Source organism: Alosa sapidissima, chromosome 2 (assembly GCF_018492685.1).
Source record: "Alosa sapidissima isolate fAloSap1 chromosome 2, fAloSap1.pri, whole genome shotgun sequence".
Taxonomy (NCBI): domain Eukaryota; kingdom Metazoa; phylum Chordata; class Actinopteri; order Clupeiformes; family Clupeidae; genus Alosa; species Alosa sapidissima.
Genome location: NC_055958.1, coordinates 32,249,686 through 32,321,774, shown reverse-complemented (window position 1 = coordinate 32,321,774; position 72,089 = coordinate 32,249,686). Strand labels below are relative to the sequence as shown.

The following is a 72,089-nucleotide window of genomic DNA, read 5'->3' as shown; positions in this document are numbered from 1 at the left end:
CTTCATGGGATTACCAAACTGCTCCTGTAGCAGTGACTTGGCCTTAGCGTATCCCCTCATGCATATGCTCACAGCCTCGCACCAGCTCTCGAGGCTGTCCTCTAGTGTATTGCTCGAGGAAGTACAGGCGATCTCTGGCACTGAGGGTCTTTTGCTCAATGTTGTGTTCGAATGACCTCATAAATGTTGCAATGGGTCTCCATCAAATGTTTGCATATCCCTCTTTGGGAGTAAAGAATGGTACTGCTGCTCCACTAGCATTGATGTGATTTGATTTTGTTTCTCTAGGACTGCTGCCAGATGTTTAGACTCAGAACCTTGCATTCCAGGTGTAGCTTGGTGTGATGCTCATACTGAGGCTTTGGATGGGCTGTCAGAGTTGGTGGTTGAGCAGATGGTATGGCCTGTGATTGTTTCACTTTGGGCCTTGCACCCTGTATGTGGTCTGCAGCTGAAGTATGACATGGTTGTTGCACTAATGCTTTTGGGAAAAATATCTCAGCTTCCACGTTTAATGGACAAAGATTAACTTTGTTCCTTTCTCTTTCCAGGTAAGAATTCATCCCGTTTGTTTTGGTCCTGCTAACATCAGATGGGGAAGAGTCAGACAATCCAAGGACTTTCAATTTGGCAGCAGATGCAGCAATATCCATTTCCAAAGCCAACTTTTCCTTCCTTTTCCTGAGTAGTTGTTCTTCCTCTTCCAATGCATGCTTATCTTGCAACAGTTTTTGAAGAGCCATGAGTGCAGCCATTTCTGCTTCAGCTTTAATGCGTGCTGAACGGGTGGATGAAGTGTTAGATAGTTTTGAAGTATTGGATCGTTTTGAAGTATTGGATCGGTTTGAGATATTTGAAACGCTGTCACTTGGTTTTACATCGTCCAGTTGTATGGCAGAAGTTTCCATTGAATCAGGATTTCCAGCATTCGTATTGCATTCAGGTACATGAACATCAGCTGTAGCATTTCCATTGGCAGGTGCATTCTCATGCTGTGCAATCCCAGTGAGTGAGCGCTCTGCATGATCTTGAGCTACATCGGCTTGTTCGGTCACAGAGAGCCATTTTGTTACCTTTTCAATAAAGGACGCATTGTGTGCTTGTACATTTGTGAACCAATTGTGTTGTTTTTCCCGCTCCTCCTGGGGAAGCGTTGGCATGACAGTGTTATGCAGCTGGGTTGCATCTTTAAAAAGTGCATGATTTTCAAGATGAGACTGTATGGCCTTTTTATATTTTGTTCATTTTTGTTTTCCATAAGGCTATTTATTGTGTTCATTAAACCTTTTAGTTTCTTGATTTTTGTTTGTCTTTCCTTTTGAATACCTTCAATTTTAAGTGCTAATGCTTTGGCAGTAGGTTTAACTTGTCTTTTTTCTGAACCTTCATTTTGAACCAGGCTGTCTTCAAGACAGTCATTTACCCCATCAGCACTCATTTTTCATTCAAGTAAATGACCATACATCGATTACCATAACACCATAAAATGAATTCAAACACTCATAAGCAACAGCAGCAAGTAACGTTAATCAGACTCTAAGCAAACCCATAAGCACACAGCAGTTCACCACGTTAATAATTCACAGCAGCAAGAAATTGAAATGTTCATAGGGAAACACCATTAGTAATATGCAACAATGTCCATCATTCGCAGCAGCGAGCAATTGAAAAGTTCATGACACCTTGCAACGTTCGCAGCAGCAATCAATTAGAATGTTCCATAGGACGACACTCGCAAGACGCAATGAGCAACATTGTCCATAATCCACAGTAGGCCTAACAGGCACTTGAAACGTTCATAAGCGACACCACGAAATTCAAAACAGTCTTATAATCCCATACGATTCAGTCAAAGAGTCTTTATACATCAATTCCAGCGACGAGGCTACGAAGACGCATTTAATCCAACAGGGAAAGCGTTAATGGTGAAGACGCCGAATGCAGTATTCACCACACTGATAGTCATTCAATTTTGCAATAGCCTACCTTTGATTGCAGCGATGGGGCTTTGAACACTGCAGTAGTTACCCAGGTTGTAATCCAGGAAGCGAATTTAATTCCAGTGATGAGGCTTTGATGAAGACGTCGTAGTAGGCCTAGTTACTCTCGGAAGTTTTCCAGGAATCAGCTTCTCCAATCGTCTCGTGGCTCAGTAGATGGAGCGATGACATCAGGAACTACGTGACCAGCTTAGTCCAATTGCAGTATAATACGATGATCAATTTTCGGAAATTTAGCAACAAAGTTCGAATGTTCACTTTATGAGCGATCTTTTGTGTACTACACTTCGCACTTCGCACATCGCATGGTATTGAAAAGCCTTATATCTCAACGTTTTGCTCTGCCTTGCATTCGAAAGACTATTGGAGTCTAAAAGGACTATTGGAGTCTTGATTGATATGGAGAGCAATAAACCAGAAGAAACGGGAGCAAGTGTGTGTGGACACTGGATTATTTAGTGCGTGTAAGACAATTTGATTTCCCCCTGCTTAGCCCACCGCGGCTTCTGAACAAGTTGGATCTAGTTGGATCTGGTAGCCGCAATATTAGTACACAAAAGAATAGCCTTCCCCCGTGCTCACCCCACGCCAAACTGAACTGAAGCGCAGGTGTCAGGTAGGACTAATTAAGACTTCCAATTGTGCACCACACACGCCCAGCGCCACACCCATGTCCCATAATAACCAATAAACAAAAAACACAAATCAAAGTAAACCAATACCCATAAAGTTTATCATAATGAAAAGCAAAATATAAAGAAAACATTTATGGCTCCTACAGTCGCTTATGAGATCCAACATGTTGCTGTTATTTTCTTCATCCTCTTTCACTCCATAGATAGCGTAGGTTGTTCCTTCTCGCTCTTGATTCGAGATCCTCACACTTGGCAGCCACACTAGCTTCTCGATGGAGCAGATAGCGGAGAGCTCTTTCATTTCGTTGAGTTTTTTCCTCTGCGTCAAGCACTCTCTCTTCATAGTCTGTCATTTGTTGTTCAAGTTGTGTTGTCCTGTCCGCCACCTCACTAAAAGCAGTTTCTGCCCTCGTTAAGGATTCTTTGGTATCTTTAGAAGCTTCAGCGTGCTCCTTCCTCAATGTGCGCAGCTCGGCTAGCACTGCCGCCATGCTTTCCTCGCTTAGCCCAGAATCAGTTTGTTGGTCTTTAAACGTTTTCGGTGGTTTGTTGGTCTTCTTTTCCGATTCTTTTCGAAGGTTCGCCATAATGATTACTTGGTATGATTGTTTTTAATTATAAAATAAAAATAAAATTACATTTTGGCTAGTTTTTTAAAGACTCTCCTCCGGAGCCTCAAGTCAGGCTGTTGGCTTGGTCATGACGTCACCGGAAGTCTCGATATTTCAGAACTATTCATGTGGACAGCTCCCCTTAAGGGCATCTTAAGAGCAGTGCACGTGCGTTCACGCTACGAGCATGTTCGGGAAACAGTCAGAAAAACCAAACGAACGATCGTAAGATGAATCATAGAAAACCCTCGTAAGAGCATGTCTCCGTCGTTATCGGGAAACTGGGCCCTGGGTGCTTGGCCAGAGTGTGTCAATTGCTTTGTCTGAATGAGAAGATAGTTCCAAGTATGTACTGTACGTCTCCTGAGTGTCTTGTTAACCAGCATTAAATCTCTCCACTGAAGAAAAGGAAGATGGCCAGTTCGGCAGTTTAACAGTTTAACAGAGTTTATTAAGTTACACACCCACTATAAATCATTATAATTTATGATTACTTGATGTTATTCTGAATAAATATGTCTAATGTCATTAGGAAAATATATTTAATTCTGAAAATAACAAAAGTTATTCTGACACCCAGACTACCCTTATCAATGACATCCCTTTAGCTCATGCTGAAATTTGGAATTTAAATGCATTGAGCCACGCCCAATCTGCAAGCTGCAGCCAGGGGTACTTGGAGCATGTTGTGCCTTTTTCCCGTTCTTTTTGTGGTGCGTTAATTAGCCATCGTAGGTGCGTTAATTAGCCATCGTGACGTCATGCTGGAGTTCCAATCCGAGCCGTCAATCAACACATAAAAGCGACCTGGACCTGTGCGTCGGAGGGGTGGTTGGGTGCGCTATGCCGAAGTGCTTGCCAGCATGAGAGGCTGCGCAGTAAATCAGACGTCATGTGACAGCAGCGCCAGATTCGATATTGGACTATGAACTATTTAGCCTCTTTCTTGTTTTCTCTTTTTGTATATAGTTAGTCATCAATAAATCTTTTTGAAGAGCCTTTTTGCCTTGTCCGCAAGTTAAATTCCACCACAGAGCAATGCATGGAGAGCGAGAGCCTAAACTTTGGGCAATTCTATGGGCAGTCAGGGGGATCTGAGTCACTGAAAACCTTACTCAGAAAGTCAGGCTCATCTGATCTCACAACTAAGGGACCTCCTGTGACCTCCAGACAGGGAATCAGGCCAAAGCTTATTAGAACACGTAGGGACGAGCAGACAGGGCTCGTCAATGTATGCTGTTGTGTAGTATTGAAAAAAGTGCACATGGCCCTCACCTTGTGTAGGCTACAATAATGTAACGCCCCCATCTGGAAAATTGGAATTATGGTTAATCAGATCCAATGTTTGCCAAACATCAAGTCCACCCTTTCAGCAGTTCTACAATAGATTATTTATGGGTCTGTTCAGTTTCCCCCCATTTGGAACAGAGCACATGAATATGCATTATCTAGACTATCATGTATAACCCTTACAAATAAACTCATTAGTCAAACATTAAATATTTGTGTAGGTTGATTTAGTATACTGATTAATAATCACAACTTTGTTTCCACAAAGACACAAATTAAGAATGGCTCCCTCCTTTATTTGTCATCCACATGGGTGGTTGTTATGTCCCTCCCAAAGCTGGGACCAAATGTGTGCCCTTGGTGTACAGTAATAGCTCCCCCTTGTGGAATAGACCAGAGTCACAGTTCACCAAACCCAAACATCAAGCATGCTCCAGCTGTGCTACAATAGAGTTATAGTTATTTGTCTGTATTTGGCACTACATGAGTATGTTCAGTGTACCCCCATTTGGAACAGAGCACATGGATATGTGTTCTTTAGACTATCATGTATATCCACGTGTAACAATGCTGATTTAATATGCTGATTAATAATCAGCTTTATTTTCACAAAGACAAAAATTAAGAACAGCTCCCTCCTTTATTTGTCTTCCACGTGTAAACGCACATGTAAACAACCCATAGGCGACCTTCCTCTAATACACTCCATGTTCGTTTGTGTCCAAATATGCACATTATGGTGTGAACATGAACAAAACACATAAGTGTAAACACAAATAAAACTGATGCTGAACTGATTCAGTGGGTTCATGCATTGCAGCTCATTTACAACAGTTCTAAAGCATAATACTGATAACTGTGACATTAAGTGGTGAAACACAGAAATGAAAATACTAATAGCAAGATAGGATGAACTCGTGAGCATTTTTGCTTCATTCATTTTCACAGTGAATCCATTCATTTAGTAATTGAAATTGACCATTATGGCTGAATGAAATCCAGGGAAATGCTTGTGCTGTTAGTGGTTGCTGTCTGATGTAAACAAGCAGACTTACAGGTGCAATAAGCAACATTGGCCAAACAAGAGGAAAAACTCTCACACACAACACACGCATACGCACACACACACACAAACCCATGTAGCCTGGGCAAACAGGCATGCTACTTTATCAACATTTAACAGCAACCATAACATTTGTATGAGGTGATTATTATGTGTGTCAAGGGGATACACTCGATTATATTAGCTATGTGTGGTTTGTCTGTTTATTGAAAGGTGATTAAGTATTGCTGTCCATGGTTTTAAAAAGTCTGTTACAATGTTGCCTATTACACCTTCAAAACTATGTGGCTAAGAGCAGGCATATAAACTGTGCATTGGAAAGATCCATTCATTATACAAACAGTTTGAAAAATACTGTTAACCTGAGACAACCCATGTGAAAGCAAAATTAGAAAAATAATCTGACCTGTTTCTACACTCTCCTTGGGAGAAATAAGAAGCAATAAGAGTAGCTTTTCAGTTTAACCTAAACTGGACTTGCTCTGAGACAATAACTCCAATGTAAGTTTAATTTAAGATATCAACATTCTGTGTTTTTTTTTCTCAATCTATTCTTATTGCTCTTAAGGAGGGGTTAGGAGATAATGTTCAGATCTCAGTGAGAGCTGAGATGCGTTCAAATGTGGCAAACAGTGGCGAACGTTTGTGGTGAACATGTTTTTTCTGAACAGTTCAATTTGAACTACTTGCTGTAAATATTCCATTGTCATGGTAACACTTTATCAAGCTCACGTTCAGCTCCACTGTATGTTTGCAGAGAACTACCTCCTCTCTAGTGTTCGCAAACTTTTGCCAAAAACTCAAGGCAAACAGAAACCTGTTTGCAATTGTTCGCCTATGTTTGCACATTTGAACATACCTCTGATTTATTTCTTGTGGGACACAATAAGACATTTTGCTGGGCCCCAAAATAAAAACATTTCTGAATGTAAAGTTAATTTTAAGAACTGTATGAATACATTATTTCAGTGCACCATAAACACCTTGTCTATCAGGCTCATTGTTTTTCAAATTTTCTCACAGAGAAAATAATAAAACTTTATTAAAAATATATATATATCTTAATCTTAATAAAATATAATATTGTGCTGTTGGAAAGAAGTCCTGTTGTCTCCTGTATCACAGGGTCATCTGCCAGACAGAGATGGTTGCCTGCCCCAATAGTGGTTTCCCCCCAATCACGAGTAGAGCCTCAGGCAAGTGATGCTCGATGCTCTCCTCCGAACAGTCCGACACCTCCTCCATGTCCCAGTCCTTCTGGAAGGCGTCCTGGTTCTCGAACATGAGACAGGGCCTCTTCAGCCTGTCCTCTCTTAGATCCTCCTCGGAGTCCCTCAGCCCCCTTTTGTCCAGCTGGAGCGTCTGCAGCTCAATGGCGCCCTCTAGCAGTGGCCTGGGCGCCGGCGACAGCTTGTTCTTGAAGGGCCGGAACTTGCTGGAGGTGGGGCTTCCCAAGGGGCTGTCTGCGAGCCCCGTAGTGCAGCCGGACGACTGGAAGCCAGGGCCCAGCCCCACCGCACAGTGGTGGATTCTGCCCGGTGGGTTGGAGGTCTTGATGGCGGCCACTTTCTCCCAGACGTGCGAGGGCAGGTTGAGCCTCCACAGGCTGTTCAGGGGGGAGTTCTGCGTCTCGCCTCCCCCGAACAGGAGCACGCTGTCTCGGTACAGCACCATGGAGTGGCCCACCAGTTTAGAGGGTCCGGAACTGGGAAGAGAAAACAACAAAAACAGGAAGTCACACAATGATGTTCTTTGGGTGAGGTGACCCTTTGCCTTACAAACTGTGAACACAAGGGAAAGGCGCGTTGACCTGAGACTATACTATTTTTCTGTCAAAGTACATGCAACCTTTCAAACAGTGAACATGGGCATCATGGCAGTTCTAGTGTTACAAACATCAGAGCCAGCTGCTGAATGAGATCATTTGATCATTTATTGACAAACAAAACTAGGGATGCACGATATATCGGCGGCCAATATATTATTGGCCGATAAGTGAAAAAATGAAAATATTATTATTGGTCTGAGAATTCTGGCCAATAATTTGTGCCGATATTTCTAAGTCCTAATTTAGGCCTACGTAAGGTCCGTCTGGCTACACTGAGCTACTTGAGCTTGGTTGGCTATACTTTTTCCTCAATATAATGTCATAGTATAGGGAATTGTGTTATTTTAGGAACGATTCATATAGATTTTTGCAACTTGCTAGGACCACATTGAATACAAAACAACCTGTTTCCAATTTTTTTCTTCATTTTCAGTGCCAAAATTCGGACAATATATGCGGAAAAATAATATAAAGGCTTAAAGGTTGGTCAACTTTTTGATAAATATACACCTAATAAGGTAGACAAGTGAGATACAGACTATGTTCAAAAGATGTATTGCATCATTTGCCAAAAAATTTGGAGAAAAAATGGAAAAAATGAAAAAAAGAGAAAAAACATCTGCGTCTTGTTTCATTATTGAAGAGTTCAACAAAACATTGTCATTGTCACTCAAGTATTTATCCTCACCACTGTCACTGTCTTTTTAATATTGGTGTACATCTCCTCAGAGCCTTCACACCTGCAAAGTTGCGTGAATGGTAAGTTGTTACTCTTGCAAGAACACCTTATACTGCATTGGCTGGCAAGATAACAACACTTCACAAGTTCCACAACAGCCTCTGGTGCTGGTGGAAGTTTTGATAGAACAATGTCTCCATCCCAGTGATAGTGAGTCAAGAATCTTTGGAGCAGGCACTGTATCTTGTGCCCAAACATTTGCTTGCCTGTGTGCTCTCAGAATTTCAATTTAATTTCAGTTATAGAGCGTCAAAACATTACACATGTCTCATGGCGCTTTACAGAGTGTTAAACATTCAGACAGAGCCCATGAGTAACAGGGGCGAGGAAAAACTCCCAAGAATGGGAGAAACATATAGGATGAAACCTCAAGCAGATCCACGACTCAAGGGCCTGACCCATCTGCCTGGGGTCAGTTACAGGACAGTAAGTCTATACAGAGAATAGAACATGGTATTTAGAGCCACCTGAGGTATATGTTACAAAGTGGTTGGATGGTTACATAACCAGTATGATAATGCATGAATCCTATTTAGTGTTAAGTTCAAATAGTCCAGTGTAGGGGATGAATTGTCCATAGGAATTAGGAGTTGTCATCGGGCAAATAGTGGGTCGCTAGGCTGCGCGGGCAGAAATCTGAGCATGGGGACAGCAATAGGCGATGGTAGGGCAATCATAGGGATGGGATTTCCCTAGTTCACAAGTTTTTCCACTCCCTGGTTGGGTTTTAGAGTTTTAAACATGTTCCACCAAAGGGCTTTAGCTGTTTGAAAACCATGTTTTGAGGAGCTGGCACAAATTTCTCACATCCAGCTAACACGTCTGGAGATGGATGAGGACCTACTACAAGCCTACAAAGTGTGTTAAAGACACCATCATGACTTGATTGACTTGAAACAGAAACCTTTCCTTTCCCACGGGATAAACGGTAAATGGCGGGACAAATGGTTGACTTTCAATTTCCTGATAGGATAGGATACAATAGGATACCCGATAGGTCCACCGACTCTATACAGGATGTGATTGCCCTGAGCGAAGTTTGGTTTTTCCACCTCACAAGCCAACAGAGAGTTGCTAGACTACCCTGACTGCAAATTACATTTGCTGCCGCTAGCGTGCGTCAAGATTTCTAGGCTGTATCTTTTGTCGACGTTCTCCAGTGCCCATGATAATGAGACTGTCTTTGTTGATGTCTGGTACCCTGCGAAGGGCAAGCACCAAGACATCTGTGTGACATGTAGATATATGGGGTTTTGCCAAAATGACTTACTGCTACTGCCACCTTTGTGTGTGTGAACTGTGACTGGCAGTTTACATAGTTCAACAGCTTTATGACCAAGGTAGAGGATGAGGTTGGCTTTGGTTTCCTTCGATCCCAGGAAAGCTTTAAAGTCTTTGATTGGTGTAGAGTCTTGTATTTTGTATCCCTTATCATGTGCTTTTCCCATTGTATGGACCTGTCTCGTCCTGTCTTTCATGGAGTTTGTGATGGTATAGTTGTTAAATAATAAGTATATGTCATTGTACTGAGTGCATAATGGTGGTTACACCCATCACTGGTTGATTTACGGGGCAGCCGTGGCCCACTGGTTAGCACTCTGGACTTGTAACCGGAGGGTTGCCGGTTCGAGCCCCGACCAGTGGGCCGTGGCTGAAGTGCCCTTGAGCAAGGCACCTAACCCCTCACTGCTCCCCGAGCGCCGCCGTTGAAGCAGCTCACTGCGCCGGGATTAGTGTGTGCTTCACCTCACTGTGTGTTCACTGTGTGCTGTTTGTGTTTCACTAATTCACCGATTGGGTTAAATGCAGAGACCAAATTTCCCTCATGGGATCAAAAAAAAAAGTATATATACTTATACTTAATGATGACATCTCATATACTTATACTTAATCATGACACTCGCAATTCACTGACGTCAGGTTCACTTAAAGGAGCCACACATACTGTAGGGCTAGGCTACTGTTATGTTGTTGACTGCCGCACTATTGAGGACTATTATGAGTTCTGTCCATTATTTGGTGGTAGGTAAAATTACTGCAATAAAATTATGCTCATTAAATGCTTTCCCCAAATCACTTTTCACAATTTTTTTCAAGAGTAATATTATCGGTTATCGTATCGGTATCGGCAACAACAAACCAATACATTTTGGTTATCGTTATCGGCCCTAAAATTCCATATCGGTGCATCTCTAAACAAAACATTTTTCTAGTTTCTAGTCATTTTAACCCAAACACGACATTTTCTCCTTCACACTGGAAGCTTATTCACACTCTTTCAGGAAACAGGAAAAACTAAACTTGACCTTGATCATCAAACCATGCATAAGAGACAGTTCACTTCTGCTACCACACACACACACACACACACACACAAACACACACACACACACAGACACATTGGAGCACTGTTGAACTGGAGCACACTGTGGTAGCCTACACATGGATAAAGCTCTATTTTTCCGATCACAGCTGCTTTGCATCAGTTCCAGTCATCTTGAAAGCACAAGGTCTGATGCACAGATTACGGCTCATTTACATTCTGACTACACTACACTGCCTGACAGGTTAGTTAGTAACCTCCGTAAAGTCCAGGCTAGATGGGGGCCCTATTAGGGTTTTATAACATACGGCACCCTCCACATTTGTTAGCACCCTTGGTAAAGATGAGTAAAAGTGGTATGAGTGGTATTAAAAAAAAAGAGTCATTCAGCATTTTACTATGTAAACAATGAGGAAAAATTCTACGTCTAAGGGAAACATTTTTTTCTGAGAGGAAAAAAAAAGCCTCATGAAGAAATAAATATTCTAACATATATAACAAAAACACGTGCCATATGTTGAAAACTTGAGGTTGAGATATTTTGAATCCCTTTTTATCAGCGCTGCCCATAGATGTAGAGGTTGCTGTGTAATTCTGCGTGATGGTCACAAGGGATACTAACACACAACAAGCTCACACACTGAGAACTGAGATAGGCTCACTACAGGGATTTGAAAATAACCATCCTCCAGAGGACTCTCTGTATAAATAACAGAGAGATAATAAATATACATGTATATTTATTTTATATCAAGTATACCCGGACCCTACAATCCAGTTTAATAAACTGAAACCAATGTCAGCACACATGTTGTATTGCCTGCATAGTAGTACACTCTATATGCATACAGAAGTTCACCACCAGCTTCAGTGGTTTCAACATTATCTTTAAAGAGGAAACACATTCTCTCTCTCTCTCTTTCTCTCTCTCTCTCTCTCTCTCTCTCTCTCTCTCACTCACACTCACTCACACACACTCACTCACTCACACACACACACTCACTCACTCACTCACTCACACACTCTCTCTCTCTCTCTCTCTCTTTCTCACACTCATTCACTCACTCACTCACTCACACACTCTCTCTCTCTCTCTCTCTCTCTCTCTCTCTGTCTCTCTCTCTCACACTCATTCACTCACTCACTCACTCACACACTCTCTCTCTCTCCCCACACACACTCACTGTGTTCTGATGTAGCTCCAGGTGTGGTTGGTCAGGCACCACCTCCACAGGTCCCTCTGCTCACGGAGGCCACTCAGGCCCCCGTACAGGTACATGCTGTGCTGATGAGCCACCACCGCGTGCCCGTGTCTGGGGCCTGGACCCTGCTCCGCCTGGACGCCGCTCAGGAGGGACCACACACCCGTGTCTGACATGACCACAACACACACACACACACACGAGTGAATCATCTCAACACAAGGCACTATAGGACTATAGCATGTTCAAACACAGATGCTATTGTTTATGTGCAAACAAAGTGTTTTAGAGTAAAACATAACGTAATTAAAATAAAAAGACAAATAAGTAATGTAATTATTGTGCGACTAAAGTTCAGAGTTCAATCTTAGGCACATGAAAAGTAATGTAATTACTCTGTAATATGGGACCCAGCAGGACTGTGAGAATGATCCCGTTTTACACAGCCAAAGTAATGTAATTACTCTGTAATATGGGACCCAGCAGGACTGTGAGAATGATCCCGTTTTACACAGCCAAAGTAACGTAATTACTCTGTAATATGGGACCCAGCAGGACTGTGAGAATGATCCCGTTTTACACAGCCAAAGTAACGTAATTACTCTGTAATATGGGACCCAGCAGGACTGTGAGAATGATCCCGTTTTATAAAGGAGGTGACTCTTACCAAACTCATATTTCCAGAACTCCTGCGAGGGCCCCCTGATGTCGATGTATCCCCCGTAGATGTACATGGCCGAGCCAAAGGCCACGGCGCTGTGCCCCTTCCTGTTAACTGGTGCTGGCTACAGGAAGACAACACAAAGCCACATATTATAACACGTTTACAGGCCCCCTGTATTTATGTTTCCAAAATCATTTTCATGGCACATAAACTTTTAATAAGGCAAACGGCACTTATGCCACACTCTGAATGGGTCGCATTGCACACTTTAATGCACAATTTCACATATTATAACATGCACAAGGTGTGTATGCATGTGTGTGTGTGTGTGAGAGTGTGAATAAGGTGTCTTTATTGGTCAGCTCCCCCCATTGTTGCTCAGGCATTTGAAGAATGTCCCACCTGAGACGGTTGAATCTGGCCCTCGGAATACCTCCACTCCTCTTTCTCTGGAAACACACACACACACACTCTTATCAGTTCACTTGTTTTGTCATATGGGCCTCATCGGCTACATACTTTTCAGTTCAACCATGCAAGAACTGACATTATGAACGCTGAAAGACATATGGATTCACAGATGTAGCAAGTTGTATATTTAAAGTTATTACAAGTATAATAACTTGTGATCAAACTAAACAGATAATCCTGATGGGTAAAAACAACACTTAAAGGTAGGATAAGCGATGCTAAGTGATTTCTTACACATAACAGTTTTTGTAAAATGTATAAAAGAATATCTCCTCACAATTTGCTAGCTCTCCATTCACTACACTATATATATTTATCACCCGGAGAGAAAAAATACTCTTTTCTGATTGGCTGGCGGGGTGGCTTTTAATTCTGAATAACGGGACACCTATGAAGTAGATCTGGTAAAAAAAAGTTTAATCGCCGTTCCATATCAATGCTTATGAATGGTAACTATAACAACAATAGTAGGACGACGATATACATATATACATATATATACATACTTCTTACAGAGCCCTGGCTCCATGAACTGTGTAAACAAACAAAGTGAGTGCAGCCTGTTCCCCAAACAATAATAGAACACTATATGGCTGATCTCGGAGAGCACTGAAGAGAGGGGTGTGTGAGAGAGGGGTGCTCTCTGGTGTGTTTGGTTCAGTATTTGGTTCAAATATAATCTAATATTATTATTATTATTATTATTATTATTATAAATATGATCTAAGTTCCTTTGGACTAAAGCGTCTGCTAAGAGACATAAACATAAACGCCATCAAACTCAACGTCCTCCTCCCTCATCGCTTACCCTACCTTTAACATCTGAACTGAACACTTTATTCCAGATGGTCTCTACACCTGACTAACCGGAATAGGCACGGAACTATGTACTTTTTACACATGGTCAAAGGTCCACATGGACAGGTTACGAGGTTGTCACAGTGCTTTAAAAGCATGTCTATAAACAGCCACGGCCAGGGTGAGTTTTGCCCCACTGTCGTGTGTAGAGTTACACTCTTGCATTTGCACTTACCTATGTCAAACAACCATAGTGGCATCTTCCAGTCTGTGTAGGCAGAGTCTATCAGTCCTCCAAATACATACAGAATCCCCTACAACCATCAGTCACCACACAAGAAGACCCATTACTGAGTGAAATTACAGTATCTTTATTAAATGTTCTGTTTACAGACAAATGTGACCTATGTATTAATAGCATGATCATCGTGATGACCGTGTTTACCTACGCTTATGCAAGTTTTAATGAAAATAATATAGATGTTATCTCTAATCTTATCGGTTAACCCATGGTCATGGTTGGAAGTGTGATGGTCGTTATGTGCATTAGCTGACCTGATGTGACACCATGGTGTGTCCCTCCAGTTCTTCAGGAGCCCACTCACTGCTGCAGTCCAGTTTGGTCCAGTCATTACGCACTACACACACACACACACACACACACACACACAAATACACAGGTATAAACACACATAGATATACAACCATGCGTACCCAAGACACACACAGGCATGTAAACACAGATATACAACCATGTGCACCCAACACACACACACACACACACACATCTTGACTCCTCACCCACGCTGTACTTCCAGAAGTCTCTGAGCACCATCCTCTCGCGGCCGCCCAGCAGGTAGACGTCCCCCTTGTGGGAGCTGCAGGCGTGCCTGTAGCGGGTGCAGGGAGCAGGGGGACCCTGGGGCAGCGGCGACCACAGGGACAGGCTGCTTCTCTGAGTCATACTAGGGCAACCTGCCAGAGAGGGTGATGAATGTTCAGCATCTCTCCCATGCATGGCAAAATTAATATAAATAAATATTATTAAACAGTAACAACAACGTCATAGCCTACAATAATCAGAGGTGGACATAAGCTGTTTCATTAACTTTGTTGTGTGAGTTTCGGTTCATTATTTGAATAAATTGTAAGCCTAGGCCTACTTCTAAAAGTAGCTTAAATGCAGAGTTAACCTAACTCTCATATTCCTACTACACTCCGTTGCATAAGATTTACCTACTGCTAGTTTTCTTTCATTATTTTGTTTTTCTTCATCACAGTCGTAGGCCAACTATTTCGATAGTGGACTCTGATTCATGGTAAGGACTCATGGTAGACTAACCACACCCCCTCACGGATCCCTTTCCATCCACAGTATGAAAGATGTCTGAGGAACCGGTGCACGACTCGGACGCAGCAGCGCATCATCGGATTTACATACATGAATACTATTTTCTTGTTTCTTCTAACTTCATGCGTTTTACAACACTGGACGTTACAAAGACTGGACGTTTCAGCGTCCAAGAACTCCACATTGATCCTGAACCACGTAGCGTTGTGTATCACACTGTGGCCGAATGCTAAAATATTTGAACGATAGCCTAAAAAATGACATCCAGATGCAGTAGCCTATTCATAGCCATCACATTGGCTGATTTCGCGTAATTCGAGGAAATTCGCGTTGGCTAACCTTTCTCTTTTAATTCGTAAAAAGCCGATATAGCCTAGGTTAGGCTACATTGTTATTTTAACAACAGAGATGAGATGGCTGACTGCTGTCAACTTAAAGAAGCCTACCCTTACCTGCCTCCTCCTGTCTCTTTCTCTTCTGACTCAGTAGACGCAAGATTCTCCGTATCATAATAACGCTTAAAACACTTGCTGGAGATGATGATGGTGCTTTATGCTACACTAATAGGGTACATGAACAACATCCAATTCGGAAATGTTCGAGAGCTCATTTGCACTACATATCACAGTCCAGTTCTTCTAGGAGGAAAAAATAAACTAGGATAGGAATGATATATTGCCAAGTGCAGCGGGTTGATCAGGACCGCCTCGCGCAACGAAAAGGGACTGCTGTCAGGTGACTAGCATCTTGCCAGCATACAACTTCATTGCCATTGCCAAGGCGTGTGAAAGCGACTGCTGATTCAAAGTTATGGACATTATTGAAGAAGAAAATCATTATCAAATGGGTGCAGTGCTAAAACAAAAGATTATCTTCCAAATGATTTTCAATAACGCACAGTGATAGCCTACATCAGTGGTTCTCAAACTGTTCACAATGAGTACCACCTCAGGAAACAATTGGCTCTCCAACTTAAAATACAATGGCCTAGGCTTGGGGTCCCCAAATAGTTTGGCCCAAGGGCCAAATTATGTCACGCATACACCTGCAAACATTATTTTAAAAAAAAATAATAATAATAATAATAATCATCCTAACACTCAGAGTCGGGCACATTTGTATATCTGACTCTAACCAAAAACATTTTCATTTACTGCTCCTCTGAAAGCAAATGAACAACATTGCAACAATATGATACCTGCCCAAATTATCTTGATACTGATACTAAATGGATTCTAGTATACTGTAGGGCAAAAACCAAAACATCAGCAGAATGACCAACATCGAACTTAACAAAAAAATCTGAAAATATTTTGCCAATGTCAATGTAAGATAGTGGATGTGAAAACAACCCACAAAAAGGACTGTGTCATAGTGTGTTCAGAGATAATGAGATAATTAAATACCAGTTATCATTTACCTTGTTAAAATCTGACAGTGATTTTTTTTTTTCATGGCTCTCACCAAGTCCTACATGCGATGTGAGCAAGCATTAGCGATCAAATCAGTTGAATAGGCTGGGCTACATTGTTTTCAATTGGAATATCCTGTCAGTAGGCCTAAGAGACGTCAAGTCAGCGGTGCACATTAAATCCTCCACAGCAGTCGGATGTAGTGAGGATTCTCTCTATTAATAAAATGTCATTCTTGTCCGCTCGTGCCAGACATGTCAGCGCGGGACACTCATTTGGCTCTTGCGGGCCGCCATTTGGGGAACGCTGGCCTAGGACAATTTCACATATCGTATACTGTTTTGTGTCGTTTGTTGCTGGCAGGTGGCATAGCCTCACAAGTCACTTGTGCTGGGCTCATTATACCACCAACTGCAGTTTCCGCTAGACATAGTCACCACACTTCTCTTCATAATACTTCCTGTTTGGAGCCATGATTGCATGAATGTTTTTGATCCATCATATTTCCTTCCTTTTCCTTTGCTTGCTATCACAGCTGAGCTTGTCCACCATTTAGTCTATTGGCTCCTATTGACTGATATAAAAACAAATAGGCCTATTTTTTTCATGAAGGAATAGTTTAAATTTAACTTCAGTTTGATCGTGTGGTTAAGGATTTTGAATTATATCTATTTTGATATAATTTGAAGTGATTATGTCATCATCTTTATAAAAAAAAAACTCTTGGAGTAGGCTACCACTAAGGAGTCCGCGTACCACCAGTTGTACCCGTACCAAAGTTTGAAAACTACTGGAATAGGCCTACATAATAACCATGCCTAACATTACAGGCAATAGGTAGGCCTGTACAGCACAATCCCCACATGAAACCACCACATGAAACAACCACATTCAAATAATTTGACCAGCTCACACAGCAGCATCCCCAAGCACTCTGGTTTGATTCTGACCAGCAATCATGTCCTCATCCCACACTTAGGAACACTTAGGAAGATAAGCAGTCAGCAATCATAGCATTTTACAGGCTTTGTCACTTTTCCATCTTAGGCAGTCTGTGTCTGTCACTGATTTACAGGTCTACATGTTATTGCCAATCTTTGGCCAAAACTAAAAAGTGCAAGCCTATTTCTAACTGGTAGGCTACATCACTGCTCTTCTTAGAAAATGAATTATTCTGAAGCAAGTGTTTGGAGTGGAATCCCACTATCATAGGCCTAGGTTAGGCCTACTTAACAAATTAGCCCACCTAAAGGGACAGAATGTTGCTGCTTCCCTAAAATAGCCGATCATAACACATAGCCTACAGTAGGCTAAACCTACCAACCTCACAGACAGCACTGGGTCTAAAATAATTATTCTGTATAAAAATTCTGTAATAAATCCACAACATCAGCATTCTAGTTTTGATAAGTTGTCAGATATTTCAAAATACATAGCCTACTTTACAAACTGTTAATCATAAAAACAACAACTAATATTAACTTACAGGGTATCTTAATCACTGGTGAAAAATTACAGTTGGTGATTTCTTTTGAACTTTGATGAAAAATTCTAAGCAGCAGAATAAAGGAAATCAAATCTCAACACTCTAGAACAAAACTTTACATTCCAAAGCAATTTCACAACCATGTGGCCAGTTCCTTACTTCACATATAACTATTCATACATCGTAACATTTCTTTCATTTCATGTTATGAGACACTGACCCTAGCAAGACTAATACAATTATCTTCACTTACAAAACAAGTGCTGAGGTTCTTGTTATTCTGGAGGGCCACTGGCGTTTGCTCTGGCGTGCTCTGGCACTACTTGCGTGCAGGGCGCAGCCATGTAAACTGAGACCCAGCATTGGCCGGGTTTCCAGGCGACAACAAACAACTGCCTTTGTGATGTCGCATCTCTGTGGGGATGGAAGGGATTCTTTGAAATTAACAGAACCTCTGTGGAGGGATGATGCCCTCATGGTACAGGAGGTGGGCTTCAATCATGGTTATAGACCCTTTCAACAATAAAAACAAAAACAATGCTTGAACATTCTATTTGGGCCCCAATCTACTTCCTCTGCATTAAGATAACATATGGAATGTTAACACGGAAGCCTTGTGGGGCCAACTATGATGCTGATAATGGAACTCTCTTGAAAGGGTCTATACACGGGAAGATGTGCATACCCCATGTTCAGTTATGTCAAACCAGTACTGTCTCATTTGCATGTGCAGTTGGGCTAAAAACCCAAGTGTTGACAGTCATACTAAACACCGACATGCCACATTACCGTGGCCTGTGCACTGACTCCTGTATGTGAGCATGCCGGATGGGCTCTACACTCCAGACTGGAGCTCTCAAGTGGTTGTCACAACAGTGTGTAGTGTTGCCACAGTTGACTCACCATGTCATAAGACCAGTGGGTCCCCAACCTGACACCCTCTTCAACTCCTCTGTGGGTATCTATTTAGCAGCCATGTTGCCATATGCATTCTCTCCTTACATTTCTAATCAACAAGAGAGCCATGGACAGCCAGTTATAAGACCCTGTTAACTGTTGTATGATGTGAAGTCCATAGGCCCACTGCATAGTTGACCCTGTTGATACTACTAAAAGGGCACTAGAAATAGGGCCCAGGTTGAACTTTGCCAGACATTTGCCTTGCCAGAGATTAGTTTCCCTTTAGTACAATGCAAAACAGCTCATACCATGACGGGCGCAGTGTGTGTAGACCAAGACTAGCCAGTAGCGAGTGTTCCTGTTCAGTTTTGTGTACATCTTTCATCTGCTGCATGAAGTTACAGAACCCCACAGAACATGATAAAGAGGCACATCTCATCCAGTTCTACCTAAGAACATCAAGTGCATGCAAGTTTTGCTGTAAAAGCAGATCTTTCATAAACTGCCTGCATTGTCAGGAGTACTGTACCATACAATCGCATCTACAATATACTTGAGATTTCAGCACTGTCAGGAAACGATTTTCAGTGAATGAAGAAGTTGATGAAGAAAGAAAGAAATAAACTTGACAATGAGCAAGTTCTTTATTTTCACGCTGAGGAAATTGTTGGTGATGTAAAATGAGATAAATAATCCATAAAAATCTTTACACAACCACAGCTACATCATTTTCTTGAAATGAAACGCAGTTTCATCGTCCAGCATCATATCATAAACAACTTTTAGAAACATAGAGGGGGTTACTCAGGGAAGGGCTGGCATGTTAAAACACATCACGAAAGCATGCTCTTGCTCAGTAAGATGTCCCTTTCACACGTTGCCCAAGGTTAAACATGGCTCTTGCCAAATCTGCATCTTTTCTCTCTATTGTTTATCAATATCACACATCACAGACATTAATATAAAATAGCCTAGATGAAACATATTTGTAATGTGAATGCAAATTGCAGAAAGACGTAGGCCTGCCGAGAAAGACTACACCAAACAGGACGCAGCGCCTACATCGGAAGCGTGTCTTTAGACGGTATTTTTTCAAGGCTATGATTAAAACAGTTCAACAGACAAGCCTATAACTGTATGTGGTTGCGCAATCGGAATTACACATGCTCACAGATTTAGGCTGTACGTACGTTGCTCACGTTAACAGACGAGTTTTAACAGTGTTTTAAAAAAGTTAATTTTGTGATAGGCCTATTGAATGGAATGTGCATACTGATGCATCAAAACATCATAGGCGAGTAAGTATAGGCTATATGCCTACTATAAAATGTATAAGTGAAGTAATTAGTTGCAGATGTCTTGTTTCCATCAGGCTAAAAAGAATCGCTCCCAAGATAGTCCAACATATCCTAACTTTGAATTTCCCTTGCTTTGTCTATAGACGTGGGCTTATAGGGCGTATGCATAAAGACAATAATCGAAGTCTTGGAAGACAGTTAACGGACTAGATTGAAACAAGTTTCCTCTTTCCTTTTTCACTTGTGGAATAATTTCCATGGTATGTTCTACTTTGTAACAACATGGTAATTGGTCGATTACTTTTACAATGTAACGGATTTACTTACTTTGTTGATCATCAGCTCTGATGTAGCCTACCCGCTCACTTCAGATAGCAACAGTGAGTGAGGGTGAAGGAGGGGCGTCTTGTCTCGGGATTTATAACCAGGAAGCGTATCCCCACTACACCACTAGCCTACTACTAGGCTACATGGGGTTCGGGGACGGTGCGCTAAATAGATAGATAGATAGATAGATAGATAGATACTTTATTGATCCCCAGGGGAAATTCAAGGTCTCAGCAGCATACAGACAACACAAACACATTCTTTAACAGCAGAAAGAGTAATTAAAGTATATAATATAAAAACACAACTAAGCAGTAAGGACAGTAGAAGATAAAGAATATGCTAAATATACTAAAATACAAATTATAACACTTAATACAATATATAAAAATATACTAAAATACAAATAACAAAATTACAAATTATACTAACACTTAATCTAAATCAATTCTAAAAACAGTATCCACATAGTGGTGATTAATAAATCAGAGGCGCTTGCAATGACTGAGGCAGGGACTGAGCCTGTGATTCTCTGTGCATAGTAAGGTATGGTAAGGTGCTCTAAGGTGCTCTGTGTGAATGAGTGTCATGGTGGTAGTGCAATGGTGATAGTGGTCATGGTGATGGTGCAAATGAGTAAGTCAACAGTGCAACAATGCAGAAATAAAGTAAAGTAAAGTCTATATATCTATATATTTAACTATTTAAGAAAATGTATAAGTGTGGCCACAGTTCGGCTGTGGCATGGAGGGGGGGGGGGGGGTTATGCATATGTGCTAATGTGCTAATATAGCACGCAAACAGTGAGGCATAAAGACAGTGGTACAAGTGGCTAGTGGACAGACAGTACCAAACATGGAGGGGATGAAGAGGCAGACAGACTATGCAGAGAAGTCTATCTCTCCTCTTTCCTTAAGTGAGGCATTGAACAGTTCAATGGCCCTGAGGACAAATTACTTTCTCAGTCTGTCAGTTGTGCAAGGCAGTGAGCGAAGTCTCCAGCTGATCAGGCTCTTCTGTTTAACAATAGTGCTGTGGAGTGGGTGACACTCATTGTCCAAGATGTTGATCAGTTTGTTCAGGGTCCTTTTGTCAGATAGTGAAGTGATACACTCCAGTTCAGCTCCCACTACAGAGCCAGCTTTCCTTACCAGCCTGTCAATTCATCCCACATCCTTCTTCCTTGTGCTTCCACCCCAGCATACTACTGCATAGAAGAGGACGCTGGCAACAACAGACTGGTAGAACATCCTGAGGAGCTTACCACACATTGAAGGACCGCAGCCTCCTCAGGAAGTACAGCCTGCTCTGCCCTTTCTTGTAGAGTGCATCAGTGTTGGCTGACCAGTCCAATTTATTGTCCAGGTGGAGACCCAGATGGGAATTCTTTCACGAATTTTCGCACACACACACACACACACAAACACACACACACACACACACACACACAAATACACACACACAAATACACACACACTAGCCAATATTGTTTGTGCTGAATAGGTTAAAAGCCCTGAAATCACAGCAGATTCACACAGCTTGAAAAAATACAGTGGACATAAGAGGTCATGGCCAGGGGCGCCGCTAGGGTTGTCAGTACGCACCAGGGCGCTAATCCCCCCCCCCAAAAAAAAAAAGCTTTTTAAAAGTTATGGGATGAGGGATATTTCACCCCCGGGATTTTTTTTAGATTCTGGCTGCTAAACACACCATTTTAACGCAATTTGGGTGGGACAGAAATACCTAATACCTTTACAGAGCAAGCAGCTCTGGCCATATCGGCTCTGGCTCACATGAGGTGAACATTGCTTTAAATGCATTATCGCTTCACTACCCACTATCGCTTCACTAACACGCGAACAAGGGAAAGAAAAGAAAAAAGAAACCAATGAGCTTATGTCGCAATTTGCGATAGGCCTAGAGAAAAGACAGCTATGGTAACCTAACAATAATGATTTGCTTACACTGCTGTTTGGTTGTCCCAAACTTTGAGATTATCAATACTCTGCATTAACTGAATCTTATCAATCTTGAAACCCGAACTGATGTTCCAAACAGCTTGACTGTAGGATGCAATGCCTAATCTCACTGCCTTCGGCATAACTGCTAAGAACAGTGCTCCTAACTGTTAAACACCTGAAAAATATTAAGCTGCTGTTTTCTTAGACGAGCACTAGGCCAACGCTTAAATGATTATTATGACTGAATGGAACGTTGCGTTTTTAAGCGCCAGAACTGCTTATCATGTCGTGACAAAGTTTACACCAATCATCTTCTAATGTATCCTTATGTTGAGATGTCCATTCTCTTTGCCCTAAACATCATTTGTGCCCGAAGCATGTTTCAATTAAGACAGTACACAAGCTATTTTTATTGTTGTAATATTTAATGATTTCATGAATAAAGCTGAACTTTGACCATGCATCATTAAGTATTCACCAGTTGGGGAAAATCCATCACCATCATGAACACTTCTTACCAATTAATTTGAGTAGATTGTGGTATTGGAACAGTATGGAGCCAACTAGTGCGATCAATTTTGTTCAGAGTAGCCTAAGCCAAAATGGGAGGGGTGGGGTCTGACGTGAGCTGTTATTGGATCAGTCCAGTGTCAATATGTAACCAATGGGCCGCTGATTGTCCTTCCTTTGGGCCGATCGTTGGCCAAAATAATTAAATTATATCCTATTCTATCGGCCCAAAGGTGCGTCGGCCCACCGGGAAAATGCCCGGTATTCCAGATGGCCAGTCCGCCCATGCTGATGCCTGATTCTGCTCATGGGTTTTCTACAGTCCATAGGCCGAGGCTGTTATTTTATGGTAGCTTATGTCCAACACCACAGCAAATGTTTGAAAGCTCATTTGATCAGAATAGCCAACTTTTGAGGGGATGTTGCTTGATGAGTATGCTAGGCCAAGATGGATGGATAGATGGAGAGCCGACCGCTATTTGCTTCAGGCCATATAGCCAGCCATAGCGAGTCTGTGTTTAGCTTTTTCCAACACGACTCCATTTTGAACACTAGAGGGCACCAAATATCCACACTGAACTTTCATTGGGTTATTACACTGAACTTTCATTGGGTTTGACGACTTAGTATTACCAGAAAATAGGAGCTCCATTGTGTTCAACCCAGCATGCATCACATCAAGTCAGATCTGCACAGATCTGCATGAAGACGAACACGCCTAATGTCTATGCCGTAGACGGGCTCTGGTATTACGGTCACACGGGAAGTCACCCACAAATGGCATTATAGCCTACCTGTCTGGGCCAGAAACCAAAGCTTGATATAATAGCCAAGTCTATCATAAACACCGACCTAACCCTATATTTTTTTCACTAGGCATGAATTAATAACATTGTTTGTTATACTGTATAGGCCTAGGCCTACATACGTTTTTTCCATTTAGTTAAAAAAATAGAATTTTCAGTGTCTGCTACAGCTAGGTCTATTCCTATCCTGACACATTTTTTTGATTGTGAGAACTCAAGCAAAAAAGGCTCCTGACTACATGACATCACATCCTGTTCAATTTCTTCATTCTTGTACGTCCGGGAGGGTGGGGTTTAGAGCAGAGGTTGGTGGTAGTGAAACTCTCAGCTCTATGACTTGGAACACACCATTAATGCTCTCGGCAAGATAGCATCAAAGAAAGGGGAGACGTCAAGTGCTTGTTTTGGTAAGGCTCAACAAAAATGTAATTTATAATCTCTGCAACGTGTTTCAGAGTCCTCGTTGTCCTTGCAAAGTATAATGGGAAATTGAGGATAGGCTAGCCTACTGACAGTTAATTGTTCGGAGACATATTTCGTTGATTATAGACAGCGTCACTTGAATGACATTTCAAAAGCCCATTGTGTTTTAGAATTTTACAGAGACATCTCTGTACTAGCTATTTTGACCCAATGGAGTGCTGAACGTGTCGGAGAGGCGGGCGCTAACAGGGATGTGGCATAAAAGAGGTGGTTTCTCTCATGTAGCGTCTGTAACGTTCAAGATTATTGTGCAAAATTAGTAGCTTTCATTGCAATTGTCGACTAAGATTAACGTTCTGAAGCAGACTGACAGTTTATTGTTAGAAGCATTGTTAATGTAGTCCCCTGCCTACATCTCAGGAAGAACAATCGAAGTCGCCTGAGCAGGTAGGGACTAGCCTACCCAAGGTCTCGTGTTATAACTTGCAGGAGTTTGTGCATATTTGATCCTGAAGTCTTTTATTAGGATTATATATATATATATGCCTATAATTGTGGCAAAGTAGCATAATGTCTATTGCGACCTCTATACCTACCTATATTCTTGATGATCGAGTATTTTTTTAGTAGGCTATGGCGGGTGGGGGGATCTCCATTCTGATCAAGCATCACGAGACGAAAGTGAATACTGTCCGCTGGACTTTCCCATCTCCGGGCAGCGTGTAGGCCTGCTTTCCCGTAATAAAGGCCATCATTTATTCAGGATCTTTCGCTGTTATCAGTCTGACCGATCAGTTCAGGTTGTGAAGTGTTACTGTGCGCTTTGTGTTTTCATAAATTAGGCTGCACTTTTGGACTTGGCTATACATCACCCACTGGATTTTGCCAACCTCTATAATCTGACACAACATCGACATGGTCAGCTTATTTCAGCTGCTTTGTTTTTCCATAACGTTACACGAATGGGAATAGTCCGTTTATTAGTTGCGTTGTAGAAGACGGAAAATGAAACTATGGAACCGATAGATGAGCGTTATTGTTTCCTGGCTAAATTGTTCAGTGTAGCCTATATGATAAGTCAGATCTGTGTACTGTGTAGCTCTTGGGTCCTGTTGTAGCCTACTTTATAGTAGCTTACTCCGATGTAACATTATTTGCATCCTTAGTTTTTACTCTTTCATTGTGCTGATCCTGGAAAAGTGGCACAAAACTTGTTATTAGTGTGAGTACTGCTACTGTAACTCCTGGTAGTCTAGCTGTTTCTCCCCACTGCTGTAGGTTCCTCAAGTCCATGTCCTTGTCAGGGTGTAACCTGCTTCCCTTGTGAGTTTCCTTTACATGGCCTGGTGTGGAACAGAGGCCTGGACTACTGTTAGTCCCCTTATCAGTGGACTGGGTAGATGGGAGGGGCAGCCACCGACTCAGCACAGCCTGTGGAAAGTACGGTCAGGAGATACTGTAACGAATGCTCAGTGACCAAACAGCATGTTAAGGCTGGATGATATAAGATGGCTTTCAGGCATTGGTTGCAAAGTTTTGTTTCCCCTGTGAAGAGTACTCCTGAGCCAGATGTGCAGTTATGTGCAGAATCATATGTTTAGCCCTCATTTCCCTGTATTAAAATGGACTACGCTCCAATAGCAGAGGTAGACGATGGCTCTGAAATGTTAAGGGCAGTGCAAAGTGAACTGCAGTGTATGGACAGTGTACGGAAGGACAGTGATGTGTCCCACACTGCTTGCTGTAGATTTCAGGTGGACAAACCGGGTGGTTGTCCTTCTCTGGCCTTCAAATGCTGCCTTGTAGTTATTGCTTGCCACCATGGTTCACAACTGAGCATGTGCAACAGGTCTGTGTTTATCCTTAAAATGTAGGGCTGGCTGCCAAGTGGTTTATCCTAACAACAAGGCTTATCTGTGTTTCTGCAGTCAACCTGGTCTAATAACACAACATTTTTAAAAGACACAGTTTTCTTTGTAAGAAACATGCCTAAATATTCAGCGAGGTCTATGTAAATATGTTGGACTATGCACAGCCATGAGGACTGTTAATAATAAAACCTGAACTAGGCCTATTACATAACATGTAAATTAACATGAAATATGTAACATGTAGCCTAATATCACACAAATGATTCAGATGTTATACCATCAGGGAGTGTCAGTTAAATGGATTCCAGACATACGGTGGTTAGAAAGACTCTCTGGTGGGACTTCTAGGTTAATATTTCATTAACATGACAAAAATTGCTATTTGTTTTCTGGGTCGTTGTGGTGGGTAATAAGTATTGTTCTATGGAATGCCCTGGAGGGAGCTAACTTGACCGTGGGGCTTGGCTGTGTGAGTAGGTTCACCAATGTTGCTGTTGACTCTATCGCTTAGGGAAAGAGAAGGTCATGCTAGGTAACAGTATCTGGGAAACCATTTCAGACTTTCAGACCCAATCCAAGCAGAATGATTTGAATGTTTTTCCTTTTAATAAGACTGTGCACAATGGGCGAATGACCTACTGTAAGCCAGGTTCACACCGTCAGTCTCAAATTTCTTGCATATCCATACATAATCTGATTAGCTGCATCTACCATTCAAATGTGGTTTGAAACGGATCTGTGGAAAATTGGGTTTGGTGGAAAATTGAGTTCTTAGTTATTTCAAACAGTAGTTTAGCAGCAGGAGTTGAGGGCAGTAGCCTATATTGTTTTGTGTGGTTTTGTAGTACCTTTAGTCAGTGGTGAGCTATATTGATGGTGTCTTGAGTTATAAATGTTGTCCAAATATCAAGCACCTAGTTTCACAGTATGATATTTCAGACTTGTTGTTGATTAGTGGTGGGATGGTTCATGTTTTGAGAATTATGTGAAGTAGTTTTTGTTTTTATTGTAGACGACGTAGACCATTTAGCCAAGCTGTAAAGACTCGGATAACTGTTTACTTCAAGTAGGTCTATGTTGCACATATCATAGATGTCTTAATAATCTCCTTTGTGTCACTTCTGAGGAATCTCAGACTGCCTAATGCTGTTGGCTGTATGTTTTCCTCTTAAGATTCTATCGGGCTTCTGCCCAGTAGGCCTTAGTAGAATTTTAGAATTTACTAAAAAATAAACAAATAAATAAATAACCTGGGCATTCTGAACATTCCTTCTCACCAGCTCTTCTATCAGATTGTTGCTGACTTCTGCCTAACTAGATAACGCCAGCAGTAGACCTAACACGGTCATACTGTCAGTGGCCTCATTCACATGTTCTTAATATGATAAGCCCTGACCTGCCTGCACGACAGAGTCCAACATAGAAGGCAGGTTAAAGCTCTAACACACATAATGAGCCATCTGGTGTGAGGTGCTTTGTGACGTTAGTTGTGTACAGACGCTAAAAGCTTTCACATGTTTTGGTGAACAATTGAAAGGCAGGGCGATGCTTGTGGGAGTCATAAACCTAACTGCATTTATGAGAAAAGTATGTTTTATAATAGATGCCAAGCACACATACCTTTCAGGGAGATGGAAGCCTTGAGAACACTAAGCATTGCGCCATGGGTGCTTACCTGAATGTGGAACGCTAGAAACCTTTTACAGTATGATGAGTTGTTTTAATGTTCTCTCAAGCTTCCTCCCTCCTGCCTCTTCCTGTTTGACACACTTGTCATACTATAAGGAGCGTTATCTGATGGGAGTTGCTGAAACGGCACAGTGTCAACAGATTCCTATGAGAGAGAGAGAGAGAGAGAGAGAGAGAGAGAGAGAGAGATTGTCCTAGATCACATAAAAGCACTGCACAGCTGAGTGTAATACGCTAGGTTAAAACAAGACTCGGCGTGACGTTACACGGTGGCAAAGCTGCGGCCTGTCACGACAATGTCTCACACAGATAAATCGTTTCTCCATGTAGTCGGAGAGGAGGCATTTCAGAGCTGTCAGTTCGGCTCACTGTTGTTGCTTAGTTCCCCAAACTCGCTGCATTTGACTCTGAACATCAGACTGTACGTCTTATTTCTTTCTTTTTTTTTTTGTCGGCGGAAGAGCAATCCGGTCAATTTGTTCCAGTTTTGTGGGAAAGGGAGGCCTGGGAAGGCTCGTGTGTTTGAGACCGCCTGCCCCCCCCCCCCTCGTTGCTGATGGATTCCCCTGAGCTTTGACCAGCGCCGCCGTCACTGAGGAATCTGGGGTTCACTGGTCGGGCCCTCTCAAGGGAGTGGAACATGCCTCTCCATAACTCACAGGTGTCGCAGCCACTATAGCTGTCTCTGCTTCCCCTCATACGGACACACACACACAGAGACACACAGGCACAGGTTATGAATTCAGGAGGAAGGATGCTACTTGGAAAGTTCCGGAACAAAAGTAAATAAAATAAATGCCTACTTCTTTTTATTCTTGGCAAAGTGTCTCAAAACACTGTCAGAGGGTTTTTGAGAGGGTGGAAAGGGATGAATGCTCTTGACGAAAACATCTGCTCTCTCTCTCTCTCTCTCACTCACTCTCTCTCTCTCTCTTCCTCTTCCTCTCTTCCTCTGTTCTACCCAGTCTTGACTTGCGTACATGCTGCAGATGTCTTCCCTCAGAACGGCCTTGTACGAGTTGGCTGCATGTCCCAGCGTGCTCTGGGAGAAGTTCTGAGGCATTGTGGCACTCCTTGCCGGCCCAGGAAATGTCTAAGCTTATGTCCTAACATTCTATATTTCTATATGTTTCTCAAGTCACAGATCTTGCAGACTATACCGACCTGATTGGGGTGACAGTTCTTTATAGAGCAGATCAAGAGAAACAGAGAAGTCAAAGAAAAGAGAAGTGTTTTTCACCCTGTGCACACTGAAACACACACACACACACACGCACACACACACATACACACACATACACACATACACACACACACACACACTCACACATACACACACACACTCACAGGGTAAGGGTTGTTACTGAAGCTCCTCCTGGCAATGTAATGGCATGCTTTTTGTTTTGTTTTTTCATGAGGAACTCATGAGGATCACGATAAAACAAACACATGCCCTAAGTGTTCACTTCAGTCAATCCAGCTGTTTACATCATACAGAGAGGGTCAGTTTTAAGGAATTCTGGGAAGGTGTTGTACCTGTTATCACCTTCTCCAAGAATGGATTTGATTTGCTGAATGCACTAGCGTTGGAGTGAGGCCATTATTCTAGCATTGTCCTAAATGACCATCGCCCAGCACAGAATCATGAGTCACCGCCTCCTTAAGCCACTGTATTGTTCCACAGGCAAGCAGCACAAGTCTGTGCGCCAGCCCAACTAATCCTGAAGTCTTGGGCAAGGCAGGGCGGACGTATGGATGTATGTCATCATTGTTTTTCAGAGGCCGTCAGGGCGCCCTTGTGTACTGTAATCAGAGAATTACTTTTGTCAGCACTTACCGCCTGTACCCTTAAATGTCAACACTGACGTGCTGAAGTGACTTCCTGTTTTTGGTGTAATGGTGGAATATGCTGGATGTGTATGGTGGGTCAAGTGCAGTGCACACGGTGCTTTTTAGGTGCCAAACCTTTTGCAACTGCTTGCTAACGCAAGATCAATATTACAAAAGTTGTTCGGAAATAATTGTCGCTGTGAGAACAGCACCTACCCATATACCGGTAATAGGCCTACATTAAAAGGTCAGCTTCCACACTTACACGGCATTGTGAACGCACACGCTAGATGTGATCTGTGTGGAGAGAGGTAGGACTCTTGTGAACGCTTGCATGCTGTGTCCATATCAGTGTGTTTCCATTCTCTCTCCTGCCTTATGTTGACCCACTTTACAGTGTGTGTGTGTGTGTGTGTGTGTGTGTGTGCTGAAGTATGCCTGTGACCGCATGCAGAGGGCCTGTAGATAGGAGTGCGGGGGTCTGCTCTGTATTAAAGAGGCCCTTGTGTGTAGGATGTGTGAAGGGCGACTTAGCCCCCCCCCCCCCCCCCTCCTCCTCCTCCTCCCCAATGGACCTCACTCACTCACTCATAGAGACTTACAGACTATAGACTATAAATGACCCTGCTGACCCATTCGACCCAACCCCCTGATTTACCACCCTGGTCTCTTCTCTTCTCTTCTCTTCTCTTCTCTTCTCTTCTCTTCTCTTCTCTTCTTTTTTGTCCTCTCTTCTCGTCTCTTATCGAGAGGGACCAGTGATTTGAGTCACTGTGGTTACCAGGTTGATTGCCATGGCGATCAAATGTTTGGGAAGTCTTGTGTTGTTGTTTTGTTTACACTTTTCAGGGTGTGCTCGCACTAGGCCCAGTTCCAATGTGTCCTTAGTCATTCTGGGTTTGCATTCTGACTTCTGTGTTATTCTCGGTTCTCTATCAGTGATCTCATTGTGGTTGGGGATTCCTGTGTTTAGTTGAACTTCAAGGTTTATATTTCCCTGCTTCTCTTGGCTTTGTTATACATGGTCATTTGACTCTGGACTCTGTGCTGCCCACAGCAAAACTGGGCAGAACTGGAGAGAAAGAGGAATCTGGAGAATATTGTACTAAACGCGAAGATTTGTTTTGTCTGCCAGTTCAGTAAATGCAATGATATGGACAAGGCAAGCAAATGTTCATGGCTGTGTCTCTCTCTCTCTCTCTCTCTCTCTCTCTCTCTCTCTCTCTCTCTCTCTCTCTCTCTCTCTCTCTCTCGCACGCTCCCTCTTTCTCTCTCTCTCTCTCTCTCTCTCTCTCTCTCTCTCTCTCGCACGCTCCCTCTTTCTCTCTCTCTCGCTCGCCCAGTATGGGTGTATAAGACAAACACACATTTTGAGCAGATATCAGACTGTTTAAATAATGCAAAGAGGAAGATAGAGAGAAGGAAATGGTGATGCTAGGACGAGGCTTGTTTTTGTGAGTGCAGGGACTCCGTAATCACATCCACATGAACACTGGAAGAGATTTTGTGACACTAACACGGTAATGCGCTCGGACTGATAATGGCCCAAAGCCAGAGGTAACGACGACAGCATGCAGCAGCAGACCTCATCTCAATATTATTTTTTTCTGTGCGTTTCATTTCGCCTGGTCAGCGTGTGTGCGTGCGTGCGTGCGTGCGTGCGTGCGTGCGTGGCTCCCCCATTCCCTCTTGGCCGAAGGAGGGCTCTCCTGCTGTTTATATTGCTTGGGTGCTGGAGAATGTTCAACGAAAACATTCTTACACAAATGTATTTTCAGTATCCATATAGACCCCGTGGCACTTTTTATTAAGAGACACACAGACATAAGGCTATTTAGTATCACACACACACACACACACACACACACACACACAACATATCTTCTCTCCTTTCTTTCTCTCTCTCTCTCACAGGCCCACAGTAAGCCCCTAATTCGTCTCTCCCCACACTCCCTCCATCTCTCAATGGCTCTCTCTGTGCTGTGGTAGGTGGCGATGCTTAGTATGCCGTTGGTGTCATCCAAGAGTGAAGCGCCACACAGGAAATACCTCCTCTTCTCCATTTCCTGTCGTTTAGGCTCTGTGTCTTTTTCCCCTCAGTCTGTGTGTCTGTGTGCCGCAAGGCCAGTCCCTCCTGAGCTTTTGCTATGAAAAGAATTTAAAAAAGAAAGATAAAAGGAACATTTTGCGGCTCCATGCTTAAACCTCGGGAGGCCTGCCCAGGCGCTATTGCTCCACTCTGCTCCACTGAGCAGGCTCATTCAGAAGCCGCTAATTACTCAGTCTGTCTGCTTTTGATACTGGGGTGTATCTTCTTATTGAAAAGACTATAAAGGCATCCAATTGAATCAGTGTGTGCGCGTGTGTGCATAGGTGTGTGTGCGTATATGTGTGTGTGTGCGTGCGTGTGTGTGTGTGCGCGTGCGTGTGTGTGTGTGTGTGTGTGTGTGTGTGTGTGTGTGTGCGTGTGCGCGTCTCCCCCGCTTCTTCTTGGCCAAATTAATCGGCGAGTGAAAGTTGTTCTACCCCCTGTGCCCACGGGAGGGTTAGGTTCTCATCAGTACACTCACACAGGAGATTCTCATCAGTACACTCACATAGGAGGGCTCTCCTGCTGTCTATATGCCTTGGGGGCTGGAGAATGTTCTATGAAAACATTCTTACACAAATGTTTGAAACAGTGTGGAGTAAGTTACCCTGGTGCAGTTAGGGGGGCTGCATATTGGCCTGAAATCTCACACGGCCATACATCATGACACAGAAGCTACGATACAGTACACATCACAGTGCATGTTGAATTCTGAATACTGACCATGTCGTTAACAGAGTTCACACTAACAGCTGTTCTTCATAACTCTGTATAACAGCGAAGAAAGCCTTAAAGGAGAAATCCAGCGGTTTGTTGTTCATGTTCATGCCCCCAGAGAGTAGCACTGTAGCTGCCTGGCAGCTACCGACAGTACTCGGTGACCTTGAGAAACGGACATCTATGTGAAAAATTGCCGGAATTCTCCTTTAAGGAATGCACAACTTAAAATTCAGGACCAGGGAACATTTAGGTATACGTATTAAATAATTCTGTTTCTAATCTAAGAGATTTCTTAACTGCAACCTAAAATGATTTTTTTTCTTTTTTGTTAAGTTTTTGTGCTGTATTCTGATGAAATCTGTATCAATACATCAGCGAGGAGTAGGCCTAAAACATCTTTTTTTGAGGACAGCCATATTTGCTTCCACTTCTATTATGGCACCACATAGCTCCAAAACTTGTAGTGTGTGTGTGTGTGTGTGTGTGTGTGTGTGTGTGTGTGTGTGAAACTGCAGTCTTACTGTACACTAGCTGTGCCGGGCTGGGCTACACACAGTATAATGTGCTAGTGTGACCCAGTTTGCCGCATGTCCTCTTTGACTCACCTGGGGGAACCGCCCAGGTCGACCTGCAGTGACCTGCTGGGAAATCACAGCATGTCATTTCCCGGGTGTGCACCAAGAAGGATCTTTCTGCCTTTCGGAACGTACTGGTAGTGTCAGTGGATGCGGTGTACATGCCAAATCCTTGTTCCTGTCCCCTCATCCCATGTCTGCATGAGAGTCGAGGGTGTTGTCGCCTGGTGGTGACCTCTGAACCCCAAACCCAGGTGGAGATGCTAGCAAGTGACTCTATTGACCTGGTCCGTGTATTGTTTAGACGGGAGGGTTGAAGAAGGGATGTTTTTACCATCTGTGAGTGTCGGCTCAGACCCTCTACCCCCCCCCCCCCCCCCCCCTTCCCGCTCAGTCCCAGTCCCTGTGCTGCTTTTCCCATCAGCTCCAGCAGGAAGTCTCCTGTTTGCCAGAGGGTGCGGAGCGAAAGTCATCTGCTTTTCCTGCCACAGGGATTTCTTCCTGTGAGCCTGAGCTTGATGCTCGCTCACTCACTCACTCACTCACTCACTCACTCTAAAAGCTCACACTCTCTCACTATCAGCTCACTCACTCACCCCACAGTGCACTCACTCACTCTCTAACCAGCTGGCTCACTGATAGGATCGCGTAGCCTTGCTCCAGACCTGCTGGAATCCAGCCCAGCGACTGCATCCTGACATGCTGATGAAACCGGAACCCACTCATGCTAATGCACAGTTGCCTTTCAGGAACACAATTCTTCTTGTTCTCCATTCCAGTGGTGGTTCATATCAAAGCTAGTGCAAAGGCACAAACTGTGTGTGTGTGTGTGTGTGTGTGTGTGTGTGGAAAGCTGAGGTTTAACATTTTAATACTCCCTGACTCTCGGCGGTGTTCATGAGATCCCGGCTCATTAAGATAAGCTCGGCCCCATGCTGATCACGCAAAGGAGGGAGATCTTAAAGACCCACCCACCCCCACTCCACTCGCTTTGCTTTCAATTTGCAGCCGTTTCTACATCAGTCTGCCAGGGTCATGGAATTTCTGGAATATCATGGACATTTGATAAAGTCTATTCCAGTCATGGAATATCAGGGAATTGTATCATTTGTGGGGCAAAGTCATGAAATATCAGGGAATATTGTTGTAGCAGTTTAAAAATGCATCAATGCAAATATATGTCCACACAATATTAGTGTATATCTGGTAAATTAGCTTTAGCCTACTGCATGCTTGAGTGGTTATGGTTAGCCCAACTTTGTTTATTCAATGTCCATTTACTCATCTCCCACTCTAAAGAAAGTCACATATTCTTGAGCGCTATGCGGCTACTCTGAAATCTTTGGTCGATGTATTGTATGATTCATTCTATAGTAGGCCATGGAAATTCAGGTTTCAGGTTCATAGTAGGTCAGGGAAAAGTCATGGAATTTGACATTTGACTTAGAGTGGGAACCCTGGTCTGTGGAGTGGGTATGAAAGTAAAGGCATGGTGAATCTCATTCAGTCTCTTCCGCAAACAGATCAAAGTTCTCCTTTTCAACTACGTATTCCCAAATTGTCCCAGAGTGTTTTGTTTTTTGTTGTGTTTTGTTTTTTGTTTTGCTCGTGTTTCTATCCGTTCATGAGAAGCATGGGTTTACCACTGACTGAAATCATGTATTGTTGACCCTCCTTGCTGGAATTCCTCACCCTTTGGCATCGGCACAGCAGGCCTGCACTCTCTCCCCCTCCGGACTGACGTGTGTGTGTGTGCGCGAGTGTGTGTGCGCAAGTGTGTGTGTGTGTGTGTGTGTGTGTGTGTGTGTGTGTGTGTGTGTACGTGTGTGTGTGTGTGTGTGTGTGTGTGTGTGTGTGTCCATATCTGAGTGCTGAGCTCAGTCTAATCTGGCCTGGCGTAGCTCAGTCACCTACCCGTCTCCCTCTGTCTTTTGTCCCGCGCTTATCACTGACCCGACGTGTGTGCTGATTGGACCTCTCTACTCCTCTTGTCCTCTCTTCTCCTCTCTCCATTTCTCCTCTTCCCTCTCCTCTCTTTTCCTTTCCTCTTTCTCTCCTGTCTCTCCTTGTGTTATTAAAGTGTTAACCTTGCTAGGTGGAGCTTTTAATGCTTCTGGGTTTTAGTGGTGCTTTGATAAAGGAGTCCTCCCTCTCGTTTGCCCTGGCCTTCTCCCTATAATATGACCCTCTCTTTCTCTCCCTTTCACTTCCTCCTCCCTCCCTCTCTCCCTCTCTGTCCATTTCCTTCTGCCCCCTTTCTGTCTCTCTCTTCCTCTCCTCTGCCCCTCTCCTTCCCTCTCTCTCCTCCTCTCTGCCCCCTCCTCCTCCCCCTCTCTCTCCTCCTCCTCCTCCTCCCCCTCTCTCTCCTCCTCCCCCTCTCGTCCCCTCGTTATCTCTGGGCCCCTGTGGAGTGGGTGTGAGGGTGGACGGGTCAGTGTTCTGGGTCACCTGTTGACACATTCAGATGAGGGCTTGCCAAGGCTGGGACATGTGTCTTCGTCTCTCTCTCTCTCTTTCTTTTTCTCTCTCTCTCTCTCCTGCGTGCCTGCGTGCGTGTTGAACATCTGAGTCAATGTCATGTGTGTGTGTTTGTGTGTCAGAGACAGAGAGGTGTGTGTGTACTAATAAATGGAGATTTGTGTGAGTAGAGAATCCTGATGAGAGAAACGTGGTTTGCATGCTGCTGCTCTCTCTCTCTCTCTCTCTCTCTCTCTCTCTCTCTCTCTCTCTCTCTCTCTCTCTCTCTCTCTCTCTCTCTCTCTGCCCCGCCCAAACCCCCCCCGTCTCTGGTCCCTCCTGTAGGGGGTCTGTGGCGTCATGTATATTTCAGCAGCCTGAAGCCGTTGGGAGCTGAAGTTGAGTGCTGAATGTAGGTCACCCCAGCAGTCCTGTGATTTCAACTCAGGATGCCCTCCATTTAACCCTCAGTACAGCGTACCCCCACATCACTACCATCCCCCCACATCACTACCCCCCCACACACACACACACACACACACACACACACACACACACACACACACATACCCCCAGCCCCACACACACACACACACACACACACACACACACACACCCACCCAGCCACACACACACAACCACAACCATATGCCCATATACACATATACATCACGCCCACACACACTTAACATACAGAATATTTTTAGCAAACTTGCCATGTCTTGACTCATTGACTTAATTTACCTTTGTGCTCATTGAGACAATAACAAAGGCCGATAGCAGTACACATAAATGCCTCTCTTGAGGTACACTGTTCAGTTCTCCTCAGTAGTCAGGACACACAGCCCTTTACGTCACACACATCGGTTCCTTGATATTATTAAACTGCCTATGTCTCAGGCCTGTGAATACTTGCCTAGAAAAACTCGGCTAACCGCTTTGCATGTAATTGTGTTGGCGAGCCACCCTAGCCAGGGTTTATGTATCAACCTGTAGTGGTGAATGAACCTACTGTGGTTAAGTGTGCGTGTGAGTGCGCTAGTTCACAGCCTCCAAAGGCTGCTGAGGTCAGCAGATTCAAGCGCATAAAGGGCTTCGCTCTCTACACCAGGCAGCAGCTGTGGCGTACCCGGAATCCTCACGGTACTCAAGGTGGTAGTAACAATGAGAGGAAGGCCTGGCAACGACCCCACGACCTCACTTCCTGGGCAGAGAGGAAGCGGAGAGAAAAGTCTTCCCTCCTTTCCTGCACCCGGCTGGCTATGAATGGGATACGAGTTTGTAAAACTGCCAGGGGGCTTAGTGTTGTTAGCATAATGTGCTGATAATGTGGGTCAAATGGATTAAGTAGGCTATGTAGGCTACCAGTGAAATTACCTTTTTACACCAGTAACACTAATGTAGGCTGTTCATTGAAAAATGCTGGAAGAATTTATGCCATCTTTGTGCCAAGTCTTATTCGCTCTGGAATTGAATGTTTCAACAAGCTAATTTGTTTGAGAAATAGTTTTCTTGCCCTTTGTCAAAGCCTTGTATTTTCTTTGACAGCTCTGTCGTCGTGGTGATCTATTGTTATGGTGGCTGATTCTGTGAATCTGTGGTGGCCATATGCCAGAGAAGTCAGTCAATCAGCCCAGTGGGTTGAGGCAGATCAGATAAGGCAGTATTCCCATGAGTCAGCTAGTGGCACCAGGACACACACACACACACACATTCTGCAGTCTGCAGCCTCCCTGATCCTAATGGTCTTGTGTTTCCCATGTATGGTCTCTAAAAAGACACACAGCATGCATGTGCCATTTAAACGCTAACTGTCTGTTCTCCTGTGCTCTCTCTCTCTCTCTCTTTCTCTTTCTCTTTCTCTTTCTCTTTCAATTCAAGGTAGCTTTATTGGCATGACAAATATTTCTTTGCATTGCCAAAGCAGGACATCAAACAATACAATACAGAACATACGATAGATAAGACATTTATACATATAAACGTGTGTGTGTTTGTGCTGAAAATGGTAGGTATTTCATGTGTATTTCATGTCTAATCACTGTCCCTCGCTCTATGGCATTCAGTGACATAATTAGCAGTATGTCTGCTGTCTGTCCTTGCTGTCCAAGTAAGATAGGCAGATTAGGTTGGTAAATTTATCGAAGTAGGTATCTCTAAGTTCATATTTCTTCCACTGAAGAAGAAAGTGCACCTCCGTCTCAACCTCACCTGTCGTACAGTGACCACAGACTCTTTGCTCTCTTGGCAACCATGACTTTCTTAGTCTGCCTTTTTCTATGGCTAGGCTGTGGTCGCTGAGTCTGTATTTTGTCAGGATCTGTCTCTGCTTTAGATCTCTGACAGTAGAGAGATATTCTTCTAATTGGGGGCCAAGCAGCGAAGCTGCGAAGGCACCCATTGTGTTTCTACCTTTTCTTATTATTATTACGCTTCCGCAATGGGAGTCTATGGCAGCCCATAGAACCATCTGGTGAAAAGTTGTGAAATTTGGCACACTGATTAGGGACAGTCCCATGATTCATGTCACCAAGTTTCATGTCGGCAACTCAAACCCTCTAGCGCCACCAACAGGCCAAAGTTGGAAGTGTGTTCACTCACGTAACTTTTGACCCGTAGGTTCAAAAGTCAGGTATCGTTGGAATCCTTGGACCAAGCCGAGTTCAACGCACCCTATGACGTCATTTTCCGCCATGGTGGATTTTCCGCCATTTTGGATTTCATCAAAAACACTTAAAATGTATCGGGGGTCACATACTTTCTCTGATTCCCACCAAATTTTACACAGATCATCTAAAGACCAAGCCTCACAAAAGTTATCACTTTTCGTCTTCGGAAGTATTACCGTTCGCCCGTAACAGCCAATCAAAATTTGCGGCAAAGCCGCCAAACAGGAAGTAAGCTCCAGCAACCCATTCATCTGTCATAACCAAACTTAGTACATGTACTCAGGACCCAATCAGGGGGACGCTCAAGAGGGGGCGCTGTAATTAAGAAACATGCCTTTTGGCCTGTAGCTGCTGTTGTGCTTAGAATTAAAATGCACTAGTGGTTTCAGGTAATACTGTTAGAGGTCCTTAGGCCAACCCAGGCCAACTTGTGATGTCATCATAATTGATTCGGCCGCCATTTTGGATTTAATCAAAAACATCAAAGTTTTCACAGGTCACAAATTTCATCTGATCTTCACCAAAATTGGCACAGACCATCTTCAGACCATAAACTATCAATATATTGCTTTCTGGAACAATTGACAAAAGTAGTCTTCCGTAACAGCCAATCAAAATTGGTGGCGAAGCCGCCAAACAGGAAATAAGCTCATATCTCATCAACCCTACTATGTATCATAACCAAACTTACTACATAGATTCATGACCCCATTAGGAGGACGCACAAAACATTTGGTGACCTTTGACCTGTAGGGCCGCTGTAATTAGCAATATTGCATTTTGATCTATAGTTGCTGATGTGTTTTATCAATCTTTTATTTTTTGATGTGAAACTGATGACAACATGTTCCATCCAGTTCATTCTAATGCGTGCATGCAACGGCAGGGCGGGGTGGGACAGGGTGGGACGGGCAGGGGTGATTAGGTGGAGGGGGCTGGCTGGCGGAGGCGGAAGCAATACTCAGCCCTGTTTCAGCCCAACAAAGTCAGTTATGTTTTGATGTGACACTTGTTGAAAGTGTTGATTGCGGGTGTCTGAGTTCTATCTTGTCGCCGTGGCTACTCCGGCCTATTCTGCTTGGCCCCCTCATTGCTGCTTGCAGCTATATTTCATATTTCGATTTTATGGACATGGTCGATAACATTCTAGTTTGTTTTGTTTTTTTGTTCCAAATATTTTTCTTTAGATTTCTGGATAATCTGGTTGAGATTTAGTCTAAAAGCAGAGCTTGGCTGAGAGAATGTATTAGTATTTGTTAGAGGGGGATTACTTAGTCTCAGTACAAGCTGACTCGGAGGATTCTTGTCGGGGTTCAGATCTTGAGTTTTTGCTGTGATGAAATGCAGTTGTCTCTGGGACTTGTTTGGAGATGCATCCAGAATTTAAGTGCTATCTTTTGTATGTTGATGGCCAATGGGAATCTGCCTAATTCTGCCCTACATGCATTGGTTGGTGTTTTCTTTTGGATTTTTAAAATTAATCGACAGAATTCTGCATGTAGGGATTCTACAGGATGCTTGTCCCATCTAGTGTAGCTGTGCACACTGAGTGGACCCCATACCTCACTTCCATATAGCGCAATAGGCTGGATAACACAGTCAAATATTTTGCACCAAACTTTAATTGGTATGTTTATGTTCCAGAAGTTTCTTTTTATTGCATATAGCGCTCTGTGAGCCTTTTCTTTTAGAGCATTCACTGCCATGCTAAAGCTCCCCGATGCAGTTATGATCAAGCCGAGGTAAGTGTACTGCATCGTGTGATCTAGAGCGGTGCTGCCTAGATTGAAAGGGTATCTGTGTTCCTGACATCTGGGCTTCTTTTGGAATATCATAATGTTTGTCTTTTTTAGATTTACTGTCAGGGCCCAGTGCTGACAGTATTTCTCTAGCAGGTCCAGGTGCTGCTGTAGTTCCTGTACAGTGGGAGACTGTTCCAACTGCACCGCTAACTCATTGATGTAAATATTGAACAGTGTTAGACTGAGGCTACAGCCCTGCCTCACCCCTCTTTTTTTAAGTGAAGTATTCTGTAATTTTGTCGCCAATTTTCACAGCATTTCTGTTTTCAGAGTACATTTTCTTAACTAATTGGTACCCCCTACACCACTTTGTAAAAGTTTATAAAATAGTCCTTCATGCCAGATTGAATCAAATGCTTTTTTGAAATCAACAAAACAAGCAAATATTTTTCCTTTTTGTGTTTGGTTTACATGTTTAGTTATTAGGGTGTGTAGGGTGTAAATGTGGTCCGTAGTGCGGTAATTTGGAAGAAATCCAATTTGACTTTTGCTGAGGACATCATGCTCCTTAAGGAAGGCTACTATTCTTTTGTTGATGATGCTGCTAAACACCTTCCCCAGACTACTGTTCACACAGATGCCTCTGAAATTATTGGGGTCCAATTTATCTCCACTGAAGTTAGATAGATAGATACTTTATTGATCCCCAGGGGAAATTCAAAGTAAGTTAAGGTGAGGTTGAACAATTTGAGTATAGCCCTTTGAGTATGCCTCTCTCTCTCTCTCTCTCTCTCTCTCTCTCTCTCTCTCTCCCGCGCACTTAGTTTGTTCCGACACCAAATAGCTTCTCCCCAGAGGTGCTTAATCGGCAGTGGAAGGCCACCGTGGCCACGAGCACGCCAGGACACTCGGCACTGCCAAAGCCCACTGTCTCAACCACGGGGTGTTCAAGCTCAAGCATGTGCACAGCATGGAACATTACCACTGCCACGGACACGGTTTCAACACAGTGGGAGAAAAGGGATGGATCTGAGGGGCCCAGAGCTGCTTAAACAGCAGGGGCGTGCGGATGGGGAGGGAGTGATGTGGAGTCCTACAGACTCCAGCTTCCTCTCCTTTTCCAATGTGTGTGTGTAGCGTGTGTGGTGGGGTGGTGACATGATCGGGGCCATGTGTGAAGTGACACTCTTTGTGTGAGTGAATTCTACTGAGCTGGTTGGTAGTTAATTGGAAAAGTGGCGATGTGTGTGTGTGTGGGGGGGGGGGTCTTGTGTGTGTGTGTGTGTGTGTGTTGTGCAAATGAGTTCGACTGAGCTGGTCATTGCATGTGTGTTTGCATGTTGTGAATAAGGTGGGAGTGTCAAAGAAAGTAGACAAAGATGTGTGTCACTAGGCTAATTAGAGTAGCGAGAGAAAAGGGGAGAAGAGAGGAGAGGGGTGGAGGAGGAGGAGAGAGGAGAGGAGAAGAGAGGAGAGAGGGATGGAAGAGTAGAAGAGAGGAGAGGAGAAGAGAGGAGAGAGGGATGGAAGAGGAGAAGAGAGGAGAGGAGAAGAGAGGAGAGAGGGATGGAAGAGGAGAAGAGAGGAGAGAGGGATGGAAGAGGAGAAGAGAGGAGAGGGATAGAAGAGGAGAAGAGAGGAGAGAGGGATGGAAGAGGAGAGGAAGGGAGGCTGAAAGATGGGATGAGGCAGAGGGAAAGAGAAAGGACGAGTGGGTCGATTCTTGTAGTGTATCCAACGTAGTGAAGTGATCATGTGATCAATTTGGTATTCTGATACTGATCTTAAGGTGCCTTTTAAACACTGGGAGCAACCAATACAAATACTGTGTGTGTGTGTGTGTGTGTGAGATATTAGGTGTGCAGGCATCGATCTTCATGTACTGTACCTAGTGATGGTCCTACTGGATAGAGAGTATGTGTGCAGTATTTCCCACAGAATTGAATTCTATTTGTGGTGGTAGGTTTGCAAAATTAACCTGAATGCAACAGTTTTTAACAAATTAGTGCAGTGTGGTTATGATTCTAACCAGATTTAAGCACAATTTAGTACAACCAGGAAAATCATTGTGTGGTGGTCAAAGTTGATATTGTGGTGGGCCGCCACAAATAAGTCAATGTATGGGAAACACTGGTGTGTATGTGTGTGTGTGGGGGTGTATGGTATGCAGACTAATTTAAACAAAGCTACAGTGAGCAGTCAGGAATGTGTCACCCTCTTGACCACCGGACAGCGGTGTTCTCTCTGTGTCACTTCACAGCTGAGTGGAGCGGTGACGGCCTTACTGTTATTTGATTTTTGACGACTGCCAGGCTCTGTCTAGAGAACATACGTAACTAACTACAGGCCTTCCAGAACAATCACTGGTGTGTGTGTGTTATTGATGATCATTAATAGTGGTTCAGAGAATAAAAAGTCCTCAACTGAATCTCCCTTGGCTATCAGCAAACACACTCTTTGTTGTCCTCAAAACTGCTAAGCATATTCATTTGTATGAATAAAACCATTTTTTGACTTACTAGACTTATTAGTCTGTAATATTAACACGGCAATGCAATCAGCCTCTTATTCTGTGAGTTTAGTGTTAGATGTAATGTGTGACAATCGTTGTTGATCTCCTAGTGGTCTGGAGTGTACACTGACGTGTGTGATGTTCCCCAACTCTCACCCAGTTCCCAGGCTCCTTTGCTCTCATGTGTCTCTCTCTCTCTCTCTCTCTCTCTCTCTGGGCACCCGTGACGATTAGCGATCAATAACATCCGCTGGGCCCTCCACTCACTTTGCATCTAATTGATTAGTGTTGATGTTGATGTTCTGCTTCTCTCTCTCTCTCTCTCTCTCTCTCTCTCTCTCTCTCTCTCTCTCTGACTGGATCTATCTAAATCTCTGGTGCTGGAGAGGACCTGGCGAGAGCTCTCCCCTCCTTTTGAAGTCCGGTCTGGTGAACGGGACTTGATTTATTCAAGTCAATTCCCTTTCAGCAGCCAACAGGATGGGTGTCTGTGCCTCTGTGTGGTCAGGATGGGTGTCTGTGCCTCTGATGGGTGTCTGTGCCTCTGTGTGGTCAGGATTAACGCTGCTTCTGATGGACACTCTCTTGTGTAGTCCAGCTGGGTCACTTTAGCTATTTACTTTTTCTCTTTGTTTGTTTGTTGTTGTATTTAACTTTCCACTATGTAAAGGGACCTTGGGTTTAAGAAAGGCTTATTATGTAACTTATTTTATTATTATTGTTATTATTATTATTATTATTATTATTATTATTATTACGGCAAGGGAAGAAGAGCATTAGGGAGCAGGCCTCAAAGACAGAGGGCATCATCATTATATTCACCGTATATTTTTACTCCTACACATAATATATGGTCTATCTATTCCAAGTCCCATTTAGCTATAATAATCATGTAGAGGTCATATTTAGAGAAGCAGTTACAATGCTATGTGTCCCAGTGGTGTCTGCTTCTGTAAGAGGTACAGTACACTGTGAGATACAGTGCAGTGTAATTCTAATGTCAGATATACACAGGAGAGGTGTTAGAAGGGTTGGGGATTTCCCGCAGTAAATTAATTAAGTGTTAAGTGTGCAGTACTGACGACAACTTGTCGACAACAAGTAATCCGGAACCAATTGTAATGTTGGGGAAAGTGCTTTCTCTATTGTTTTGAGGAAATGACGTAAGGCAGGGCTTTGTTTAGTGTGCACTGTTTATAGTTTATAGTCAGGGGGTGCTGGTAGTGTTATGGTTAAGGAGCTGGGCTAGCATGCAAGAGCCTGAAAGTTCCCAGCTTCCACCGTTGTGCCCTTGAAGCAAGGCACAAAATGACCTATAAGACCCTTTTAAGAGAGTTCCATTATCAGCATCATAGTTGGCCCCACAAGGCTTCCGTTTTAACATTCCATATGTTATCTTAATGCAGAGGAAGTAGATTGGGAACCAAATAGAACGTTCAAGCATTGTTTTTGTTTTTATTGTTGAAAGGGTCTATAATCGCTTTGGATAACAGCGTCTGCTAAATGAGTGCAAATGTAAATCATTAGCGTGCGTGTGCAACCCCAGTGTTTACATGCCTGGTGGTGTTGCAGCAGCAGGCTGTGTTTTAATGTAATTCTTGAATTTCCCCTAGGGATCAATAAAGTATATCTATCCATCTATGTGTTTGGGCCTCATTCAGTTGTATTTAGTTTTTCTCTACTCCCGCGCCCCACATCTCACAATGAGCATTGTTTTGGCGTGCTGTGTAAAACTGAAAGCACACATCCACCTCAAGCACCAGTGTTGACTTAAGAGGGAAGTTTGCTCTTGGTGTCACCCTTCCTGTGTCATGACTGCACAGGACTAACGGAATATTACACACTATAGAGTGTATGACTGTTTGTGTCTTTGAGTGCTTTGCATTGAATTACCACTGGACATGGTAACCTGGCAGACCATGGCAGACTTTTTGAGAAAACCTTTTTTTATTTTTCATAAACTGCTGCTTCATAAAACCACACATGGATACGTTCGGAGACTCACAAAAGCCCAACGTCGAATGTTAAGTCATTACACTGCTACCCCAGGCATGGTGGTGACATCTGAAGACATTTGGTTCGAAGTTGACCTCTGTGTTGACCTCTGTGGACTAACCTTTTGCCCCTCTCTCTCTCCCTCTCGTTGACCTGGTCAGGTGGTGACAGTCACAGGAGGAGTTTGGTGGGGGTTTTCTGAGGGTGAACGCGGAGTCTCTCGAGATGGCAGCCAGTAAAAGCAAGAACCAGAGTTCCCTGGCCCTGCACAAGGTCATCATGGTGGGAAGTGGCGGCGTGGGCAAGTCTGCCCTCACCCTCCAGTTCATGTACGACGAGGTGAGCTCCGCCTGAACATCCTCCGTTCACGTTCCGTTCACGTTCCGTACACGTTCCGTACACGTTCACAGGGACATTCCCATTAACACTGACATTTTTGTGTGGGCTTTTTCCCTATTCAAAGGTGTAACTAAACTTCACTAAAGCCGGGGTGGGCATGTGACCACCTAGCTTCACCGTGTAGGCGTATTCTGTGCGTACACTATTATTAGACACTCAGGCAGATATCACACGGCTAAACCATTGTATAGGCTTTTAATATCAAGCCTGATGACTATATGATATGGAAAAACAAGTATATCAGGATTAGGTTTTGCAGTACATAATATAAATAATGGAGAGGCATTTACAGTGTCATCCATCTAAATATGAAGCATAGCGTTATGAATACATGATGCAGTAGAACCATACATAATGTAGAGGGAGAAATGATGCCCTCTCTTTCACTATCTCTGTTTCTTTTTTCATTCTCTCTCTCTCTCTCTCTCTCTCTCTCTCTCTCTCTCTCTCTCTCTCTCTCTCTCTCTCGCTTCTCACTGAGCTCCTCTAACCCTTAAATATGCCTATTCTGGTTGAACGGAGCAAGAGCACAGCGGTCCAAGAGCACTCCAAAACAAACAAACTAACACACAACAAAACATGCATTATGCATATGCTATTTTCTAATGAATTATGTAGAGGTTTAGGACATTGGAAATTCATTGTGGAAAAAATATTTGTAGTCCAGTCAAGCAGTGAAAAGTGTAAACACCCTGCTCTCAATGGGCAGTGTAACTTTTCCAAATGGACTGAGTTGATTCTCTTGGCAGTTTTAATGCATATTTGTAGTATATTGAGAAACTGAACTGTGGCTATGTGCCTTGGATACCATTACTGACCCATCTCTCTCTCTTGCGCTCTCTCTCTCTCTTTCTCTTTCTCAACCTCTTTCTCTCATTTTCTCTCTTTCTTTCTTTCTCTCTCAAATTCAATCAGTCACTAATGCTTGCTAACAAAGTGAATGCTGGGTCTGCTTCCATCCAGTTAAATGGTCTCATAAAGGCTTATGTTACCCTACGGCCACTGCGCTCCTTCAAGAAAAGCCAATGGTGGAACAACCTGCCAAGTGCCACCAGAGCAGGGGCGTCCCTCTCTATCTTCAAGAAATTCTTAAAGACTAATTCTTCTAACAAACACTTCTAACAACCTGACACACCTAACATGTACTTTCCATGCATTCCCTTTCTCCCTCCTCTCCTCTTCACTCCTCTCCTCTTCCCTCTCTTTCCTCCTCTCCTCTCCTCTTCCCTCTCTTCCCTCCTCTACCTCCTTCCTCTCCTCTTCCCTCCTCTACCTCCTTCTTCTACCACTCTCCTCCATACTTTGACTAGTTAGTATAATGTCTGCATCCTCCAGTACTAGTATTGACTAATGCGGTAGTAATTCATATTAGCTAAGATCTTTGCACTAGTACTAGGATTGACTAATGCAGTAGTAGTTCCTATTAGCTAAGATCTCTGCACTAGTACTAGTATTGACTAATGCGATAGTAATTCCTAACTAAAATCTCTGCACTAGCACTAGTGTTGACTAATGTGGTAGTAATTCCTAAATAAGATCTAATAAGAAATAATGTGAATAAGTGAATATGTCTCTCTTTCTGTGTGTGTAGTTTGTAGAGGACTATGAGCCCACTAAGGCAGACAGCTACAGGAAGAAGGTGGTGCTGGACGGGGAGGAGGTCCAGATCGACATCCTGGACACGGCGGGCCAGGAGGACTACGCCGCCATCAGGGACAACTACTTCCGCAGCGGAGAGGGGTTCCTGCTAGTCTTCTCCATCACCGAGCACGAGTCCTTCACTGCTACCGCAGAGTTCAGGTCAGTGGAGCGGGGCGCGCGCACACACACACACACACACACACACACACACACACACTCACACTCAGTAGACATAGGTATTCTCTCTTGTTTTGCGCAGCATGGTGTGGCATAAAATGAGACTTGGGCAGTAAATGCACATCACAGCTCCCACTATCCCACATGCATGCTCTCACAGAGATAAGGCTCAGTGTGCATTCAGCCCTGAGAAAAGCAGCACCACATGTGATGCACATGAACACTACTGTGGACACAGACACACACACACACACAATTCCAGTTACTGTAGGTTCACTTGTAGTAAGTGGTAAACAACAACAATAAAACAAGTGCCCTTTGGCTTTGTCTGGCTCTTAGTGCTCTGAGGGGGTTTACCTCTAACTTCGAGGTTTGTCTATAAACCACTGCTGAAGGCTCTGCACTGCTGTGTAGGTGACATTTTTGGGAAAGCCAAACAGACCCAGGGGAAATCTAGACAGGGGGAGTGGAAGCTGGAATTCCATGCGTTCCAAACTGGAATAATATTGACCAGATAATGTGACCCGCTGTGAAATCTCCAGCTGGGCATGTTTGTTGTGGTAGGGGTATTAATTGTTTTGATAATGGGTATAGATTGTTTTGAGTGTGTGTCTGTGTGAGTGTGCATCTGTGTGTGTGTGTGTGTGTTTTGGAGGTATCTTCAATCTGTATGCATTTCAATGTGTATTTTTGTTTCCTTGCATGGGTGTGGTCTTTTGTCTTTGTTCTGTGTGTGTGTGTGTGTCTGTGTGTGTGTACCCATGTTCTTGCATTCAACCATGCATTTCTGTATGTAGACTAGACATGCTTATATGATCACTGTGTGGATATTGTATGTAGACTAGACATGCTTATATGATCACTGTGTGGATATTGTATGTAGACTAGACATGCTTATATGATCGCTGTGTGGATATTGTATGTAGACTAGACATGCTTATATGATCACTGTGTGGATATTGTCTGTGTGTGTTTGTCTACTTACTTGCCTTTTAAAATGTTGTATAAGTACTCATGTGTGTGTTTTGTATACTTAAATTCTTACACATTGGTGTTTATTGCTTGTATTGATTATGTTTGTGTGTTTGTGTGTGTGTGTGTGTGTGTGTGTGTGTGCGTGCGTTCATGTCTGTGCATGCGTTCGTGTATGTGTGCGTGTGTGTGTGTGTGTGTGTGTGTGTGTCCTACAGGGAGCAGATCCTGCGGGTGAAGGCGGAGGAGGATAAGATCCCTCTGCTGCTGGTGGGCAACAAGTCGGACCTGGAGGACCGGCGGCAGGTGATGGTGGACGAGGCGCGGGGGAAGGCAGAGGAGTGGAACGTCCAGTACGTGGAGACTTCCGCCAAGACGCGCGCCAACGTCGACAAGGTACAGCCCCCGCTTGCTTAAGACATTCTATGTGTAGTATTAAAGACCAGGTGGGAGAAGAACACACTTGTCCTTGCCGCTGCTCACGTTGATAGTTTAGACCAGGGGTTTTCAACTGATTGTGAACCAGGGCCCACCATGGTGACTAGTTATGTAACACCAGGACCACCATTGAATAAAAATACTGATTCCCACATTGCAACTACATGACTGAATCCATGGTCAGGGACCACCAGCAATGTCCTCACGGACCACAAGTGGGCCACGGACCACAGGTTGAAAACTGGCTGAAAACCGGTTTCCTCAGGGTCTTAAGAACTCTCAATTTTAGGCCTAAAAAGTCTTAAATACGTCCAGAGATTGCATAGTAGGTCTTAAATATCAATACTCATTTACCACTTCTTATATCGCCTATTTTGACGTTTTTGAAAAAGGCGTTTTGAAAACAGCATTCTTTTGTTTTGTTGAAAACTGCAGAAACCCTGCACTTTTCTTTTCTCTGTCCTTGTGACGCGGAACATGGCTGGAAGCCCCGCGTGGCAAATGCCTTGTCCAGTTAGGGCCATGATTGCCATGGCATTAGATTGACACTCTGTGGCAGAGGGCTGTACACACAGCACACACAGCCTCACTCAGGAAGAGGAAGACTTCCTTCTACTCTCTCGAGGGGGCGGTGAGGTCGTGCACAGACGGAACTCTTCATTTGCATTGAAATGTAGTCACTGGGGGATATTTCACAAAGCAGGGAGGCCATGTTCTCAAGGCCCCTGGGGACAAGCTTTAAGCTTGTCTGTTCACATAAGGCCAAAGGTTTTGTGTTCTGGTTCATTTAGTTAGTGTTCTTTCTGGATACACTTCTGCAATCACAGATATGGTCTGAAGCCAGTTGGCTTTCTTCTCTAGACCGTTTGAGTCTTACTTTCGGCTGTTGTTTTAGAGTCTCTGGTGGAATGTTATCTGAATCATGTCACATAGTTGCGTGTGTCACCGGCGTCCACCCAGCATAGATGCTAATGAAATATTCAAGCATTTAGAAAGTCCACACATCTGTTTTTAACTGTTCTTGTTGTTTTCGTCTCTCTCTCTCTCTCTCTCCCCTCCAAGGTGTTTTTCGACCTCATGAGGGAGGTGAGATCCAAAAAGATGTCGGAAAACAAGGACAAAAACGGCAAGGGAAAGAACAAAAAGAAGAAGAGCTTCAAGGAGAGGTGCTGTTTACTCTAAACGCCTCCCCATGGACCTTACGAGCCCCCCCCAGCAACCCCCTCCAATTCAAACACCACTGAGGAATAAGCTCAACCACAGAGCCTGTTTCATCTGTAAATGACAACAAAAAAAGAAAAATTAGATTTTTTTTTATATATAATGCTTAAGGTAGGTCTCAATGTCTGGTCTCAGCTTTTTTGTTTTTCATTTTAAAAAAAAAAATCCAAATCCAGTTTCTTACTTTTTAAAAATAAGGACAGTGACCACTGTATGTTGACTTTGTGAAAGAAACTGTGGCACTTTAGGGCCTTCGCTGTAACATGGAGGTGACCAACACTAACAGACCCCCCCCTGTAAATGACCCTGCTCGACAAAAAAAAAAAAAGATATTGGTGAAATGTTCCCTCTTCTTTATGGTCTTACCAAATCCATTACACATGCCATATATTAGTTAACTTATGCAAAAGAAAATGTCTTCTGGGTCTTGTCATCAACACTAAAATTCTCGATCGCTTTGCCTGGCTAACAGCAAATCAGCAGGTCGGCCTTTTATTTCCCTTCCTCTGGCTCTAATCTGCTAATGCTAACGCAGAAACGCTAAAGGTCAGTGTCATCGCTTTTATGACCTCACTTCCTCAGTCACGATGCACAGGATGTTGAGTATATTCAAATGCTCGTCCAGCCCAGGAGCCCTCTTGCCCACATAGATGCTGGACGATGCTCGCTCTCTTTCTCTCTCTCTCTGTCTGTCCGTCTCTTAGATGGGAAACATCAGACGAGAAACGCCTTTCTGTACCAAACAGCCTTTGTTTTTGTTTATTTGTCTTTCTTACAGTTGGAGAAATATGTAATCAACCCAGGGTCAGTTTTAGCTTAGCAGCTGACTCTGGTCCAAGTCCTGTCCTGATCTGCCGCTGATCCAACTCTGGTTCTGGTGCAGTTCTTACCCTGAGCCCGATCTGGTATTGAAGCTGCCCTAATCAGGCGGGAATCTAGCCATGATCCTGCTGTGAATTAGATCAGGTGGTCTGATGAATGACCTCCAGATCATGCCCCTTTCCCATTCAGAGTTAGCTGCTTACTGAGAGAGTTTCCAGGAAGCTTAGTTTTTGGCAGAGGCAGGGCAGCTAAGGTGCCGTGCCCCCCCCACCCACCCCCCTCTATTATTAAAGGATGACCGTAACACAGAGGCCTTTCATGGACGCTGAGTTCACTTCTATTCTAAGGTGCTTCAGTTGTGAATGCTGATTTCTGAGAACTTTTGGCCGCACTGGTCACGTTGCTCCCCCTGGTGGCCAAAACAAGATAACAACCTACAGCTGGGAATCGTGGGTTGGAAAGAATTGCTCAAACTGAGTTTTGTAGGAACTTTTTTTCTCCCTTTAAATTTGCCTGAATCATATGCCTCACTTTTTAAAAAGCGCTATTGCCCATCAGACTCTTCACTCCCTTTTGTTGAACTGTGAAATCAAATAGCCTTGCTGATGACCGTCTGTTGCAAGATATTTTTGTAGGAAGCGTGCTATGTTGCCAACATCGTGATGTGATGAAGGTGGCATCCACTCCCAAGATGAGTGCCATTAAGAACAGCAGGTTCTTTTTAGGGAGAACTTTTTTGGGAGTGCATGCCATCAAAAACTGCAAATTCAACTGCAACTGCAGTTGCAAAAATTTTCTGAATGTGTCTGTACAAATGGTTGGACTGTGGTTTCGTCAATCTAACGGATGTGTTGTCTGGCTTTTGTTTGGGAGCCATGTTGAGGTGGTCAGGTTTAGTGTGCCCTGCCTTGTGGAGTTGCAACACTTGTCATTGTACTTGTTTTTATAACTGATTGAGTCTGTTTGCTTGACGTGAGCTTGATGACAATTTATGTTCTTTTTTCTCTCTCGGTCCCTTTTTCTCCCCCTAACTGGCTATTAAAAGGAAAAAGATGTCAAAAACATGTTGCCAAATAAACACTTTTCTTTCTTTGTACTGTTGTTGTGGCATTTTTTTTGTTTACATCGCATGTACACTCTGAGGATTCAAGACAGACACTTTGACGCTACTGCACTTTTGCAAGCCTTTTGTTTTCAGATTAAACCTAACTGTGTGTACGTCTGATGCTGTATATCTCTGACTTGACTCCTGACAGCAGCGTTAAAAAGAGGATTTTGGACAGTCAGCAGCAGCACATAGTTGTGGACAGTTCAGCAGCCTTGAGGAAGAGAAATGCCTTTTAGAAGAGGAGGAGAGGAGTTTTTGTGCCATCACCAAACCAGCATCAAGTACGGTTTAATAGCAAACATCTGTCAAATACACCAACTGTACACCAACAAAAACTATTTCCTTTCTTCAGTTTGATTCTGGGTTTAAAAAATAGGAATCGTAATCTCCCCCTTTGGTAAACAAACAAATCACAGTGACATAGAACTACATATACATGATTAGAGTCTCGTGACGCTGGCTATTGCGTGTAGGTCAAAGTCCGCCGCCCGGCGGCGTCCTCCTTTTTGGTAAAATTGATTTTTATTTCTCTGGCTGTTGCAATTGATATCAGTGATATGAATGCCCTCAGTAAAAAAGCACAACAAACAGAAAGCAAACAGTTAGTCACGCACTTGGCTTCATAAGAGATCGCGCGTGCTGGCACTCGCGAACGCGACGACAGCCGGGCGGCGCAGAGCGATGTATACGGGAGACCGCGTGACCACAGCCGCAACGGCAGGCGAAGCACGCTGCAATGAATGCCCTCGGTAAACATCACACCAAACAGAAAGCAAACAGTTACAGTCACGCACTTGGCTTCATAAGAGATCGCGCACGCACTCACTCAGCAGCGCTGCTTAACGTAGTGCTCGGTGTTATATACATTATTAGAGTCTCGTGACGCTGGCTATTGCGTGTAGGTCAAAGGTCCTCCTTTTCGTAAAATTGATTTTTATTTATCTGGCTGTTGCAATTGATATTAGTGATTTAATATGAATTTCCTCAGTAAACAGCACACCAAACAAAAAGCAAACAGTTACAAACAGTCACGCACTTGGCTTCATAAGATGTCGCGTGGCAGCGTGCACTCGAACGCGCTGACAGGTGGCGTGCCGTAAAAGAACGGCCGTAACACAAGCCGGTGCATCAGGGCGGATTCGAACCGGCGATGCAATTCTTAATGTGCTACAGCACAGCACCGCCTTCTCAACAGTGCCACGGAGGCGCTGCTTAACGTAGCGCTCTGTCTTATATACATGATTAGAGTCTCGTGACATTGGCTATTGCATGTAGGTCAAAGTCCGCCGCTCGGCGGCGTCCTCCTTTTTCGTAAAATTGATTTTTATTCCTTTGGCTGTTGCAATTGATATCAATGATTAATATGAATGCCCTCAGTAAACAGCACACCAAACAGAAAGCAGTTACAATCAAGCACTTGGCTTCATAAGAGATTGCGCGTGCCCGCCGACACGCACGCACGCACGCACGGACTCGCGATTGCGCTGACCACTGGACAGCGTAGAGTAAAATTAACGGGTGACAGCTGCGGCCACTGCATCATGCCGGATTCAAACCGGCGATACTACTAGCATAATTCCTAATGTGCTTCGCACTATGCGCCAAATGTAACATGCCTTATTTCATGGACAGAATGACTTGTGTGACGAAATACATATATTCATTACGAAACCATGTTACATTGTAACGCCTTTTGTCCACGGAATGCACAAATTGGTTTGCATTGTGTCCATGAAACACTGAAGAGAGCACATCATTTCGTGGACGAAATTGACTGGTGGCCTTTTCCTTTCGTGGACATAATGCTGAATGCACTATTCACTAGTAGACGAAATAAACTCTTTTTTTGGTCAAAAGTAATTCTGTCTATGTAAATACGGAATGCACCTAACGCATCATTCTGTGTATCCCATTTCAATTTCGTCCACAAAAGTATTGTGTTGTGTTACAGAAGGCATTCCGTCATGCAATAGTAACTTTATAACTTATGAAATGCATTCAGTGACATATGCTTTCATTCTGTGGATGAAATGCATAATAGAATCACATACAATACATTTCGTGAGTCAGCAGTTTACGAAATTAATAATGTGTCACGATCATTTCATTACGTGGACGAAATGCATAACCGGAATTCCAAAAATAATTCAGTGGAAATGCATGGATTCCAGTTGCTGATACTGGAAGAAACTGGAATCCATGCATTTCCACTGAATTATTTTTGGAATCTGATCCCTTATCATACCTGTTCATTCTTACTCGTTGCTCGACTTATCGTGACTAAATTCAAGATGGCTGCAAACGTTAAACTTCGTGAAGATACTGTCTGTATAAATCGTCTTGTAAGTAAACTACCAGTGCTTTTTCAAAGTTCTCAATGTCTCGTTTTAAATGTCAGGGCCCTAGGAAGTCTACCAATGAAGTGTGGAGATACATTGAGCCTCGTAAATGGGTGTAAAACAGTGATTTATTTGCATGGCTAGCCCGATGCCGAAGCACCACTACTGAAAAAGTTGTTGGTAGCATCGGCTAACTAGCGCCAGATTTTGGAGTGCAGGGGACAAGTCGAGATGGGCTATGAGACATACGTTCACACTCGGTATCATGTTTCAATACACTTTAGGTCAATATCACACCGGAATTCTCCTTTAAGTCCCATTGTACTGAATTTTGGATGCAGTTCCACCAGAGTTCCACTGGGGGCGATCGCCATGAGTGCAGAATGAATGGGAGTCAATGGAGCTAGACTGCTAAATTTGTCTCTTTCACCTGATTTTCGTTGACAAATCTCAGATTTGATTGTAGCTTGTATAACTTCAACATGGATTATAGGTCAAAAGTTGAATGAACGAGTACTTATGTCCTTTTGATTTCTTACAGGTTGGGTCGTTGTTGCCCATAACACGCTAGCATTGTGCTAATGAATGACGTCATTGACACGTTTGAAAGCCTTTTTAGAACAATTAAGTGACTTTAAAAAATATAATACTCAACCAAGTGTATTTTCTTTGCCTCCCCTTTCGAATACAATATTCTAATTACTTAATTATATCCCGAGAAAAGTGGATTTTGAGGGGTACAGCTCCATAGACCTCCATGCATTCTGCACTCGTGGACGAGCGCCCTCATGTGGAACCACAGAAGGAACTGCAACCAGTTCAGAAACCGGAAGTTTTCCGAGAGTGGCAGTTCTCCCCTTATTATATATATATATATATAGATAGATAGATAGATAGATAGATAGATAGATAGATAGATAGATACTTTATTGATCCCCAGAGGAAATTCAAGGTCTCAGCAGCATACAGACAACACAAACACATTCTTTAACAGCAGAAAGAGTAATTAAAGTATATAATATAAAAACACAACTAAGCAATAAGGAAAGTAGAAGATAAAGAATATGCTAAATATACTAAAATACAAATTTACTAACACTTATAAAAATATACTAAAATACAAATTACAAAATACAAATTATACTAACACTTTATCTAAATCAATTCTAAAAACAGTATCCACATAGTGGTGGTTAATCAATCAGAGGCGCTTGCAATGACTGAGGCAGGGACTGAGCCTGTGATTCTCTGTGCATGGTAAGGTGCTCTAAGGTGCTCTGTGTGAATGAGTGTCATGGTGGTAGTGCAATGGTGATAGTGGTCATGGTGATAGTGCAAATGAGTACGTCCAACAGTGCAACAATGCAGAAATAAAGTAAAGTCTATATATCTATATATTTAACTATTTAAGAAAATGTATAAGTGTGGCCACAGTTCGGCTGTGGCATGGAGGGGGGGGGGGGGGGTATGCAAATGTGCTAATATAGCACGCAAACAGTGAGGCATAAAGACAGTGGTAAAAGTGGCTAGTGGACAGACAGTACCAAACATGGAGGGGGTTAAGAGGCAGACAGACTATGCAGAGAAGTCTATCTCTCCTTTTCCCTTAAGTGAGGCATTGAACAGTTAAATGGCCCTGGGGACAAATTACTTTCTCAGTCTGTCAGTTGTGCAAGGCAGTGAGCGAAGTCTCCAGCTGATCAGGCTCTTCTGCTTAACAATAATGCTGTGGAGTGGGTGACACTCATTGTCCAAGATGCTGATCAGTTTGTTCAGGGTCCTTTTGTCAGATAGTGAAGTGATGCACTCCAGTTCAGCTCCCACTACAGAGCCAGCTTTCCTTACCAGCCTGTCAATTCGCCCCGCATCCTTCTTCCTTGTGCTTCCTCCCCAACATACTACTGCATAGAAGAGGACGCTGGCAACAACAGACTGATAGAACATCCTGAGGAGCTTACTGCACACATTGAAGGACCGCAGCCTCCTCAGGAAGTACAGCCTGCTCTGTCCTTTCTTGTAGAGTGCATCAGTGTTGGCTGACCAGTCCAGTTTATTGTCCAGGTGGAGACCCAGATACTTGTAGGTGCTAACCACCTCCACATTGACCCCATCAATGTGGACTGGTAGCAGAGTGGGCTTAGACCTGCGGAAACTTGAATTTCCCCTGGGGATCAATAAAGTATCTATCTATCTCTATCTATCTAAATCCACCACCATCTCCTTGGTCTTTGAAGTGTTAAGTTGAAGATGATTTAGATTGCACCATTGCACAAAGTCCTCCACCAGGCTCCTGTACTCCTCCTCCTGCCTGTTCCTGATACACCCCACAATTGCAGTATCATCAGACAACTTCTGCATGTGGCATGACTCGGTGTTGTAGCAGAAGTCAGATGTGTACAGGGTGAACAGGACTGGAGAGAGCACAGTTCCCTGTGGTGCTCCGGTGCTGCAGATCACAGTGTCAGAGAGACAGTTCTTCAGTCTGACGAACTGTGGTTGTCTCCCAATCTGAGGGGCTGGATGGTGTTAAAAGCACTTGAGAAATCAAAGAACATGATTCTCACAGCACTTTTCCCCTTGTCTAGGTGGGAATGTGTCCTGTGTAGAAGGTAAGTGATGGCATCGTCCACGCCCACTTTCTCCTGGTATGCAAACTGTAACGGGTCTAGTGCATGGCGTACCTGGGGTCTGAGCATGCCTAAGATATATTATATATTATAAGATATATTATAGACATTCTCTGGTGAAAGTAACAGGACTGAGATGAAATTAAGGACAATGATAAATTACTATATCTATTTATTATTTATTTATTTATTATTATATCTATTTATGTCAAAACCATTGCTTAACAATGAGATTACTCTTGAGACAATATAAAACTGTGAAAATTGTATCATTTTACTAACATTTTACAACTTCATCATATATTTATGTGACTTTAATTAAGTAAAATTATATTTTATTGGCTTTACTTGGTCTTATATTGATGCATATGATCTATTCTATAGTAACATTAAGTTTTTTAAATTACACATGTATTTGTTGTTAGAGCAACTTTAGAACTGATTATGTGTTTATTATGGATGCAAAAGGCACTGATTCGGTGGAATGACCCAGAGAGATTTACTTCCTAAATCAATGTTATGGATAATTGACAAACACTAATTAATTAGTTAGTTACATTAAATTAGCCCAAGGTAGCCTAATCACAACTGTGCATTAAGCTCATAGGCTTTGTCAGGACTAACAATGGAAAGCTGACTGTGGTGATAGTGTCTTCAGGAACCCTAAAGACAACAACTGGAAATGGAATAGCCAACTACCCAAGATCGTTATGAACTGCCTGAACACTGCAGCCTTAGCAGCCATCCAATGTAAATATATTTTTAAATGAATGACCAACAATGTGTGACGGGTGGGAAAGGGATAATCCGTTGATGCACCTGGTTTCATTGCAATCAGTTTTAGGGAGTCACATGACCTTTCATCTCAGGTGACCTGGTCTAATGCAGGTAGAATAGTAGGCCTAGGCTACCTCGCAGTCACTCTTCCTTTTGAAACCAGATGGTGCGTCTAATGCAGTGGTAAGGAAAGCGTTTTTGGCTTAACTGTTTGAGGCAGACGTCAACCAACACAGGCCATAAGCTTACAAACTGTGTGATGTGTTTAACATAATAATGTTTCAGTCGTCTGGTACCTGGTCGTCATCATCGACTGTGGTAGGCTACATAGGCCTACGTGGTGCGTTGATATTCAGGTATTAAAAGATTTTATTGTCCGTCCGTTTAGTGCGGCTTAGTCGCGTTGTGTCCGAGCAGGGTGGCTGCATGAATGTTTGAAGATTCTATTAACAGAGGTGGAAAGTAACGGAATACATTTACTTACGTTACTGTTGAGTAGTTTTTCTGTGTATTTTGTATTTAAGTAGTTTACAAAATTGGTAGGCCTATTTTAAATTTTACTTGATTACATTTTGAGTGAAGTATTGTACTTAGCTACATCAAAACTCCCATCCGTTACTTGAGTAAAAAAACAGTTAAGACTAACGAAAACAGAAAGGGAGAGGGAAAAATCGCGCCCTAAACCACTAGCCTAGTGATTAAGATCAGCATGTAGCCTACAACAGGACATGAATCAAGTTGGCGCCATGCAGTCTTTCTGGAAGTGATGGTAGCCTAGAAATCTAGACGCACCCTAGCGGCAGCAAATTACATTTGCTTCCAGGGCAATGGAGCTGGATCACGAGATCCCTCAGATTACATGTGTAGCCTAACCTATGAAAGTGTATTTTCCGCTATTTCAATGGGTTGTCTCAGTTCGTTTTAGCACTAATGATTGCGGAGATTCAAGCAAACACCATGGGATTTCGTCTTTTGACGTTTGTGCTCACCTTTCTTTGGAAATAAGTTTATTAGTCCCTTCATTTTGATGTCTCTCTTTTTTCGGTTTCGGCCTTTGTTTTTGGTAACCTGACTTGGCTTTCTTGGAGAAAGACATTGCACCAGCAGCACAATTAGCGGTCCGCTACTAGCGATGCTCAACCAAAGATTGCTCCGCCTTAACAATCTTTGGCTCAACTAAATAAACAAAAGACAGACTATCGTGCAGGCGGACTAAACCATTTAGCTCTTTAGCAAGGGAGAGTGAGAGTGACCTTAGACAGTTTTCACTTTGTTTTGTAAAAATAAATATATGGTGGAAATAAGTATTGAATACTTTTTTTTCCCAGTAATTAGCCTATACTTCCAGTGAGTCTATTCAAAATTTTCACCACACATTATATTAACACACATAAAAAATCCAAACATAAGTTATGTGTAATAAAGCGGAATGACACAGGAAAAAAGTATTGAACGTGCCTACTGAAATGTCTTCAATACTTTGTGGGAAAGCCTTTGTTTGTAATGACAGCTTCAAGACATTTCCTGTATGACAACTTATTAGTCGCAGTAGGTGTGATTTTGGCCCATTGTTCTAAACAGATTCCAGGGGTTCCTCTTGTGAATCCTGATCTTCAGTTACTTCCAGAACTGTTTAATTGAATTTAATTGAATTGGCTGCCTTCAAGTCTTTCTGGAGCTTTCTCAGAGTGGTCCTTGGCCCTTGGAATTGACTATCCTTCTGACTCCCTGGTCAGAAATATTGCGAGATCCTGTGCTCCCCCCAGTCCGACGCCCTTTAATGTGCTGAATCTTCTGCTCGTTTCCAAATCTAAAAAACTCTCTGCAACATTGGCCTGCCTCAGCTGCCTGTGAGGGGCTTTTCAGTTGTGCTGGATTACTGTTTACTGCAAAGCGATCAAGGATGAGTGCAACTAACTTTGAAAATTAACTACTGCTCAAACTTAAAGGAGAACTCTTTCACATTTTTTCACATAGATCTCCATTTCTCAACGTCACTGAGTACTGTCGGTATGAACAAAACTGAAACAATCGTTTTACCTAGCGCGAGTTGCTGCAGCTACAGCGCTACACACTGGAAGCATGAACATGGCTGCCTTAGCTGCTGGCTGCAGCAACTCGAGCTAGGACCAAAGTCCTTTTAGGCAAGTACCTCCACTCGGCAGGCCATATTGCAACGCTTTTTGGGCACTTATCGGGCATGTATTTTGGCAGAAATGCTGGTGCGTAAGGCTTCACGACACCAATCTTGCTCCAGCGACAAGATCACAACAGATGATTGGCACAATGTCTTCACAGCACACCACATGATTGGCTCAACATTCACATGTTGACGTTTTGATGCGGAAGGGTTGTGATATGTGTAGACAACTGCCATATTGGCGTTACAAACTAACCCCATGCATTACTATGGAGGAATTTTTGATTGCTGTATCTCCTTATTAGAAAGTCTCTGGTAAAACTGGTCTGGTACCCCCCCCCCCCCCCCCCCCCCAAAAAAAAAGTAACTAAGTAACTTTTACTTAAAGTACATTTTAAACTAACTACTTTTTACTTCTACTTGAGTACATTTTCAGATCGGTATTTTTACTTGTACTTGAGTAATATTTCATCAAAGTATTGGTACTTTTACTTGAGTACAATATTGTCATTTTTTCCACCTCTGGTGTATAGTGACATTATTGGTTGTGTTGCAGTTTGTAGTGGATTGTTGCCTGTGCGGTGTATATTTGAACTAATATATAGCTACCTGTGTGTAGTGATGCTAATTATATCAATCTTAGGTATAATATATAGCTAACTGCTGTGTGAATGTGGCTAGGCCAGTTATATCCCTGCTAGGGTAGGCTATGCATTTGTCTAGTCCTCTGGGTGATTCCGTCCTCAGCTGGCACCTCTTTATCCCTCGCCCTTATTGAAGTGATTGTGCCCTCTTTTGAGGTGATTGTATTTATTCTAGGGCTGTCAAAATAACTGATTAATTTCGATTAATTAATTTGAGAAAAAATAACTGATTAAAAAGAGTGCAGATTAATCAATTCCGTATGACCTTTGACCCCGAGCTGTTCTAGTCAGTAACCATTAGACTGTAAAATGAAGGAGAGAAGAAAATGTGCTGCCTAAATCATTGATTGGAACATTTACTTTTAAAAAACGGCCTGATGTTGATTAAAATAAAGTCCTCTGCCGTGTCGGCAGCAAAGAATTTGCATATTACCGGAGTTCGTCAACTCTAAAGTCGCACATCAATGTAAAGATATAGTGTTGACATTGAGGGGAGTGTTAATTTATTTTCATTGTGTCCCCTAGGTTATATCTGTGGCCTGAAATGCCTTGTATGTGGAAAAAAACTTCTTCCTGAAGCACTTTTGAATTTATTTTCTCAGCCTATTAGGTCATATCATAGATTATTATGGCCCTTATTCGAACAGTGAAAATAATAATAATAAAAGACTTTTTGGTAACACTTTCTATGAAGGTTGTATTTATAACGCCCTATGAATGCATTCATAATATTTATAAAACATTATAAACATTTATAAAACATTATGAATGCATTCATAGGGCGTTATAAATACAACCTTCATAGAAAGTGTTACCGAGTTGTTGAACTTTAATGTCACTAATGCTGATTATTCAATGATTCATTTGAATTGAAATATTTAAAATACTTTCACAGCAAAAATTGTATATGCGATTAATTTAGATCAATTAATCTCAAAGTATGTAATTAATTTGATTAAATGTTTTAATCGATTGACAGCCCTAATTTATTCTGTTTCTTTTCTTATTTGGTAGCAAGCATAGTAGCCTATCTGCAGTGTATGCACATTGACATAACATTTATATTGTATGTGGAAATATTTGAGAACACTGGTTATGTAACAACTCCTCCTCTACTTCAAGTCCTCTACTTCAAGTATTATAAATACTTAAAGTATTTATAAATATTTTTATATTTCTGCTACAAACAAATCAGACATTAAAGTGCATTATTTTTGTACACTGGCTACTCCCTCATTCATTCAATTGAATACCTGATAGTGGGGGAGCACTGGGTTTCCATATTGATCTATTAACTTTGGCCCCTAGTGGTGGTGCTAGTGTGGTTTAGGTTACAAATGTAGGCCTATAGGCTAGGCTAAAGTGACTATATGATTTTATCATTTCATGTACCAGAATGAAACAGGCAAAGTTCGAGGCATTCTTTGCATCTTGAAAATATATATATATATATATATATATTTTTTTTTTTTTTTTTTTTTTTTTTTAAATGAGGTCACACAATCCTGAGAGGGTGGGTTGTCTATTTTGTCAAACAGACAAGTGGATGACATTTTGGTTGTCAATCATAGAATTGTACACAGTTCCATAAACAATCAAGAACAATATCTTCTATGTATATTATTTATGTTCGGGGCGTGGTTTTGATCCTGAAAGGGTTTTTTAAAAAATACAGCTCAGCCCAGTGCCAACCCAAAAATATGGTTCGCACAACACCCATGCCAGACCTGTACTAAAGTACTGTTTGATTTTGTTTTGCCTTTGTGAAACATTACAACCAAGAAAGTACGTTTCAGAGGTACTTTCCTGTTCTGTGCAAGGTAGCTTTGCAGTAGCCTCACACCTCAGATATCTGACACGTCTGCATCCTTTTGTTTTCAAATTTGCCAAGAGCCATTACAGTCCTTTTTGCGAGTTTTGGATCACATAATCTCCTCTTAACCCAATTACACAAATAATCCTTTTTTCACAAACACACACACACACACACAAATACATCTCATCTCATCTAATCATATGTCGCGCCCAATGGCTGCACCCATGATGCAGTTCTCGTACATTGGCCTATGGGACAGCTGTTCTAATGGGTCACTGGGACAAGAGTGGTGCTGGGACAAAAGTCCAGCTGCAGAGAACAAACAGTCTTTCAGAGCCAGTGAGAGCACAAACAGCCAGCTGCAACAAGGAAAATGGCACTTGCCTGTTTGTTGTCGTTTCCTGGCCAGCACAGGGCCTGTCGCTAAAGAATGGGATGGATGTGTGACTGTCTGACTGTCTCCTAAGGGTGGATATGTGAAGTTTTTTTTTTTTTTACCAGAGGAAAGAAACAGGTTTTGTTAGATGTTTTGAGTGAGATCTGTGGACCATACCTTCATGTGGATGTTGCGTTCACTTGAACTGCCAGGGATTGTGTACTTTTTCTACTGTTTCTACTGACTGCAAAATCCGACGCTAAGGAGATTTATTTAGAGTGTTTCAGACATTTTTTCTTGTTTTCTAAGAAGAGGAAAGGAGGTGATTTGCTGAAAAGGAAGTGGATAACTTCTGGACTTACATTTTTATGGGGAAAGTAATGCCTCTAAAAAAAAGTATTTGTTAATTCAACATTTCTGTTATTCAGTCTGAGGTCTTTCAATCACTTTTAATTTGACTCAGAGAATGGCCTGGGAACACAACACAGCAACAGCTTTTCTTGGCTTCCTGTTAGTCTGCGTCTTCTCTGTGAAGGGTAAGTACAGACAGAAAGCAACACCTGACTGCCAGACAGACTTCTCTTAACTACAAAAGCTGTCAAATATTTCAGATAAGATGACCCCATTTAGGAAGACTCCTACAGTTGTTACTATAAAATGTGTTAGTGTGGGCAACAACTCGTGGTAAGGTGTTAGTCGCCAGTCCCAAGTAAAACAGTCGGGCGGGCATGTCTGGCAGACAGGAAAAGAGTTGAGGTTAATGATAAATTCTTAGTTGGCACTTGCTAATAGCAGTGGTGGACGAAGTACACAAATCCTGTACTTGAGTGAAAGTAGAGATACACAGGTCAAATGTTTCTCCAGTAAAAGTAAAAGTCCTCCTTTTACATTTCCACTTGAGTGGAAGTACAAAAGTACTTGCCTTCAAATGTACTTAAGTATCGAAAGTAAAAGTCCTGAAATGTATTATGACTAATACAGTTCCATTTACTATTGTTGAAATGATTCGGCACAGACATAGGCATTCATTGAGCCTTTCTCCTCCATTCAAGGACAAAATCAGCTAATAATTGTTGTATGTAGAAAGAACTAAAAACAAACTAATGTGATATCTTAGATACTTCAAAGTAACCACATTTTCCTTTGTCAGACCAAATCAAGATGTCAGATTGTCTGTCATTGTCTATCATTTGCTCGATGGCATCAAGAGGCTAGTTATGGTAACATCAATATTGTGAAAAGGGGTCAACAAGGTACAGTAAATAGTGGATATGACAATAACATAGGTTAGGCAACACCATTATTTAAAGCCTAGCTCACTTAATAGAAAATATACATGTAAGTACACATGTATTTGGACAGTCTTTTTTCCAAAAGGAACTTCAGCTGTACTTCAGCTGTCAAAACATGTAGTGGAGTAAAAAGTAAGATATTTGGCCTCAAAACGTACTGGAGTAAAAGTAAAAAGTTTAACAACATTAAAATACTCGAGTATGATACATGAAAAAGCGACTTAAGTACAGTAATTGAGTAAATGTACTCAAGTAATGTCCACCACTGGCTAATAGATCAGGCTTCTTGTCTGGGAAGTGAACTACCCACAAAACTACCCGCATTTCTTTTAATTTTTTACAACTTAAAAGATGTTCAGAGAGGATCATAAAAGAGAAAAGTTGGATCTAACACTAATACTACTGCAAGACTACATTTCATGCTGTCCGTCCAAAAGAGTAGTGAAATTAGCATTTTTATGGACAAATCGCTGTTTAGGTCAACTTTACAGCTGAATATAGACCCTTTCAACAATAAAAACAAAAACAATGCTTGAACGTTCTATTTGGGCCCCAATCTACTTCCTCTGCATTAAGATAACATATGGAATGTTAAAAAGGAAGCCTTGTGGGGCCAACTATGATGCTGATAATGGAACTCTCTTGAAAGGGTCCATATAAGACCCTTTCAAGAGTTCCATTATCCGCATCATTCTGGCCTTTGGATCCCGGACTATGATAAGCAGAGCTTACTGTCATGGTTATAGGTAGTATTATTTAACTGAGTGATGAAATTTATGACAGATTAAATGACAGATTTTTCTTAAGTATTTAAAATACTCCTAAATTACAATCCTTCAAAGTATTTTGTTACAAACTACATTTGTTTTTCCCAATCCTGCAAAATACAAATTAAAACATATGCTAAAGTAATTAAATACATATTTGAAATACATCTAATTAAAATACTGCCCATGTCTGCACAAAAGTGGAGTACATGTGAGGAAGGGGGCTAAGACTGACCTGTGTCTCCCTCATCATTAGTCCACAGCAGCACACTGCATCTATAGAAGTTGTAAACAAGGGCACTTCCCTACTGTACTGTTTATTTACTTTATAAAAGAAACAGCTAAGAGGCATTACCGTGGCAGTGAAAATGGTCATTTATTTCTTCTCAGAGTGGAAAACAAAGTGGTATTTGTTTAAGATTTAGGCCTAATCAGTGCCTACTCTGCTAGCACTGCGCTAATCTGGTCTTGACCAAAATAACTTTACTGTAGGTCTACTTATAAAAGGTTTTGTTTCCTCATCAAAGCAAATGAAAATGAAGCATTATATGATAATGATGAATCAAAAATAATTATGCTGCACATGAAGAACTGGACAACTTTATCAGGCTTCCGTTGTTGATATATGTCCTCCCATCCAACAGGTGGCACTGAAGCACCCAAACCTGAATGTGATGACCTACACAACACCACCTGGCTGGAGTACAGGCAGGGGGCCAAGCTGCAGGTGCAGTACCTGCTGCTCACACGCCACAACACCAACTGTGCCAACCTGTTTACGCCTGACTCACTGAATGAAACACACTCCACCACGGACTTCAACACCTCCCTCCCCACCAAAGTCCTCATCCATGGGTTCAGGTGAGAAAGGGCAGGGAGCTGTGTGTGTGTGTGTGTGTGTGTGTGTGCAGGGTGTTTGAGAATAGTTTGGCCCACAGACTGTGAGGGGGATGCAGGTCTTGTTTGTGTTCTATGTCTCCTCTTTCGGGTTACTTTTGAGTTCTTTGTGTCCAAGTTAACCTCTGTCAATCTCTCCCTTTTTTTTTTTTTTTTTTTTTTTTCACTGTCTGCTCCTTCTCTCTGTTTTTCTCTCCCTTCTTTTTTCTATTTCTTCTCCCCCCTCTCCTTTCTTCCTGTCCTCTCTCTCTCTCTCTCTCTCTCTCTCTCTCTCTCTCTCTCTCTCTCTCTCTCTCTCTCTCTCTCTCTCTCTCAGGGCCCTGGGCAGTAAGCCGTCCTGGGTGAGTGCTCTGGCACAGGCCTTGCTCAGGGTCGAGGATGCGAATGTTCTGGTGGTGGACTGGATCTACAGCGCCTCCTTCGCCTACAACCGGGTCGTGGAGAATTACAAGGAGATTGCCATAGAGATCTCAGTTATGATCAACCATCTCAGAGTAAGACCACATAACCCCCTCTGATAATAAACAAATGGAAAATAATAGAATTCAACATACATTATATTATTCAGAGCGTATCTGCAGTATACCTGCTATAGTTGCTCTGCCTGTTTGTTGTTTGTTTAACATGTTTTTTGTTTTGTGTGTTTGTCCTACTCTCTCAGAACCATGGGAGCACGCTGGAGTCCTTCCACTTCATCGGCGTGAGCCTTGGAGCCCATGTGGCAGGATTTGTAGGAACGATATTTGAAGGAAAACTGGGGAGAATTACAGGTACCCACAAAATATACACTATCTGTATTTATTAATTTACTGTATGCCCAGGATGTTATTTTATTGGTGTGATGTTGTCTTCTGAGGTTTTGACTCTCATCTCTCATTGCAAATGGCATACACTATAGGCAAATCCATCACTGTTCAAATGCAGTGTACTGAGTTAATCCACAAATTTGCATTTAGTATGGTATATGATCGTGTTTCAAGTTCAACACTGACCAAAAGTTGTTGGTTTGAGCTGGTGCCTGGAACCGTCACTAGCTTTACTCAGGCATCCTGACAACATTCTGAGTAACAACACAGAGAGATCGCTGATATGGTCTGCTGAATCCCTCAGACGTCACTTTTTGTAAATAAAAAGAGGAAACACAGTATAGTGCATGAAGATATCCTCGCTTATATTGTATAATTTACTTTGCACAATGAAAATTAAATGTTTTACAATAATTCACACTACCTTGATATATCAATCCAGATTTTGACACTAGGGCTGGGATAAACGTTTATTTTTTAAACGATTAATCTAACGATTCATTTTTTCAGTCCGATTCGATTTCGATTCGATTATCTCCCCATTAATTCACTAATAGCAACTTATACATGTTTATTTACACATCTGAATGAAAAAAAAAACATGAGTTCTTTAACATTGCAATATATGGTTATTGCTCTTAAGATTCCAAAATAAAAGACTATACAAGTGCAAAGTAATGCATTCTTAGAGGTAGCATTCAATAAAGTTCAGTAGTGTATGTCTAATTGAGTGCCTGTCATTTTAAGACGTTCATGTGGGAATCCTTGCAATTAACATTAACACAGTTAAAAGGCTGCTGATGTGTGGATGCAATTCATAAAGTAGTTAGTTCAAATAACGGTTCGTACTTCTCCTTTGGACAAGCACTTTTGAGTCTTGGAAAACACTTTTCCATTTACATCGGGATTTTGCAAACATTCAGAGTCAATAAAATGAGCCCTGCATGACTAATAAGCAGCTGCAAGTAAGCATGCTAAACTTGACACCCAAACAGTATTCTAACGTTAGCTTTGAGATACGCTTGATTGCATACTGTAACTTCACTTAGTACATTGAGGAGACTAAACTATGTTGTGATAAGACCTTAGCAGAGTTTACTTTAACTTTAATTCAGCAGTTTTAATGCTGCAAATTTGTGCAGCATGGTCACGATGCTAAGCGGATTTAATAGCAATTTAGCAGTGGTGGGTAGTACCGCGTTACAAGTAACGCAAATGAGTAAAAAATTACTTTTTTCGGGTAACGAATACTTTCCACGTTACTTTTTTAAGGCTGTAATTTTACTCTTACTCGAGTAAATATTTGAACTAGAATTGTACTCTTTACTCAATTACATTTCCCATTGGGCCTTCATTAATATGAGGAGTTCGATAGAAGTAGGCTACACATATCTTCGTTGACTGGAATACAAGCATACAGTTAGCGACCCTCCCTAGGTTGCAACATTGTAGACGAGTCGGCTGTTACGTTGGTACTGAGGACTAGAAACGCCATGGATGCAGAGATGAACGCTAGTAGCCTACTACCAAAAGCAGCCCCCACTCCCATGGTCAACGTCTGGCCACATCTGCAACACTGTTCCGTCCCATGCGAAGGAAGGGAGACAACCAGTATAATGAAAGGAATGTGTCAGCCTAAGCATAACAATATCAGCCTTCAAAATGTTGAGGTAAATCATTATTTTCTATCAGTGGTTCTCGTAGTGCTACTTAGCGAGCTAGTCCTAGCTGTAGCAGCTATTCGACTGAAACAAAGGCTATTTCTTGACATAACTCGGGGGTCTCCAAAAACGGTGCCCGCGAGCACCATGTAGCCTGCGGGATGCCTTTACGGAGCCCACAGCGCACTTTCTAAAAATAGCCAACAAGTCGCCTGCAGATCACGCTCTAAAACATCCTCCATTGTGGATTTTTAAATAGATATTTAATTGTAGACCATACATCTGTAATATTGGCTATATTAGCTTGCTCATCTGGTGTAGCCAATGCAAGTATATCTCTGCAAAAGTTCTGTTGCTATTCCGTGTCCATACGGTTCATGCATGATTGTTCAAGGACTGAAAAACAATTGCTTTAGGTCACGGGCCCTTTCTCCTCCGTAGCCTACTGGTGTAGCAATAGCGTTGAAAATCTTGTGGCATGCATACCAATAGGACTGTCAGATCATGGAGAGATTTCAGATGTGCAATAAGGCGTCTTCATAAGTTAGTCTGGTGTTGGTGATTGCTATTGAATGTCACAACCGAATTGTTCAATGAAATCAGAACTTAAACACCCTCTGAATTATGAATGGTGGGCATGCTATTTGTAATCTACATTATTAATTGCATTAAAGATGGCTTTTTTCGTTTAAAAAATTAGATCAGATTCCTCATGGAAACTTTGAATTGAACTAACTGAACAAAAACGGTCAGTGTTGCATATTGATATTGATGTATTGAAGAATCAGATGAAAATTCAGTTGCTTAATATATAAAGGCTCATAGGCCTGCATAATATTGATAACTTAAGTGTAAAAATCACATAGGTCTATTATTTAGGAGGATCACCCTCGCAAAAAAGGAGTGAGGGTCTGTTTGTTTCAAATGAGTAGCCCTATGATTTTGGATCCTTCAGGTAGCCCTCAATCCCAAAAAGGTTGGAGACCCTGGTATAACTAGTAGAATGTATGCTTCAGGAAGGGTTGACAACACAATGTAACTTGCTGATTATATGCAGCAATTATTATGACCGCCGCACAGCGAAGCGGCGGTCATATAGGTTTAGTCAGTTTATTTATTTTTTTTTTCTTTTTTTTTTTCTTTTTTTTTTTTATTTATTTATTTTTTTCTTTTTCGCATGCCCAAATTTCCGTCAATGATTCCCGGGACACTGAAAGACCGGGGTACACGAAACTTGGTGGACCTGTAACCCCACATGGATAGCATGGAACCATCGTTTTTCGTTTTGATCTGTAGCCCCCCCGCTGAATTGGACCCCCCGAAAGGAGGGTAGGGCAGACGCAGTTTTCTGTGAATATCTCGAAAACCGTAGGGTTTAGGAGGACCATTTTTTTTTTTTTTGTATGTTGATCTCAAGGGGCCATGTCAACCCATTCCATAACCACTCATTTCATGTATAGCGCCACCTAGTTAAACACAAAAAAGTAAAAATGAGGTGGTGTAATTGAAGGTATCTGTGACCTAACATAGTCAAAACTGCACAAAATTGGAAGTGTAGGATCATTATGACACCCTCTGTATGCACGCCAAGTTTTGTGGAATTCCGTTCATGGGGGGGCCACACAATAAATTAATTGATGTTACTATACACCAACTGGCCTGTAGGTGGCTGGAGACAGTTTTCTGTGACTATCTCGAGAACCGTAGGGCCTAGGAGGTCCACCTTTTTTTTGTATGTTGGTCTTAAGGGGGCATGTCAACCCATCCCATTACCACTTATTTCATGTATAGCGCCACCTAGTTAAAAATTAAAAAGCAAAAAATTAGGTGTTTTCATCTCTATCTCTGGCTGACAAGGTCAAAACTGCACGAAATTAAAAGTGTAGGATCATTATGACACCCTCTGAATGCATGCCAAGTTTTGTGTACTTTCGTTCATGGGGGGCCTTACAATAAAATAATTTATGTGTACATTTAGTGACGTACACCAACAAGGATTCCCGGGACACTGAAAGACCGGGGTACACAAAACTTGGTGGGCATGTACCCCCACATGGATAGCATGGAACCGTCATTTTTCGTTTTCATCTGCAGCCCCCCCGCTGGACTGGACCCCCCGAAAGGAGGGTAGGGCAGACACAGTTCTCTGTGAATCTTTTATGGTATGTTGGTCTCAAGGGCCCACATCAACCTGGCTCATAATCAATCATTTGTGATTTGCCCCCCCCCGGTAAAAAATGAAAATCAGTAGGATTAAAAGAAAGCCAAAATAAATATTCATCATCATCATCATGGCTGCATTTTCAGTATTGGCGAGAAGTAGTCGTTTGTCCACTAGATGGCGCATCGTTGCAGTGAGACGTAATTTTGTTGGAAGTTAAAAGTGGGTTGGAAAAAACAATGGACGCTTCATACAAGGACTGTAATTTACCGCAGCGAACATCTAATAAGGATAGGACGATATTCACATGAAGTGTAATTCCCATTTCTTCTTGAAGCCGAAATAAATCTGAGGATGTTTATCGGACATGCTTGGTTTTTACTGCAGGTACGTTCATCTTGTAATATCAATAAGGACCTAGGTAATGTTACCGTTAGCGTTGGTTGAGTGATGGAGGCATTTGATTTATTGCATTTGTAGAAAACTATAAATGCGGTTATACCAAGCAAATGTATAGCAGCACTGTTTGTATCTTTCGACTGTCATTTATTGCACGTGCTACAAAATCATTCTGTGCAATGGAAGATTTACCAACGTTACACCGGTCTGATACAGTTTTGCCTATACATGCGTGAGACTGAGACGCCTGTTTATTTTGTTTTAAGTGCGTGCAGGGTGTGAGAGAGGAATCGATGTGCTTTGATTACAGCTTGGTAGTTGTAGTCTGTGAAATTAAAAAGCACGTGTGTGTGAAGTATCCAAACAATGACACCTTCATTTCATTATGGCTGCTTTAGCAAAACACCTTAAGCTACTGTGTAGTGGGTCCCATTTAGAAGTGGCTACTTCATTCGCGCTTTCCTTGACTCATGGAGCTGCGTGAATGTTATTACAACTTTTCGCCACGATATGACAGTTTAAGTCCGCTTGATACTGTAAGGCGTAAGCCATTGGTTTCCAAAGGAGATTTTATTTGTGTCGCCAGCATAGCCTATTGACAATTTATGTTGTAAATAGGCCTACCTTATAATCCTACCTGTAGCTTAGGGAAGCTAACAGCTTTCTATTAGGATCTAGTTTGTTAGTTACCGTTTTGTCATAACTCCCTGATGCATTTTTGCATTTAGACTAGCCAGAGCGTGTATATCTCAATCGGAAAATTAAACAATATCGGGTGCCTATGGACTAGGCTGGGTGAACCCAGCCTGATCTGCCCGCTATTTATTTTTTGATTTCTTAAAAGATTGAGCTTGGTCTGATGAAAGCCAGACTAGCCATGGACCTCAGTTACACAATGCAAGGGAACATGAATCAGCCTATATTTGCACTAACAATAACGGACAAAAGCTCTTCAACTTTGGCCCGTTAAAATGTGTATGAACAGTCTAGCGATGCATTTCATCAAGGCCCATTTGGACATGTCAGTTATTTGCACCACTGGTTAGATGTAAAACAGCATTTCGTTTCAGACTAGGCTACTGTTACTTAATTTGTGCATTAACAATAACGTTTCAGACTACTGTTACTTAATTTGTGCATTGACAATAAAGTATTACATGAACTAAAGATGACTAAAATCTTATGTAGAAGAAGAAACATTCACAAAAAATCCATCCATCCAAAAATGACCTTTGTTTTTGATAGCTGTTGAAAACGGCATGGAACTGACAGAGATGTTTTTGTTTAAAAATACATAAAAAAAATAAAAATAAATAAATAAATAACATTATGCTGATACCTTTTGCTTTTCCCAAATACAATGTAGCCTACAGGTGTAAGTGACCTTTCATCAATCCAGTTGCAATGGATGAACTGTGATGAACTGCCCTACTTGTGATTGTTTAGAGATTTTAAAGGTTTTATAACAATTCTACAATCTATTCACCTTTTCAGCACCAGTAGGGTACTTTCTGTGCAGCCGCACACACACACTCAGGCATGCCAAACAAGCATACACAAAAGTTTCAAGAGTGGGGGATGGAGTAAAATATGGAGACAAATTGAAGTGTGATTTATTTTCGCGGAATGGATGTACAGGACTGAGCGGCGGTCATATTTTGTACCGCTATGCGGTACATCTAGTTGTATGGGATTTTGTAGATTGCTTAACCAAAATGTAATAGTTGGTAACTTGTTCCAGCTATCATCTCCCTCTACCATTCTCTCTCTCTTTCTCTCTCTCTCTCTTCTCTCTCTCTCTCTCTCTTCTCTCTCTCTCTCTTCTCTCTCTCTCTCTCTCTCTCTCTCCCTCCTTTGGTAGTTGTGTTTCAGTTTGATTCCTTGAAATGCGCCACTGACTATCAAAATACAGATGCAGTGCTTGCTTCTAAAGGGAATGACAGGTGTCATTCTGATTGGTTTAAGCACCAGGCGCCTGACGTTTGATAACAAAACCACCCCGAGTGTGGACTGGACAAACCCCTAAATGTATTTAAGCTATCCGCAAGTGACCATGTGTTTTAGATCACCAAAATAGGGCCTGTTATGTCTTTTTCACTGATCCAAGCACATCAATACAAAAATGAAAAGTAACTTGTAATTTGAGTAGTTTCATAACGAAGTGCTTTTACTTTTACTCGAGTAGGTTTGTCCAATTGGAATATTTACTTTTACTCAAGTAGATTTTGAAGGAAGTAAATGTTGAGTATAGATTTTCAGTACTCTACCCACCACTGCAATTTAGCCCACTGTGTTCTATGCAGTGCTTCTATGTGGCAACAACAATCCAACAATCGTGAATATTTTGATAAATGCACATGCA

At 42.4% G+C, this 72,089-nt stretch overlaps 3 protein-coding genes across 12 annotated transcripts in view; 2 read left to right on the top strand and 1 right to left on the bottom strand.

Moving 5' to 3' along the window:
* Positions 1-5,157: 5,157 nt before the first annotated feature.
* si:dkey-3d4.3 (actin-fragmin kinase) lies at positions 5,158-20,451 on the bottom strand. Of its 4 annotated transcripts, none has more exons than XM_042068725.1 (8): positions 20,399-20,451; positions 14,411-14,599; positions 14,180-14,262; positions 13,860-13,938; positions 12,758-12,804; positions 12,359-12,476; positions 11,674-11,860; positions 5,158-7,304 (listed from the first exon to the last, which is right to left on the bottom strand). In XM_042068725.1, exons 2-8 carry the CDS (start codon positions 14,586-14,588, stop codon positions 6,719-6,721), a joined length of 1,278 nt encoding a protein of 425 aa, XP_041924659.1. In that variant the 5' UTR covers positions 14,589-14,599; positions 20,399-20,451; the 3' UTR covers positions 5,158-6,718. The 4 variants fall into 4 exon arrangements, with proteins under 4 accessions (XP_041924659.1, XP_041924676.1, XP_041924649.1 ...); XM_042068742.1 differs by having other exon boundaries at positions 20,403-20,444; XM_042068715.1 differs by lacking the exon at positions 20,399-20,451 and adding an exon at positions 19,082-19,336 and having other exon boundaries at positions 14,426-14,599.
* A 3,489-nt stretch (positions 20,452-23,940) lies between these two features.
* On the top strand, positions 23,941-51,013 carry LOC121688942 (ras-related protein ralB-B). Of its 2 annotated transcripts, none has more exons than XM_042068860.1 (5): positions 23,941-24,082; positions 44,409-44,586; positions 46,238-46,446; positions 47,655-47,832; positions 48,937-51,013. In XM_042068860.1, exons 2-5 carry the CDS (start codon positions 44,473-44,475, stop codon positions 49,054-49,056), a joined length of 621 nt encoding a protein of 206 aa, XP_041924794.1. In that variant the 5' UTR covers positions 23,941-24,082; positions 44,409-44,472; the 3' UTR covers positions 49,057-51,013. The 2 variants fall into 2 exon arrangements, with proteins under 2 accessions (XP_041924794.1, XP_041924801.1); XM_042068867.1 differs by lacking the exon at positions 23,941-24,082 and adding an exon at positions 24,396-24,545.
* Positions 51,014-56,842: 5,829 nt separating this feature from the next.
* Positions 56,843-72,089, top strand: part of pla1a (phospholipase A1 member A) — a 21,281-nt gene continuing 6,034 nt past the window's right edge. The window contains exons 1-5 of one of the 6 annotated variants that reach the window (XM_042068648.1): positions 56,843-56,951; positions 62,208-62,280; positions 64,448-64,664; positions 65,017-65,194; positions 65,362-65,470. In XM_042068648.1, the coding sequence (XP_041924582.1) occupies positions 62,211-62,280; positions 64,448-64,664; positions 65,017-65,194; positions 65,362-65,470 (574 nt within the window). In that variant the 5' untranslated portion in view covers positions 56,843-56,951; positions 62,208-62,210. Of the gene's footprint in view, positions 56,952-57,073; positions 57,125-61,684; positions 62,281-64,447; positions 64,665-65,016; positions 65,195-65,361; positions 65,471-72,089 lie in introns of those variants that run through there. The other 5 variants (XM_042068666.1, XM_042068674.1, XM_042068639.1 and 2 more) reach the window with 5 other exon arrangements.

Coding starts and splice junctions, on each gene's coding strand:
- si:dkey-3d4.3 (XM_042068715.1), bottom strand. CDS start 19,151: ATGTACACAAAACTGAACAGGAACACTCGCTACTGGCTAGTCTTGGTC. Junction 12,805..13,859: donor ACTATGGTTGTTTGACATAG/GTAAGTGCAAAT, acceptor GTGTGTTTCCAG/AGAAAGAGGAGTGGAGGTAT. Junction 12,477..12,757: donor GCCAGATTCAACCGTCTCAG/GTGGGACATTCT, acceptor GTCTTCCTGTAG/CCAGCACCAGTTAACAGGAA.
- LOC121688942 (XM_042068860.1), top strand. CDS start 44,473: ATGGCAGCCAGTAAAAGCAAGAACCAGAGTTCCCTGGCCCTGCACAAG. Junction 46,447..47,654: donor ACTGCTACCGCAGAGTTCAG/GTCAGTGGAGCG, acceptor TGTGTCCTACAG/GGAGCAGATCCTGCGGGTGA. Junction 47,833..48,936: donor CGCGCGCCAACGTCGACAAG/GTACAGCCCCCG, acceptor CTCCCCTCCAAG/GTGTTTTTCGACCTCATGAG.